Source organism: Phoxinus phoxinus (genome assembly GCF_949152265.1).
Source record: "Phoxinus phoxinus genome assembly, chromosome: 1".
Taxonomy (NCBI): Eukaryota; Metazoa; Chordata; class Actinopteri; order Cypriniformes; family Leuciscidae; genus Phoxinus; species Phoxinus phoxinus.
The window spans coordinates 2,357,247-2,429,335 of NC_136876.1; the positions used below are offsets into that span (position 1 = coordinate 2,357,247).

Here is a 72,089-nt window from a genome sequence, read left to right on the forward strand (position 1 = left end):
TAACTGACTTTGAATGAGAGAAAGACTCTGAGAGAAAGACTCTGAGAGAAAGTCCAGAATGCCTCAGAGTAATTCTGCATTTTCATAACTTTTATAATTTCATTCTACTCACTTTTTACTCGGACTTAGTCAGAAATTACATGTTTCAAATAAACATCTTCATTATATTTTTAATTTTCCTTATATATTTTCCAACTCACATTCTTTTGGAGTCATTATCTATAATTTTTCATCAGCTTGTACTTGTCAATTAACTATACAACTATTATCATAGATCTTTCCTCAAAGTAAATCCTTAACTTCAATCTTATGATCTTATTTTTTATCTCTTGTTCTTTTCAGACAAAAACTAACATTTTGTAAACAATTATTTACTTTTAAACCCACATTAACACCAGAAATTTCTGTTCAAAAGCTTTGTTTCTGTTCTTCTCTTCAAATACCCCGAAGATAATGTTTTGCTATACAATTACTTTCGGTCATTTTACCACTCTCTGTGTTTACTAGAGAAGCAACAGGCTTTCTATTTATATCTCTGTGTGTCTGTGTGTAAAGGAGGGTATAGATTCCAAAGGAAGGGGCTGCTACTCCCTTCTCACTCAGTTATCTTTTTCCTTCCTTTTCAGTTTAACTCAAATCAGATTCTTTTTCCTTCTTTCTTTTTTTTTTTAAATTTGATCTCAGATTCATTTCTTTGAATTTTAATTAATCTTTAAGTTTAACTCCGATCAGTATCCCCAAATATTTGAACAGCTTTACGGTCAAAATAAGAATGCCCGCGATCCTAGCTAGTTACAAAGGGCTCCTTTAATACTTGTATTACTTCAGCGTGTTACAATGTTTTAGAATCTGCCATAGTTTTTACAGTATCGCCACACTTAACCGCTTCTGTCAATCAAGTATCGCTTGTCACACTTTCCTCGTCTCCTTCTGAGATCGAATCTTCAAGTGTGTTGGATATGTTTTAGGGATCTGCCATCGTTTTAAACAGTCCCGCCACAGCCCAACCACGTGAACAGTCGTAATCAAGCCACTTTTCTAGCTTAACCGTCTTATAGCTAATTCTCCCAAATGACTAAATGGTCTTTTTTCTAAAAAAGATCCATCTCCATCCCAGCATATCAAATATTGTTGGAGGATTACTTTTCAGAGAAACTTGAATAAGCCAAATTAAAATGAATTACTTAATTTAATTCCATTTTTTCTTAATTTTAATTGTTTTAATTTATGTCTGACACATATATTCTTTGGCAACACATCTGGTACTTTAAATAACACAGTTCTTTTAAGCAGTCTCAGTCAATGTCTCAAATCATCAGGCAGACTTAAACTTTTTTAGAATAGAAAAAGTCTTACCTGGAATGACTGAGACAAATGCCTGAAGATGCGATCCTGTTCGTGACGCCAACTGTAGATTCTAAAAATCGTGCTTCCCCCATAATTGTTGAATCACGGAAGCTACACCTGATATCTTGCCAAGAGATTTATTATTTGAACATGTGTCATGTGTCAGACAGAGAGAAACACAGGCATATAAGAATAAGGCTACATGAGAGGAGGTCTTCATTCTAGATTTCTCTATTCTCCATTATCTATCTTCTCACCTCATCATGCTAGATGTAAATGGTTTCTGGGTTTCTCCTTCCTTACCCCATAATCTCTGTTTCCTCCTTCCTCTCACCCCCTCATCATGCCTTAATGCTTCTCCGTGTTGGTACAGTACGATTCAGCTTATATACATCACAGAGAGACTTACAACTTCCTTGTAAGGTAGAAAAACATATTGCTTATGTTTAAAGATGGAATGTCTACCTAATGCACATGGTCAATCCACTATCCACATTAAGAAACTATTTCTTCAGTGTATACATTAGTGGTGTATACATTAGTGTTATACAAATGGTACATTTGCATCAGTTGAAACATTCATTCTCCTTGCAAAGAACATACGAACTGTACACATTTGAAGTATCGTCATCATTGGAACATCTCCGCTAAGTGAACATTGCATACCTCTAAGCAAAATATAACTTTACCATAACTCTACTAGCTCTCTGCTCAGCACACATGTACAAACATAGTCTGACTTCACAAAATACATTATGAATTATAAAGAAAATTAATAAAGAAAAATAATACTAAAAAATAACATTAAACAGTAAATTTTTCAGTCTTCAAAATAAACAGTATGTAGTTGGAAGCGTATGTCCTGTGAAGCAAATAGTACAGATGTGTCATTGAGGTGAAAACGACTCAGTCTCTCCCGACAGAACTATCCTGTGACTGGAGTGTCCCAACAGTCCTCAATCAGCATACTGATGAAACCCTTGCACTAGATAGGCATTAGCATACTGTGATGATGAAGACCATTGTGCCACGTTTAATTCACATGCATACCTTTAAAAGGATTTCTGAAGTATTAGGGCAGTAAAAAGTTCTGCCCATATTTGCTCAGCCCTCCTCAGGTACATTGGACCTCAGGAATTATGTGAGGTACATGTGTGAAAATTTCGGGCTGAGTGCATTGAAGAAGTGTCTCCATTGGCATAGTAGCACAGAGTAATGATGATAAAGAATGCTGAGAAGATACAAACACAGAACGCCTACTCCTATCAAGGTGTAGGCTTAGTCAGATGATCATGTGGAGACACTTGTCAGGAACTCTGTCCATATAGCAATTCTTCTTTTATGTCCATCGATGGCTTTGGCAAGCCGAACAAGATCTCTAGTGTCTGTGGTGGTCTGCTCCTTCTCATGGCATCTTCAACTCTCTGCTGTTCATGTCACACAGTGAAGTTGCCTTTACCTTCAAGTAGAGAAAATGACTTGCAGAGTTAAGTTGTTAGGCACCGTAGTATTCCACATAATAACTCGATCTCTGATGACAACAGAGATGGCATATTTTGAATGAATAATGAGATGATTGCATATAATGAATGTTTACATAATGACTGTGACAAGGTGTAGAAAACAAAAACAAAAAGGAAAATGCGGTGGATATGAGGTGACCAAATAAAACCAGTTGACTATCAGGAAACTGTAGTACATGATTTGAGATTCGGGGTTCCCGTGTCTTTAAAGGGGCAAACATGGAAATTGTGTCAAAAAGAAAAGTTTTAGAATCTCTAGTACTGTTACATGAAACACAAATAAATTGCCTTAAAGAAAATCGACAACTGTTGTTTTTAAACCTTCTCTGATAGTAGGAGCATCAACAAAATATTTAGTGAAACCAAATTTAGAAACTTGATGAACTTCAATCAATTGTTGATGTAATTAACAGTAAAGACCTAAAAAAAAAAAACTAAGAATGTCTCAAATGAAAAGTAAATGAAAAGCCCACGGTGTTACTGTAAGATGGCAAAAAACAAAGATGCAAAAATAGACAAAAGCTAAATTTAAATACTTAGTAGAGTACATACATCTGATGTATAATGTTCCAATAAGGAAACAATTCAGTGTATTTACATTTATGCTTTTGGCAGACGCTTTTATCCAGAGCGACTTACATTGCATTTCAAGGTACACATTTACATTCTAATCAGTTCTTGCTTTCCCTGGGAATCGAACTCATGACCTTGGCGTTGCAAGCGCCAATGCTCCACTGTTTAAGTGTATGTGCGGTTACAGTAAGAAGAGGAATTTAATTTAGACATGAGACATTCTGCTAATGTCTCACCTGAACTGGGTTGTTTTTCATCCATATGGTGAATCTTTGACCCAGCTTCACTTCTGTCTCTCAGAGAAATTATTGATAATTTGAAACCTTCCTTCTGCTCTTGATGTTCTTTCTACCCGTATCTTGAAAAAAATGTTTGATACGGTTGGAACATGTTTGGTGTCTTTTCTGAATAAATGCTTGAGCACAGGGACTATCCCTGATATACTAAAACAAGCTACTGTTACACCTCTTCTCAAGAAACCTTCACTTGATGATAGGGATTTTAATAATTTTTTACCTATTTCGACCCTTCCTTTTATTACAAAAGCATTGGAGAAACAGTTCTAAATCAACTCCAGTCTTTTCTTAGCTAAAATCAAGTTCTTGAAACTTTCCAGTCTGGGTTCAAGCCTCCTCACAGCACCGAGTGCTTTATTAAGGGTTTCTAATGATATACTGTTAGCGACTGACTCTGGTGCCCCTGTGATCCTAATACTGTTAGACTTAACCTCTGCCTTTGATACAGTTGATCATAAAACTCTCTTATACACCGACTAGAATATTTTGTGGGCATCCAGGGAACTGTCCTCAGTTGGTTTAGATCTTATTTAACAAATAGAAGTTTCTCTGTCAAACTGGGTCCTTTTTCTTCCTCGCCAGCCCAACTCTCGTGGAGTGCCACAGGGGTCTATTCTCGCACCCATTCTTTTTTTCCCTGTATTTGCTTCCTCTGGGCTCCATTTTCAGAAAGCATGGTGTATCATTTCACTGCTACGCAGATGATACACACATTTATTTGCCTCTGAAAGGCAACAAAGATACTGCTCTGAAATCTCTTTTTGAATGCCTATAAGTAAAAATGTGGTTCTCTCAAAATGTCTTATTTTTGAATGAATCCAAAACCGAGGTTATAGTCTTTGGCCCCCATGACAACTATAATAGCAGTAACATTGATCTGGATTATCTTTATCCAACTTCATCTTGCATTAAGAACTTAGGTGTTCTCTGGGATCAGAACCTCAAATTTGAAAAACAAATAAATGCGGTGATTAGTTGCGGTACAACTTGTTTTTTTGTTGGCTTGTGTCATCAGAGTGTGATCGTCTGCGTTTTATGAAATAGGGTGGAGGTCTGCCTCTGCCCAGTGACCAGGACTTTTCCTCTGTATGGCCTGTTTTGTGACAGGAATTACAGAATCTGTTCAGTTTGGCACAGTGTGGCTTTCTGAATAACAGCTACCTCACCATGCATTTGTTTGCGTGACTCAATTTTTGTTGCCCAGCTTACAAAACCTTCGGATGTATTTTGTGCTGGAGAAGCACCACACACGAGCGATTGCTGTACACACGGCCCTGCATTTGTAAGCTGTGGTGAGAGTTGGTACTGCTCTCAGGTCCTGAATAGCCCAAAGTATTGCTTAGCCTGTATAAATAAATCTAGGTGTGTCCCTACACATGTGAACCAATAACAATCATTGACAATCATGGATCAAATTCATGCTTACCAATCCAGCAGAATCGTTACTGGATACTTCCGTTGTCCTTGTCTTGCAAATTACACTATAATGCTCTTCCTATTACATATTAGAACTGTCTTTATGTGCTGAAAAAAAAAACTGAACAGTATTTGTCTTTATATAAAAAAATTTTTTTTATTTAAACAAAAGATAAAATTCTGGTTACACAATGATTAATATTTGTAGCAAAATATCAAAAGGTTACAGGTTAATATACTTCAGCTCTTCAATCTCAAGAGGGCAGTCCTGTGAGTGGAGAATTACACAGGCTATTTACCTTCTAAGCAGTTCAAGCAATAGATGTAAAAAATAACTTGTTCTCATCCGAGCTACTAAAGTTGAAATAATACAACAGCGCAAATAGAGCAAAAAAGAATTTCAGTTAGAAAACTGAACCGGTAGATAACTCATTTCTCTCCAGGGAGCTACACGACACAAAGTCAAAAAGCAGTCTTGTATATACGGGACGGGGTTACATTGTCCCTTATGCATTTGTCTGGTAGTTTTCCAGAGGAACTGGATGAGTTATTGCCACACTCATTGTGGCCTCCGGTGATGTCATTGTATTCCATATATGGGCATTCTTCCGTCCTTTGCGTCTTCCGCGCTTTGGGCCTCGGTCTTTGTGTGCGTGTGTCTGTGTAAATGTCAGAAAGTCAGTTTGTAAGTTCATCAAAATTAAACAACTGCCCTACACAGCAGGAATTCAAGGAGAATTACACTGTTGTGGATAACACCTTCAATTCCAGAATACTCCTCAAAAAGTTCAAACATATTTTCTGCATGTCTCAAACGATTCTTCAGTACTCTGTTTCCGATTGAAAATCAATTCCCATCCAACAGGACTACAACCCTGCAGATCACGAAGGCATTGTTTTAGTCTATTAAAGATTTCACTCTCATGGTGCGTTCACACCGGACGCATATAGCGCGTAAGGCGCGAGTGAAGTCATTGCAAAGACACGTTGCGCGTGTAAAAATTCAAGTTCGCGTCAAGTTTGTGCGAATTGAGCGTCTGGCGCGTTAAGCGCGAATGATTTTATGTAGTGCTTTCTGAGCATTCACGCGTTTGACGCGAATTCGCGTCTGCCGCCCGAGTTGAAAAATCTGAACTTCTGCGTCAATTCGCGCCACGTTAACCAACATGAGCGCCACCTACTGTCTGAGCAAATGTGTGTTTTTTTGCATTGATCTGAACTGACAAATTAGACATTCCACAGTCTTTGGGGAAGCACGACCTGATCATCAGATTCCTTAAGGGTGCTAGGTGGTTAAATCCACCTCGTGTTTTGCACTCTGTACCCTCTTGGGACCTAGCTCTGGTAGAGCTCATCAAAGTCCTCCCTTTGGGCCTTTGTCGACAGTAGAGCTTAATATCCTGTCCATTAAGACAGCGCTCCTGTTAGCATTGGCCTCTTTCAAGAGGGTCGGAGATTTGCAAGCTTTTTCGGTCGGCGAATCGTGCCTAGAGTTCGGGCCGGGCCTCCGAGTGCGTCCAAGAGCGCACGATAGTGTGTTTGCGCGCGAGCGCCAGTGCGCGCAGAGAGACCGAGTCTCATTCGTGATTTCATTTGTGTTTCATTCTGAAGGATAACAAATTTTAAGAATCTATTTTGTTTTACGTATAAATGATGATTGAGTTTCCAGCAGTAGATTCCAGCAAAACTTGTAAATGAGTCAAATCATTGAGATCTCTCACCTTTTGTTCTGTAAATTACTTTCAGAGCCCGTTTGCCCAAGCCCATCAGGGACCAAGCCCATTTGCCTTTTGTTCTGCAAATCGGTTCGAAGTCCTAAGCTCAGACGTTGCTGATTAGATTAGCAATACAATAGAGTGAATATGCTGATTGGTTCTGTTTCTGGAGCAATCTAGATAACCTGCAATACAGGTTTTTCTGGATAGAATCAACTCCCCTGCTTTCGTATGATTTGTTTGAATTTGTCTCCACCCCCAGAAGTCCCTCCCCCTTAGAAGGTATATCAATTTCAATGTAATCTGCTTTAGATTTAGACTGATTTTGGACGAACTTGCAGCCGCGCTCAACTTCTGAACGCGATCCCAACTGTCTCACTGGTCTCTGCTTCGATCAAAGAAAACTTTACAACAATTCTTTACTCTAAATGACTCAGAGAAACTTCACTATATGCTCGGAAAGGATGAGCTGCAAAATACACACCATACGAGGTGGTTAATCCATTGTATTTTTCTGTGAGTGTGAGAGTTTGTGCGTCTGTGAGTGTAGTGTAGAGAACAAGTTCTGACGTTTAAACAAGTTTTCTGCTTTGTATTTTTCTTTATTTTTTTATTATTATTTATTGTTCTGACAGCTCAGGTCCCTTAAACAAAAATATACATCTTTTTGTGCAATTAAAAAAAAAATCGTATATATTTGGCAGATGTAGCATACATGTGTATGTTTTCTGTGTTAGTCAATTAATCAATTATTTTTTATTACTTTAACAGCTCAGGGATGTTCAAGGAGCAACTGGTTTGTGCACTTTCTGAAGATTTTTTTGCACTGTGAATTTGCACTGTCAGTTCTGTTTTTGAATAAAGGGTTGGAAATTAATGTTTTTTTCTATTTAGTTTTTTTTATCCGATTAATCGAAAAAATAATCGACACATTAATTGATTATTAAAATAATCGTTAGTTGCAGCCCTACTATCACCCGAGCGTATGAGTCTCTGGGTGAGCCTTGTCCTCCCAGGTTGCGTGCTCACTCCACTAGAGGGGTTGCCGCTTCCTGGGCTTTGGCTCAGGACACCTCGCTGACAGACATCTGTAGAGCTGCGGGCTGGGCGACACCGAACATGTTCGCTAGGTTTTATAGCCTGCGTGTGGAACCTGTTTCCTCCCGAGTGCTCGCTACGGCCAGTGGTGCGAGGGAATAGGTTGTGTCGGCTTGCTACGCCACCCTGCGCTTCGGCCAGGTATGTGCGTTTTTTGCTCCGTTGGCACCCAACGTCGGTGAGCCTCGTGAGTTCCTCCATCACCCCTCCGGTGCCTGGCGTAGCGGACCGCCAGGTCTACCTCCAGTAGGAGTTGCTAGTAGACTGGGTGTTCTCTAGTGGTCTCTTCTGTGACCCATGATGCCACATGCAGTTCAGCCGTGTTTTCCCCTTGACAGACTCATTCTGTCGTCCCTGTTGAGTTCGCTCCCACTTCCTCGGATGGGACTTCCTCAGGGACTGCCATATGTTTCACTATCCCACTGGGCTAGTACATTCGGTATCCAGGCCTTCCTCAGGCAGGCTGGGGCTTCCGCAGTGTTCCCTTCCCTCTTTTACGGGTTAGGGCACGCTTTCCCAGTGTTATCCAATATCCACTGAGCGGGTCTTGCGGAACAGCAGTGTGATTCCCTAGCTAGCTCCCGCAACTTATTCAAGAAACTGCTGCAGGGTAGCTTAGCTGGGCGCTGGAAGGGGCCAGCACCATGGCGTTTTATTAGGGATCCCAATTCGTCAGGGAACTCCCCCCTTCGCCATGTTTTAGATGCATTTGCGCTTTAGTTACTTGCAGAGTGCTGGCTTCTGTCATTAGAGTGTGATTGTCTGCATTTTATGAAATAGGGTGGAGGTCTGCCGAGTTAATCGTCATCAAAACCGGTGGTATCTTTAGATCAGAACATCTGGAATTGAGCTGATAACAATTTGCCAAATATCTTTTGGTTCGATGCATGTTTTAGGAAATGCATAGCACAGTCTCTAGAGCCCTGTATAGTGCTGTATTTCTGCTTTTACATGAGCGCCACCTACTGTCAGAGAGAGAATTTGTGTTTTTTTGCATTGATCTTAACTGATAAATTACACATTCCTGTTGGTTGAACACGACCAATATCAATCAATCAACAAAGTGTCCTGTGCTCAGCACACACCGGCTATAGGTGGAGGGGAGAGATTTGGCTATAGGGTGATGTGTGGCTAACTTACCGGGATCTCAGACTGTGTTTAAGTGGTTTCTCCACTGTAGGGATCTTCATGTGTCGCTTCAGGGCACTTTTAATAGAGAAACTCATCCCACACTGATCACACATGTGCGGCTTCTCTCTGCTGTGGATCCTCTCATGTGTTTTCAGAGATGATGACTGACTGAATCTCTTGTCACAGTGTGAACACTTGTAAGGTTTTTCTCCAGTGTGAATTCTCTGGTGCTGTTTTAAATCACTCGCTGTAGTAAAAGTCTTCTCACACTCAAAGCACATGTACTCTCTCACACCAGTGTGAGTTTTCTCATGTGTATGTAAATATGGCAGCTGTGAAAAACTTTTCCCGCACTGATCACACGTGTGCGGCTTCTCTCCAGTGTGGATCCTCTCATGTGATCTCAGATTTGCTGACCGACTGAATCTCGTCACAGTGTGAACACTTGAAGCGTTTTTCTCCAGTGTGGATCTTCTCATGTCTTTTCAGATGTGCTGACCGACTGAATCTCTTGTCACAGTGTGAACACTTGAAGCGTTTTTCTCCAGTGTGGATCTTCTCATGTGATCTCAGATTTGCTGACCGACTGAATCTCTTGTCACAGTGTGAACACTTGTAAGGTTTTTCTCCAGTGTGGATCATCTCATGTGTTTTCAGAGATGATGACTGACGGAATCTCTTGTCACAGTGTGAACACTTGTAAGGTTTTTCTCCAGTGTGGATCCTCTCATGTCTTTTCAGATGTGCTGACCGACTGAATCTCTTGTCACAGTGTGAACACTTGAAGCGTTTTTCTCCAGTGTGGATCTTCTCATGTGATCTCAGATTTGCTGACCAACTGAATCTCTCGTCACAGTGTGAACACTTGTAAGGTTTTTCTCCAGTGTGGATCCTCTCATGTCTTTTCAGATGTGATGACCGACGGAATCTCTTGTCACAGTGTGAACACTTGTAAGGTTTTTCTCCAGTGTGAATTCTCTGGTGCAGTTTTAAATCGTTCGCTGTAGTAAAAGTCTTCACACACTCAAAGCACATGTACTCTCTCACAACAGTGTGAGTTTTCTCATGTGTATGTAAATATGGCAGCTGTGAAAAACTCTTTCCACACACAGAACATGAATACGGCTTCTCCTTCGTATGAACTATCAGGTGTGTCTTCAGGTTTGATGCACTAAGAAATGTTTTGCTGCATTGATCACATGAGAACGGCTTCTCTCCGGTGTGAACTCTCATGTGAATCTCAAGACTTTGTTTGGTTGTGAAACTGTTTCCACATTGATCACATGAGAACGGCTTCTCTCCGGTGTGGATCCTCATGTGAACATTAAGGTGTGAAGATCGACTGAAACTTTTCCCACACTGATCACATGTGAACAGCTTCTCTCCAGTGTGGATCTTCATGTGATAATCAAGACTTTGTTTGGTTGTGAAACTGTTTCCACACTGATCACATGTGAACGGCTTCTCTCCGGTGTGGATCTTCATGTGAACATTAAGGGATGATGATTGACTGAAACTCTTCCCGCACTGATCACATGAGAACGGCTTCTCTCCAGTGTGGATCCTCATGTGTTTCTCAAGACTTTGTTTGGTTGTGAAACTCTTTCCACACTGAGTGCAGGTGAAAGATTTCTTGGCTCTTCTTTTCTTTAAAAATGTATTTTTAGTCTTTGAGCGACTCAAGGGTTTTCCTCCAGGTTGGACATGATGTTCCTCCTCCACTTCTCTCAGTTCTTCACTCTCCTCCTTCACTTCTCTCAGTTCTTCACTCTCCTCCTTCACTTCTCTCAGTTCTTCACTCTCCTCCTTCACTTCTCTCAGTTCTTCACTCTCCTCCTTCACTTCTCTCAGTTCTTCACTCTCCTCCTTCACTTCTCTCAGTTCTTCACTCTCCTCCTTCACTTCTCTCAGTTCTTCACTCTCCTCCTTCACTTCTCTCAGTTCTTCACTTTCCTCCTCCACTTCACTCAGTTCTTCACTTTCCTCCTTCACTTCTCTCAGTTCTTCACTCTCCTCCTTCACTTCTCTCAGTTCTTCACTCTCCTCCTCCACTTCTCTCAGTTCTTCACTCTCCTCCTCCACTTCTCTCAGTTCTTCACTCTCCTCCTTCACTTCTCTCAGTTCTTCACTCTCCTCCTTCGCTTCTCTCAGTTCTTCACTCTCCTCCTTCACTTCTCTCAGTTCTTCACTCTCCTCCTTCGCTTCTCTCAGTTCTTCACTCTCCTCCTCCACTTCTCTCAGTTCTTCACTCTCCTCCTTCACTTCTCTCAGTTCTTCACTCTCCTCCTTCGCTTCTCTCAGTTCTTCACTCTCCTCCTTCACTTCTCTCAGTTCTTCACTCTCCTCCTTCGCTTCTCTCAGTTCTTCACTCTCCTCCTTCACTTCTCTCAGTTCTTCACTCTCCTCCTTCACTTCTCTCAGTTCTTCACTCTCCTCCTTCGCTTCTCTCAGTTCTTCACTCTCCTCCTTCACTTCTCTCAGTTCTTCACTCTCCTCCTTCACTTCTCTCAGTTCTTCACTCTCCTCCTTCACTTCTCTCAGTTCTTCACTCTCCTCCTTCGCTTCTCTCAGTTCTTCACTCTCCTCCTTCACTTCTCTCAGTTCTTCACTCTCCTCCTTCGCTTCTCTCAGTTCTTCACTCTCCTCCTCCACTTCCATCGGGTCTGACATGAAAGAAAAACTAGTACATTTAATTTTCAGTATATCAAAATAATTCAAAGAGAGAAATATAAAGTGAAAGGACATGAAAGTGAGCCCTGATGTAATGGCAGAAAGTAGACAACTGCTATAAAATATTATGATAATTTCATGGCTTTTTATAAATTGATTACTGGACTATAAGTCGCTCTGTAGTATAAGTCGCATGTTGGACAGACATTTTAATTGCATTTTGTGTCTGTTAATAGGCACTAGGGCTGACACTTTTGTGAAAAAATCCTTTTCGATTTTCGAGACATAAGTGTTCATTGAATCAATTGTAAAATCGATTTTCCATGTCTAAAGACGTTTCCATTTTAAACGCCAAATATAGGCAAATCCACGGACAACTTACCGGCATTAGGACGAACGTAAAGAGGGCGCTTGAGACGCACAATATTTCTGATTATTTATTGGCATGAAATTTCGTGTACAATTACAAACAGGAGTGTAACATTCGAGAAGCCGAGTGGACTGCCATAACATCAATGAAAGACATTACTGCAGGCTTTAACATGGCTGTTTTCACGATTCGAAATGTCAAACAAATTTCACCTACGTAGCCTGTAGCCCGAGTCTGTTAGCTATCTGTAGCCTATGCTTGAAATTTTCTAAATACTGGCGACACCTTATGCAGAAGTAGGCTATAATTTGCTGTTATGTGTGTTTATCAGAACCTGCAGTTGCTGTGTGATGCGCGTTCGCTGCGGGCGTATTGTGACGAGCTCGACGCGCTCTGAGAGAAAGCGCCTTTCAGACAGGGCATGGCATTCGTGGCGCTATGAGACCCATTCATTTCAATGGCTTGCGAGACATTCTGTTTTGTGAAAGCAGCTCTTTTGTTTTTACCTCCAAAACACACCAACAATTGGTCAGATCTATGCCATTGGACTGTGCGGTTCAATGGCTGAGCCATTCAATAGGCTACAGATAGCGCGAGACGTTTTGTTGCTGGGTCGACCAAGCGGTGCGCACGCCGCGGTCAAAGTTTAATCGCGCAAATCGCGTTGTATCTGAAGTGGCCAGCGCCGCGCATTCTGCGTCCTGAAAGCCGTTAAAAACGATTCCCTATTTTCATTTTCGAAACTTGTGTTGGTTGGTCCGATCGATTGTGCAATTAGTGACAGCCCTAATAGGCACAAAAACACTCTTTATGAATATGCCCCATAACTGCCGGTTTAGCGGAGTGAGCTCTGGGCATTAGCGGTAGCAGCTCCGTGTTGCAAACACCAATCTGGTTAGTTTATTTTTTCTATAGACAGAACTCACAAAGGTATAACGATCAAGATTAACTTAAAAATTGCCCGGAGTTCTTCTTTAAATTATACGTTTATCTCTGTAAAGCAGCTTTGAAACAATATACATTGTTAAAAGCGCTATATAAATGAAGATGACTTGAATTGAGGAAAACCCTGAACATTCTGTACCATTTCATATCTAATTGATACAATTAATCAATACCATTGTTTATCTAAATGTGGTGATGTGCTTGAATTTTTCTAACATGAATCTTCTTCAGCATCATGAATGAATGAAGAATAAACACCAACCTCTTTGTTCTTCAGGATCTTCAGTGTGTTTCATTCTGCAGGGTTCTGGATCACTCGTGTTCTCACTGTCCTCTTTAATAAACACAGTCTCTGCAGATTTCAGCTCTTCCTGATGCTTTCATGCTCGTCTTCACTTGTAGCTGATGGGGATTTACAGCATTTATTGGCGAATTACAGTGGGAGGAGCTTCACTGATGATGTGAATGCAGTGGGAGGAGCTTCACTGATGATGTGATTGCAGTGGGAGGAGCTTCACTGATGATGTGATTGCAGTGGGAGGAGCTTCACTGATGATAAATTCCAGCGTGGGAGGAGCTTCACTGATGATGTATTCCAGTGTGGGAGGAGCTGATCTGCCAAAATCAAAAATATAAATTACGGAGTTTTGTTTTTATAATAAATTACACTTCTAAGCATTTATGTCTATCAATCTATTTATCGTACAGTAACTGATGCCAATTCATTCATTATTTTTATTGCTAATGCTAACATTATTCTGCTTCTTCATTAAAATACAGGTATCTAGAAATATAGTAAAGAATATAAATAATTTAAATTATTCCAAATATAAATAATGGTAAGAAAAACAGTTAAAATCGTAAACAGAAATAAACTTAGTAGCCATATAGCCTAGTAGCCAACAAATCCCCTCAGTCTGCTGACACCAATGAAATGAGCTTTAAGTGACAATTTACAGGAGATCTGAAGACATCAGCATAATAAATGAGGAGAAAACAGGAACTATTGTCATGAAATAAAGAGTGTTTTCAGCAGATCTGTTAATATTGATGAGCCTCAGACTATCAACACTCATTCAACAAGCCATTCAGGATCATCAGCAGATCATCTCACTTTATTCTGAGTGTTTGCTGTTAGAAACACATTATTTGAGTCTGTTATTTCTCACAATATCCCAGCTAACAGTTACATTGTGAAGACGTAACCGGACCGGACCATATTCGTCGTAGCGACGTACCATAACATTCCAGCAACGTAACTTTGTGATTCCCATAATCGTCGTGGCGACGTTATAGTGGTACGTCGCTGGAATGTGTCTGGTACTTCCTAACGACCAAAATACATTTATTTTTAATATACTTCTCACCTTTAGTCCTGGGAATTAAGATGTGCTTGATCCATAACCTCGAAATCCACATTGAACTGATAAACTCAAACATTTAATTCTCTGCAGTAAAACATCTGTACCTTATACATTCTAATATCGTTTTCAGTTAATACATTTAGGGATCAATACATATGTAATGGAAACCAATACAAACCCCTATTAAATTCTAAATAGAAAATGGCCTAAAACCCACACTGTATTAATTTATTAATCAGCATTTATTCAGTGTTACTTTGTACAATTACTAAGCCAATACATTTTGAACATTCACGATTTTTAACCATGTAAAGTGTTAACAAGTTACGAGTACAGAAATGAAACATCAATTAAATAAATCAAAAAACAATCAATGAATAATGTAAACAACTATTAAAACGTTGTATTATTTATATTGAAAAAGTGTCTTATCATTAGGGATGGGTGTAGTTAAATAATAATTTTACCACTGACACTTATCAATATGTTACGAGTTTTAAATGGTGTAACAAATGATTTTGACTGGGGTTCACTACTCTCAACTCTCCTAGATGTCAGCCTGGAAAACAGAATCATAGAGTCAATGAGTGAAAGAGCAAATCTGTATCTTTATTACAAATTTATCAAATCATGGTATAAAACAATAACATTCCCTTCGTGTAAACATGTTTCAGTTTCAGAGTCCATTTGTTCATTTCAAGTTAAACACCTCAATACAGTTTTTCTGTACTCTCCACATATCAGGATATATTTTGTTTTCTTTTTAACTCCAGGAATCCACCATTATACTAATGTAATAATGTGAATCATAAATCATCATACACATAGGGAAACCTGTTCAACTTATAATACATTTTTAAACACAGACCAGACACCTAACTGCTTCTGTATAACTTTAGTAATAACTCCCCTTTAAGTTTTAAACAACATACCCCCTTCCCTTTACATTTACAATCATTTATAACCTGTCAGGATACCCTAAAATCCCGAACTAGAGCATTACCAGGGAGTGAGGACATCGGTACACAGATTCACACATTCAGCCACAATACACACCTGTTATACAGCCGCTAGCGCCATTGTTTGCATTCCCGCGATTATAAGCGCGGCTCTTTAACTCGGCTTCACACATACACAATTCCATAACCAACTCATCACAGTTTCTATACAAAACATACACTTTAGGAGGAAACAGTTGTCATTGTTTTTTTACAGAGTACGAACCTGGAAAGCAGAACCATAGAGTCAATGAGTGAAAGAGCGAACCGTCGTCTTCATCTCCAAATCTCTGTATGAGAGAAGAGGAAGGCGTCCGTCACCTAGGCGGTGCGGTGCAGCGATACCCGCACTTTGGTTCCGCTTTCTTTGGTTCCCCCCTACATTACTATTGTCCTACACAATAACAGTTGCAATTCTAATAAACGCTGCGTGTTATCACATATCACATAAACACTAAATTGTTTTATCACATAAAGGTATATCACAAATACTCTTATTGATACTACTCTTTATAATTTGGCGGAAAAACAATAAAGACCTTAAAAAAATGAAAAGATTCAGCAATTTCTTTATTATTCATTTTATTTGCAGAAATAGGTTAAATTGTTTCCTGAGTGTCCTGTGAGGCTCCTGCTACAAATGTCTGGTTGAGACTGGTGGCTTCATTCCTTCACTACCAGTAGCTAAACCTGAACAATGTGACAATTCACCTTTGGCTAAGCCCCGCCCCCCTTAGTTACTGTTGCTACTGTAACGGAGTGTAAAATGTTAAATTACTGCATAAATGGGGACAGCGCCATCTATCTGATGCGTGATGGCATTTAGTGTACGGAATAGGGACCGCCCACAGCAGAGATAACGAGACATGCTGTGGGTAAGTTGCACATTTCGAGCAGTCGAGAATTATCAGTTAAAAGTGTCTAAAACGCATAAATAACCACTTTATTGTGGATTTATCCTACAATGAACTTGTTAGGCAACTTTTGATATGTGTTTGGCGTTGAGTGTGTTATTTTATATAGAGTTATTTTGACTTTGTATTACGAGGCATAATTGTAATTAATTGGTGTAGAACTGATTTATTCTCTGTGAACTGGATCCCTTATTTCCATGTTTTGTTTCCTCATTGTGCAGATAATGTGTATAAAATATGTTATAATGTGTTATATGGATTAACTGCTTTATTCATATAGAATTCTGCATATTCACCACTAGGTGGGGATGTTTCCCTTTATATTGAATTTAATTTAATTGTTCTGTTTTTCATTGAGTTGATTTGATTTGTTATTAATTCACTGAAAATGTATTATAATCGTCAATCTGCAAAATTGTACTCACTATACGATCACAACGCAAAAAGATTACATTAATTTAAAAAAGATTGAAAAGAAAGAGTACTGTTTTAAATAAACAGCAGAGATAACGAGACATGCTGTGGAACTGATTTATTCTCGGTGAACTGGATCCCTTATTTCCATGTTTTGTTTCCTCATTGTGCAGCTCCACTTTGCAGAAAGACCGCCCAGGCAAGACCGTCACACTACGTCCGACAACTTCATCTGGGCTCTGGTTTGGTATCAACATGGCTTATGCTGTGACGGCTCTTCCTGCTGAAATTTTATCAAACTTTTATAAAGCAGCAAATAAAGTGTCCGATAGAAGTAGGCAAAAGGGGCTCGGTGTGCGTTCAAAGGCTATATTTAAGACATACCGGAGAAACGCAAGCAACAACAAGATCCAAATAGAGGAAAAAGCATAACGGTCACAGTCAAAAAATGACCCACCGCATATTAGGGCTGTCAATCTTCCTCTATAATACTATTCGAATTCCATTCCTTATTTTATTTAATATTCGAATAATATTCGAATATTAAATGCTCAAATTCATCCTATTATTAATATTTGCGACATTACACAGGCTTATGGATCGTCAATGCCACTATAGCATTTGGTTGTTGTTGTTACACGTGCTGTCCACTAGAGGGACAGCTAACATTACAGTAAACATTTAGAAACGGGTGATCGCGTTTTTTTATTAACAATAAAACAGCGGAACAAAATGAATGACTTTAATTTGGCAACTTGAATGGACATTTTTCCACTGATCAGTTGTCTGATGTTGTGTCAGATTTTCACAACTCTGTCAGTGATTGTTGCGCGGCTAGGACAGCAGACAGCTGGTAAGCCCCGTGATGAAGAGAAGAAAATAAGTCATTCTTGCCTGTTTTAGCAGCGGTTCCTTGGACAGATCGCCTATAGCTTGTCATGGTGTAGCGTTGTCAGATGTGCCCTAATGGTGCGTTCACACCGGACGCGAATAGCGCGTCAGGCGCGAAAGGACACAAAAGTGGTCAAGTGTATAACTAGACACGGCAGGCGCGAATTTGACGCGCTATTCGCGTCCGGTGTGAAGGTTGCAAGTTGAGGAGTGATATTTCATTCAGACTTTATTTGTGATTTAATTTTCCCATTTATGATTTGAAATCCAAACACCTTCCACACATCGCTTCTCAAATTGTCAGGAGTGGTGATCTCCGTTTCCATGGAGACATTGCTCGCCGCCATTATTGACAGTATTGTTATGACGATGCAGCGTGGATAACGCGCACAATTGTGTTACGATTCAATTTTTTAATTGTTTATCAGACGAAACAAAAGCATTTCATTTTCACATGCCTGTGTAAGCCAAGTTGGCGAGAAAGGCAAGATATCATATAATAAAATAATAAAAAAAAGAAAAAAAAAGAAATATTCGAATAGTAACTTCAGCATTCGAATAGTATTGATTTTTTTAATATTCGAATTATATTCGAATTTCGAAATTCGTTCCAACAGCCCTACCGCATATCCTAATGGAGACGAAGGCTGAGACTAACAATATCAAGAGCAACACTGTTCATGCAAAGCTGGGTAGGTCTCTATTCACTTCTATAATCGTTATTACAAAGCAAACGGACTACGCGAGTATAACGTAGTATTTATTAGCAGCGTGTGCTAGCGTATCAACAACCGGTATGCTAGGTAACCTAAAACAGCATAAGGCCCGGATCACACCTAACGTGTTTTTTGCAGTGAGGGGCGCCTTTTTCTATTGTATTCCTATGGCAGTGAGCGTTCTGCGCGCTGTTTATGCGCCTCGCGTTTTACCGCCTGCTGCGCCTCGCGTTTTTGAAGTTGAAAAAAAATCAACTCCGAGCAGAAAAAGCGCCCGACATCATCGCGTTTTTCCCCACTGTCCAATCGAATGAATGGAGAGGCGGGCCTTCCGTTGTGGTCGTGGCAGAAGTTTACAGTTGCTTCAACGTCCACAGACTATGATGGAGGAGAAACTTGTGGTGGCTGTTTCGGGTTACCCGGAGTTCTACGATTTTACGAACCGCAACTACCATAACGTTATTAAAAAGCAGCTGGCCTGGAGGCAAGTTGGTGTGGCAATAGGGATGTCCCGCGTGACGTCACGCTATTTGGAGCAGCCATCTTGACGGAATAGAAAATGCTAAACCGCCGGTGATACTACAGCTCGTCGCGAAATATTCATATCATGCCCGAGCGATGCTGTGCAGTTGGATGCGATCAGATACGTGATCATACAAAAGGAATATCTTTGTACCGTATCCCAAAATAAATAAAATGGAGAAACAAGTGGTTGGTGGCAATAAACAGGTGATTTTGTTTTGTGTTTTCCCCTGTAAACTCAGTTTAAAGATTATTACAGCTAACGTCACTATAATTTGGTTATAAAAATACATTGACCAACTTTTGCGGTGATGATTGAATAATCCTTCCCCGCTGGCGTCCAAGAGTTGCTGACCCATCCGGACTCGTGATACCGATAGCCTGCTAACGTTAAGCTTTTGTATGCTTTTAATGAAGCTCCGGTGTAGCGTTAGTGTGATGGGACGTGAATAAGGTAGCTGTAAATATCACCGAACTCAATGTCAGGAAGTTTTTCTACACATTTAATGCCTGTAAAAAGAACTTGTGGTGCTTCATATGGATCTATGATTCCTAATTCCTTTATCTTCCTCTTGTATCTTTTTGTGATGCTAATAACTGCGATGACATGACGTGAAGAGTTAGCTGTCGGCCCCTGCGCTAATAATAGTGGTGGGGGAAAAAAATAGATTCTGTTCAATATTGAGATATTTTGCGCACCCAATTTTATCAATACTGTAGTGCAAAGTATTGCAATATTTAGGCTAATTATAAAATAATTATATTATTAGTATAATAATAATAATATTCTAATAATATATATTACACACCCCTAATGATAGATCCATTGCCACTGAGTAGCTGACGGATGTATTCCGTCAAAATGGCTGACACGCGGCTAGGGGTCACGTGACTGGGAGATCCCTATAGAGATGTCGGGTAAGTTATTTTTTATTAATCTAAACTGTACTAAACGGTAACAGCAGTAGCAACAGTTCGTGGTGTCAGCTTTGTGTGAATTGCCGTTAACTATTAGCCCATTTCTTGGTTAACATTCTTTTTTACCCTGTTTTGATAGAAGAGGAATGCAAACGAAAATGGAAATATCTGAGGGACACATATTTAAAAGAAAGGAGGGCAGAGAAGGAGAAACGGAGTGGTGCAGGAGGTAGGCAGTCATAAGAGATGGAAGTTTATGGCCATTATGTCTTTCCTTGAGCCTCACGTGAGGGAGAGACCAACGACTTCCAATTTGAACAATTGTAGGCCTATAGACAATCAGGATTGTACTGTTGAATCTCTCCTATTTCCTATGGTGTCGCACTGTGAGGTAGGTGGTAAGTCAGGGAGTCTAGGGTGATGTGGTCAGGCTAGAAATTGGTCGCATGTGCTCAAGAAATTGAATCGATGCTCAATGTATTTAGGAGTATTTGTGCAATTGCAGATGATTGTTGTTGTGCACCCTTTTTGGGTTGTGGAGGTGTGTCTTATGTAACATAATTTCACAAAGCTAGTAAGAACATTCTAAGGAAAATTTAACATAATTTTGAGCCCTATATGACTACTGGTGTTTAAGCTTAAGTATTGTTTCAGTATATAACACTTGCATATGACTTTGTCTTAGGAGGATGACCTGCTGACTGGGACCTTTGAGCCACCCTCCTTGTCTTCTACACTACTATCTATATCATCTACACCGGCTATGTCAACATCTACACCTATGTCAACTTCTACACCAGCTATGTCCACATCTACACCAGCTATGTCAACATCTACACCATCTATGTCAACATCTACACCAGCTATGTCAACATCTATACCATCTATGTCAACATCTACACCATCTATGTCAACATCTACACCAGCTATGTCAACATCTATACCATCTATGTCAACATCTATACCATCTATGTCAACATCTACACAAGCTATGTCAACATCTCTACCATCTATGTCAACATCTACACCAGCTATGTCAACATCTATACCATCTATGTCAACATCTACACCTATGTCAACATCTACACCAGCTATGTCAACATCTACACCAGCTATGTCAACATCTACACCAGCTATGTCAACATCTATACCATCTATGTCAACATCTACACCTATGTCAACATCTACACCTATGTCAACATCTACACCAGCTATGTCAACATCTATACCATCTATGTCAACATCTACACCAGCTATGTCAACATCTACACCAGCTATGTCAACATCTACACCAGCTATGTCAACATCTACACCAGCTATGTCAACATCTATACCATCTATGTCAACATCTACACCAGCTATGTCAACATCTACACCAGCTATGTCAACATCTACACCAGCTATGTCAACATCTACACCAGCTATGTCAACATCTACACCAGCTATGTCAACATCTACACCTATGTCAACATCTACACCTATGTCAACATCTACACCAGCTATATCAACATCTATACCATCTATGTCAACATCTACACCTATGTCAACATCTACACCAGCTATGTCAACATCTACACCATCTATGTCAACATCTATACCATCTATGTCAACATCTACACCTATGTCAACATCTACACCAGCTATGTCAACATCTACACCAGCTATGTCAACATCTATACCATCTATGTCAACATCTACACCTATGTCAACATCTACACCAGCTATATCAACATCTATACCATCTATGTCAACATCTACACCTATGTCAACATCTACACCAGCTATGTCAACATCTACACCAGCTATGTCAACATCTACACCTATGTCAACATCTACACCAGCTATGTCAACATCTACACCAGGGGCCTGTACCATGAAGCCGGTTTAGGTGGCTAGCCAGCTATGTTTCAGCTTAGTTTCCGCCAACCCTGGGTTTTAGGTACTATGAAAGTAGCTCGGCTTTAATCGGTGTTCGTTGCCATGGTATCTTACGCTGCACGGCTAGCCTGCTCCGGGGCAGGTTAAGTTCTGGATTCGAGATCTCAGACTGAAGTTTGACCAATCAGCTGTGAGCAAAGAAACATATAGGTGACGTAACTAATTCCCAGTGTCTGTTGCAATGGCTTTACATTTTCTTCCAAATCCTGTGGACATCTCAGCGCAAATTGTTAGACGAGAACATCGTAGAGAAAGAGTTTTTAGCCGGACAAAATCCCCTTGCCTTTCCTGATAGTTTGTATGAAAGATACAGATTTTCTGCGGAAGGAATATCTTATCTTTGCGAACTTCTTGAGCCGCACATAAAGAATTTAACACGTCGAATTCATTACTGTACGGCAAATGGTATTGTGTTGCGTGTTTTTGCAAGTGGCACATACTTGCACGATCGGTGATGCACGGAATCTAGGGGTTTGTCGAACTATTCGCAAGGTGGTCCTCGCTCTGCAGGAGTGATAGTTTCATTTATAATGTTCCCCGGACATATCGACCATGTCCATAAAAGAGGGCTTTTATAAAATTGTGGGTAAGATATATTGATAGGGTGACATCACATGAACAATTATTAGAATTGTTTTCAAAAAGCTAATTTCACAAATGTACTACAGGCTACATGTTAAGAATTATTTTAAATATTTTGTATTATTATTCGGTTAATCTTATGAATTCCCTAGAGTCATTGGAGCAATAGCCTGCATGTGTTGTGTCAGCACTTTGAGGAAAGCAAGTTAAATTTGGTACAGTACAAAACACTGTTAATTTGCAACCTACAAAATAACCATCATGATGACCCTCAGACAGGGCCACTTGACCACCCAGCTGGTGCAGGTGTAGATGCAATCACCATACAATATTACACTTAATAAAAGCACATTGAAACTGCAGATAGGTCTCAAACTTTTTATTGGTTTTGTGGGATGGGGGGAGAAAGAGACAAGATAAAGTTGCATTAATAAATATTCATGCTAAAGTGTTACTTGGTTAAATAAGTTCACATACTGAGATCAGTTTAATCCAGCTGTTTGATCTCCAATTTATTTATTTTTTTAAACGTGGAGCCTCCTCAGCTCACAGTCAGGCTCCTTTAGTGTGCAGTCTCTATAGGCTCCTTTAGTGTGCAGTCTAGCTCCATAGGCTCCTTTTGTAAAGGGCCCTGACTGAGTCTGTTTCCACCTGAAACATAATTCCACCACAAACAAGTTTACAAGTTTCCACCACGGTCATTACAAGTTTTCTGGAGGCTAATCAAATCACAAAAAGTTCCTTGACAAACACCTGTAATTTATGTCAATGGTTTTAATCCTTAACTTGTTCACATTTCTTCTGAAGCCTGTTGAGGTAGAGGCTTCAGTTTCTGGGACAGGTTGTGAAAAATCCTACAATAAAAGAGATGTGTAAGGGCCAGTCCCTGTTTTATGCCACACATTCAAATGTTTGCCTTAATAAAAAGCCCAGTGCATTCACCTCAGCAACTGTCTCATCATTTCCTCCACCCTAATAAATAAAAGTAGGCTAATATAACACATAACTGTTATAAAGCAGGTTATGTTTCTGGTGTTCTGTCTGCTGCATACTGACCTCTGTGTGGGAGACTGTGTGTGTGTGTGTGTGTGTGTGTGTGTGTGTGTGTGTGTGTGTGTGTGCTGGCTTCAACAGGGACACTGCATTTCCCTCGACTGCAGAACATACAGTCAGCCATATCTAAAACTTAAAATAGTAATGTATCGCACACGTAGCCTACTTGCTTAGAGGAGCCAGCACAGGGTCAGACTGTACAGCACCTGTAATCCCATCCATAATCAGAGCCAACTCAGTGTATTCTGGAGGAGTGGCCCTCCACTGGTTTTCTGAATTTCACTCTTTTTTCTAGAACTAGAAGTGTTTGTGATTAAATGTTTACAAAAAATAATAAAAGGTTATAAATACTTACTTCTTTGAATTATATTTTTATATTTTGTCTTTATCTGCTGCCAAGAACGTTTGGAGTTGCATCTAAAAATCAATGAATATGAATCTTTATTAGTAGCTATATATACATGCACATTTTTATATATTATAAAAATATAGGCTATATTTCACACACACATACATTCATAGCCTACATATATACATAATTTTACATTAATAGGCCTATAGAACGTAGCCTATTTGTTTAGCTTACACATTAACGCAATCAGCAATCTTTCTCCAACAGTCTTCTCTTGCTTTGGCAGCAGAGACCGTATTGTTTCGAGCTTGTAATACATATTTAAATTAATCGTAATTCTGAATGATTATCTCTTGCTCCTCCGCGGAAAAAATATATCGCTCTCGCTCTCTCCATATCGAACGCGATTGGTTGTTCGGTGCCAACGTCACTTTGGCATGTGCACGCGCTCGTGGATTAATCATAGCTTAAGATCAAAGCCTGAGTTGACAGAGAAAGTTGATGAGCTGCGTCATGGTACCAATAAAGCCTGATTGCATGGGTTTGGTTTTGTCAACTCAAAACTAATCCTGTAACCCCGAGTTTGTTCAGCTACCTTCATGGTACAGGGCCCAGCTATGTCAACATCTACACCAGCTATGTCAACATCTATACCATCTATGTCAACCTCTATGTCAACAACTACACCTATGTCAACATCTATACCATCTCTGTCAACATCTATACCATCATTTGTGGAGACTCCTGTCCAACCCATGGCCAACACCAACAGAGTGTCACGGTTCATAAATCCTATGTCTCTTTCTTGTCTCATGTTCTGTTGTTGTGTTTGTGTGAGTGGTAATTATGTGGGCGTGTCGGATCATTAGCGCTCATCAGCCATCAACTCATCAGTCCCATCATCCAGCTGCAGCTCATCTCATCTTGTATATATGCTCACCACACTCTCGGGCCTGTACCATGAAGCCGGTTTAGGTGGCTAGCCAGCTATGTTTCAGCTTAGTTTCCGCCAACCCTGGGTTTTAGGTACTATGAAAGTAGCTCGGCTTTAATCGGTGTTCGTTGCCATGGTATCTTACGCTGCACGGCTAACCTGCTCCGGGGCAGGTTAAGTTCTGGATTCGAGATCTCAGACTGAAGTTTGACCAATCAGCTGTGAGCAAAGAAACATATAGGTGACGTAACTAATTCCCAGTGTCTGTTGCAATGGCTTTACATTTTCTTCCAAATCCTTTCGACATCTCAGCGCAAATTGTTAGACGAGCACATCGTAGAGAAAGAGTTTTTAGCCAGACAAAATCCCCTTGCCTTTCCTGATAGTTTGTATGAAAGATACAGATTTTCTGCGGAAGGAATATCATCTTTGCGAACTTCTTGCGCCGCACATAAAGAATTTAACATGTCGAATTCATTACTGTACCGCAAATGGTATTGTGTTGCGTTTTTTTGCAAGTGGTACTTGCACAATCGGTGATGCACAGAATCTAGGGGTTTGTCGAACTATTCGCAAGGTGGTCCTCGCTCTGCAGGAGTGATAGTTTCATTAATAATGTTCCCCGGACATATCGACCATGTCCATAAAAAGGGCTTTTATAAAATTGCGGGTAAGATATATTGATAAGGTGACATCACATGAACAATTTTTTTTTTTTCAAAAAGCTAATTTCACAAATGTAGGCTACTACAGTACATAATAATTATTTTAAATATTTTGTATTATTATTCGGTTAATCTTATGGATTCCCTAGAGTCATTGGAGCAATAGCCTGCACACATGTTGCAATCTCCACTTCTCTAAGAGAACATTAGGCAGATTATGTTAATAGAAAGTCCTTTCACAGCCTTAATGTTCAGGTAGAGATGATGTGAACATGTGAAATTATTATTTTCTGTGAGATGAATCTTTAAATTAATAGTAACATTAACAGATATAACAAGGATCTACTTTCTGTGAGTCTGTGTTGTGTCAGCACTTTGAGGAAAGCAAGTTAAATTTGGTACAGTACAAAACACTGTTAATTTGCAACCTACAAAATAACCATCATGATGACCGACAGGACCACTTGACCACCCAGTGCAGATGCAGATGCAATCACCATGCAATATTACACTTAATAAAAGCACATTGAAACTGCAGATAGGTCTCAAACTTTTTATTGGTTTTGTGGGATGGGGTGGAGAAAGAGACAAGATGAAGTTGCATTAATAAATATTCATGCTAAAGTGTTACTTGGTTAAATAAGTTCACATACTGTACTGAGATCAGTTTAATCCAGCTGTTTGTTCTCCAATTTATTTATTATTTAAACGTGGAGCCTCCTCAGCTCACAGTCAGGCTCCTTTAGTGTGCAGTCTCTATAGGCTCCTTTAGTGTGCAGTCTAGCTCTATAGGCTCCTTTAGTGTGCAGTCTAGCTCTATAGGCTCCTTTAGTGTGCAGTCTAGCTCTATAGGCTCCTTTAGTGTGCAGTCTAGCTCTATAGGCTCCTTTAGTGTGCAGTCTAGCTCTATAGGCTCCTTTAGTGTGCAGTCTAGCTCCATAGGCTCCTTTTGTAAAGGGCCCTGACTGAGTCTGTTTCCACCTGAAACATAATTCCACCACAAACAAGTTTACAAGTTTACACCACGATCATTACAAGTTTTCTGGAGGCTAATCAACTCACAAAAAGTTCCTTGACAAACACCTGTAATTTATGTCAATGGTTTTAAATCCTTAACTTGTTCACATTTCTTCTGAAGCCTGTTGAGGTAGAGGCTTCAGTTTCTGGGACAGGTTGTGAAAAATACTACAATAAAAGAGATGTGTAAGGGCCAGTCCCTGTTTTATGCCACACATTCAAATGTTTGCCTTAATAAAAAGCCCAGTGCATTCACCTCAGCAACTGTCTCAGAACACAGAGTGTCTTCATCATCTCCTCCACCCTAATAAATAAAAGTAGGCCAATATAAAGCATAACTGTTATAAAGCAGGTTATGTTTCTGGTGTTCTGTCTGCTGCATACTGACCTCTGTGTGGGAGACTGTGTGTGTGTGTGCTGGCTTCAACAGGGACACTGCATTTCCCTCGACTGCAGAACATACAGTCAGCCATATCTAAAACTTAAAATAGTAATGTATCGCACACGTACCCAGTGTTACTTGCTTGGAAGCCAGCACCAGGGTCAGATTGTACAGCACCTGTAATCCAATCCATAATCGGCCGTCCCTTATTGCTACTCAGAGCAACTCAGTGTATTCTGCAGGAGTGGCCCTCCACTGGTTTTCTGAATTTCACTCTTTTTTCTAGAACTAGAAGTGTTTGTGATCAAATGTTTACAAAAAATAATAAAAGGTTATGTGTAAATACTTACTACTTTGAATTATATTTTTATATTTTGTCTTTATCTGCTGCCAAGAACGTTTGGAGTTGCATCTAAAAATCAATGAATATTGATCTTTATTAGTAGCTATATACATGCACATTTTTATATATTATAAAAATATAGGCTATATTTCACACACACACACACACACACACACACACACACACACACACACACACACACACACACACACACACACACACACACACACACACACACGCATTCTTAGCCTACATATATACATAATTAAAAATCAATGAATATTAATCTTTATTAGTAGCTAGCTATATACATGCACATTTTTATATATTATAAAAATATAGGCTATATTTCACACACACATACATTCATAGCCTACATATATAGCCTACATAATTTTACATTAATATAGAACGTAGCCTATTTGTTTAGCTTACACATTAACGCAATCAGCAATCTTTCTCCAACTGTCTTCTCTTGCTTTGGCAGCAGAGACCGTATTGTTTCGAGCTTGTAATACATATTTAAATTAATCGTAATTCTGAATGATTATCTCTTGCTCCTCCGCGGAAAAAAATATATCGCTCTCGCTCTCTCCATATCGAACGCGATTGGTTGTTCGGTGCCAACGTCACTTTGGTATGTGCACGCGCTCGTGGATTAATCATAGCTTAAGATCAAAGCCTGAGTTGACAGAGAAAGTTGATGAGCTTCGTCATGGTACCAATAAAGCCTGATTGCATCGGTTTGGTTTTGTCAACTCAAAACTAATCCTGTAACCCCGAGTTTGTTCAGCTACCTTCATGGTACAGGCCCCTCATCTCCTTTGTCAGATTGTTGTTTGTTGGTGTTCTCCCCAGTCTGTGTCCGAGTCTCGTGCTTCCAGTCTTCCTGGGGCCTGTTTCAGAAAGGAGGTTAAGTGAAAACTCTGAGTATGTTAACCCTGAAATGAGGGAAACTCTGGGTTTTCCGTCTCAGAATGGGAGGTATATCAAACCTGAGAAAGCAGAGTAAGTCAAGCCCGTTTCTGAAAGAGAGGTAACTTATACTCAGAGTCAGTTACCATGGCAACTTACTCTGTGAACCTAACCTGGTCGGGAGCAGGTTTTCTTCGGTAAACCCAGAGTTTCTGGCGGTCTCCTCCCCTTTTTTAAAGAGGAAGCGGTGTTTAAACACTTCATTCATTCTTTCTGTACATTTATTTATTGCTGTTTTTTCCGCTGTTTTAAAAAAGAAATGAATAAGATGAAGTATATATAACTCCTTAACTGGCAACTGAAAATACAGTACATTAGAGTTACATCATGTAGTTCTAAACAAATTCTACAGAATTAAACTGTGGCATTTACTGAAAATCACTTGGGGGATAAGAATGTCCGTTTATACTTAGATATAAACTTCGATTCTATAGGCTACGCCACATACAAATGTGAATGTGTAGATTGTCTGATGTGTAGACACATAATATTAACATTACCCTGTAGGCCTCTCTGTGGCGCAGAAACTGTTACTTCATACCCATCATCCTGTGAAGATGAGCATGTGTACACTTTATAACACTATTTGTCATCATTTCTGGTGTATTGAGTTGGCAACTTACAACTGTCTGGGGTTCTGTTGGGACAGGAGGCTCCAAAAGACAGGTATTAGTCTCTAGATAGATATTAGTCCCAATATCAGAATCTATTGGGACCAACGAAAAACCCAACCCAAAGTAAAATAAATGGAAATATCAAAAATACCCTATATAAAAAATAACACATAGACCTCTTACATTTTATGAAGGCTCTTGGATCTCCGGGAGTGACCGGCTCTGATGAAGGAACTCCAAAAATGCTGCTGCACTGCTAGACACTGGATGCTATTTAGTTATGTAATATGTCAAATGTTTGTAAAGTCAGGTAGCCTACACCCATGATATGCTCAAGCCTTACCTGATTGAATTATGTTTTATATTTATTTATTTTTCAGCTGCTGCCACATTCTTTTAATGCCTGCAGGATTGCACCTAGCCTTCATGAGAATTAAAATTAGGTTGAAAAACTGTTCTTCCAGTTTCACCTGATATTATAAAAGTTACTCTAAAATAGTTATTAATTACTAACTACAAATGACATATTCAACAGTGTAATTAGATTCATGTAATAATTACTATCTTTAGAAAGTATTGGTCTACTTATTATTAATTACTAAGTCCCATATCAACCTCAACCACTTGAACAATACAATGAGGAGAGACAAGAAACTGCACTTTTAATGCTTTCAAAATGAACAATATACAATTGCATGAATTATTCTTGAATTGACCAAAGTGTGTAGAGGGAGAGGGTTACATTCAAAATATACCTTTAAAAAATGTTTGTTAAATCCACTATTGTATTATACAGAATTGTTCTATAGTCTATGCAGTAGCCTATTTAATGTAATTACATCATATTTTATTTTAAATTACAGAAGAATTAAGAGTAATCCCTTTAATTAAATTACAATATTTAGCTTACTTGGTAATTAATTACACCCAACACTGTATAACAGTATTTCCTCTTCGTGTCTGGCGCTGTTGCCATGGTGACTCATAATATCTGCGCTCCATTGATAATGGCTTTTTATAGTTGTGGTGCACGCGCTCAACTCAGAGTCAGTCAACTTAGAGTTGATTGAACTAACTAATTTCAGCTGATCTGAAACCGAAAACTCAGAGTTTCCCATCTCAGGGTAAGTCAACTCAGAGTTCAAGTTTTAACTCAGAGTTGGTTGAACCTCCTTATTGAAACAGGCCCCTGTTCGTGTTCATGTGGATTATTCGTTGGAATATCACTTCTGGACACACCGCACCATCACCGTGTTCATCTGACCATCGGGGTCCCTGCGCTGCTAAGCCTGCTTTCTGGACTCTCTCTCTCACTATTACTAAATAAACTGAGTTACTTGCATCGTGCTTCCTTCCTTTATTTCGTGACACAGAGAGAGTGGAACAGGTCGTAAGAAGAGAGCAGAGTACGGAGGAGAGCTGACAGACTACCAGAGAGAACTCCTGCAAGCTGTCAACAAACCTCTTGATGAGGATGACATTTTTTTATGAGTTTGATCCCTGCCATAAAACGTTTGCCACCAAGAAAGAGAGCGGACATTAGACTCAAATTTATGCAGCTCCTAAATTAAGCAGAGTTTGGAGACGATGACTAGGTTTAGGTTTTTATTTTTTTTAACACAATGATTAATTTGTGATTGTAAATATTAATCCTAGAATCCTTTAAATTATTTAGACATTTTAATTGTATTTATTAACACACATAGTACACAATGAGTACTTCATGATTAATCCCAGAATCCTTTAAATTATCTAGACATTTGAATGGTTTTGATTATCTCAAATTGTTAATATTGTAAATACTACTTTTGCATGGCATTATATGACCTTAAAATATTAAAGAGATAGTTATATCACCTATGGCTTCATCACGTTTTGTTGATACTACCTGTCTTCATGTTTCCTGTTGTTAAAAATCATCTAATCACACACACAAAAAAACATATGTTAGAGGATGTTTTGTGGATTGTAAACCTCTGTTCATCCCAAGGTTTACCACAGTCCGCCGGATCCAGGCCGTATACAGATCTGATGAAGGACCTGTGCCTGGACACACTCACACACAAACTCCAGGTCTGATGAAGGACTTAATTAAGGAAATAATTTCCTATTAACACTGTAAAGCTGCTTCGAAACAATCTATATTGTTAAACTATATAAATGAAGGTGACTATAAATACGCTGTTTGGAATTATTTTCTCTTAGTGAATATAGAAGTGGCTCGTAAAAGAGCCTTTGTTTTCACATTTATGTTGGATGTTGTATTGTGTCTTCAGATGGTAGGTAGTGAATTAAGACACAGCTGCGTGCTGCCAGGACACTTCACCAGCAGAGGAGGAGAAATAGGTGGCAAACTTCTCTCTCACAGCCAGAGCTTCTCTGGAGGCATTGTTGCTTCCAACCTGGGTGATATCCTGCATCCCAAGGCTGTGCTGCTTGGGTCCTCTTCATCAGCAGAGTGCCAGCGAATGAAGTTGTGCAAAATGCATGTTGCCTTCACCACAACTTCAGCAACTTCAGGTGACACTCCAAGGACTCGTCTGTACAGTCGCCACTGTGAAGCCAGGATACCGAAGGCACACTCCACCATTCTCCGGGCTCGAGACGGGCGGTAATTAAAGACCCTCTGCCCTCGTCCTCACACTGTCGTCCTCACACTGCTGTCCTCACACTGTCGTCCTCACACTGTCGTCCTCACACTGCTGTCCTCACACTGTCGTCCTCACACTGCTGTCCTCACACTGCTGTCCTCACACACGGTCGTCCTCACACTGCTGTCCTCACACTGCTGTCCTCACACTGCTGTCCTCACACTGCTGTCCTCACACTGTCGTCCTCACACTGCCGTCCTCACACTGCCGTCCTCACACTGCCGTCCTCACACTGCCGTCCTCACACTGCTGTCCTCACACTGCTGTCCTCACACTGTCGTCCTCACACTGCTGTCCTCACACTGCTGTCCTCACACTGCTGTCCTCACACTGCCGTCCTCACACTGTCGTCCTCACACTGTCGTCCTCACACTGCTGTCCTCACACTGCTGTCCTCACACTGCTGTCCTCACACTGTCGTCCTCACACTGCTGTCCTCACACTGTCGTCCTCACACTGCTCACACTGCCGTCCTCACACTGCCGTCCTCACACTGCCGTCCTCACACTGCTGTCCTCACACTGCTGTCCTCACACTGCTGTCCTCACACTGTCGTCCTCACACTGCTGTCCTCACACTGTCGTCCTCACACTGCTGTCCTCACACTGTCGTCCTCACACTGTCGTCCTCACACTGCTGTCCTCACACTGCCGTCCTCACACTGCCGTCCTCACACTGTCGTCCTCACACTGCTGTCCTCACACTGTCGTCCTCACACTGCTGTCCTCACACTGTCGTCCTCACACTGTCGTCCTCACACTGTCGTCCTCACACTGCTGTCCTCACACTGTCGTCCTCACACTGTCGTCCTCACACTGCTGTCCTCACACTGTCGTCCTCACACTGTCGTCCTCACACTGCCGTCCTCACACTGCCGTCCTCACACTGCCGTCCTCACACTGCCGTCCTCACACTGCTGTCCTCACACTGCTGTCCTCACACTGCTGTCCTCACACTGTCGTCCTCACACTGCTGTCCTCACACTGTCGTCCTCACACTGCTGTCCTCACACTGTCGTCCTCACACTGTCGTCCTCACACTGCTGTCCTCACACTGCCGTCCTCACACTGCCGTCCTCACACTGTCGTCCTCACACTGCTGTCCTCACACTGTCGTCCTCACACTGTCGTCCTCACACTGCCGTCCTCACACTGCCGTCCTCACACTGTCGTGCTCACACTGCTGTCCTCACACTGCTGTCCTCACACTGCTGTCCTCACACTGTCGTCCTCACACTGCTGTCCTCACACTGCTGTCCTCACACTGCTGTCCTCACACTGCTGTCCTCACACTGCTGTCCTCACACTGCTGTCCTCACACTGCTGTCCTCACACTGCTGTCCTCACACTGCTGTCCTCACACTGCTGTCCTCACACTGCTGTCCTCACACTGCTGTCCTCACACTGCTGTATGGTTCTGCAGTTGGACATATCTCCAATACTCTGGCAACAATAGTGCATTGTGGTGCTCTTTATTTTTAAAAGTTTTATGATAATTAACAGTTTCTGTTATTATTTTAATGATCTAACTAGCTATAAGTTATAACAGTTACTATTTTAAGTTACTATTTAAACCTAATTTTGTATCTTCTGCTGAGAGACTGATTTTAGCTGACAGTGTAAATTAAGTAGGTTAGGAACACAAATTCGCTATAGGGTTCCCTTCTAGACACTAGTGTGTGTGTGTGTGTGTGTGTGTGTGTGTGTGTGTGTGTGTGTGTTCCAGAGGCCGACGGGCCATCGTTCACCGTGGGTAATGGAGTGTGTGTGTGTGTGTGTGTGTGTGCTTCATAACTGTATGAAGAAGCTTTAAGCCTAGCTAGTATCTGTCTGTTAGTTAGTACTTGTTTATAATCTGTAACAAGTATTCTTTACATTCGATTCTTTTAATAAATATTGTTAAACATTTATTATAATCATCTGACTGGACCTCGGATTCTTGAGTACGCGTCACATTCTTCTGGAACATCAACAACTTAAGATAATAACATATCAAACTCTGTTGCTGCTGGGAAGTTGGGCATCACGGCATCTGCCAAATAAGAAAACAACTATTTGCACAAGAAAAGCATTGATGGCGGTTTAACCTCGAGTGTGTGTGCGTGTGTGTGTGCATGGACTAATACATTCACCTGTACTCTGTGTGTGTGTGTGTGTGTGTGTGTGTGTGTATGGACTAATACATTCACGTGTGTGTGTGTGTTCTGTTATAGTATTACTATTAGTAGTCATGTCTCAGTACGGCTGTTGCCATCTAGCGGTTGAGAAAAGCATTTTAATTTAATTTTAAAATGAAAGAGTCAAATAATACCGTAGATTGTTTATGAATGTGTGACCGCAAACATGAAGCTGCGTGGGCGAAAAACATGTAAACAATTTTAAGGCTATTTTGGCTATGCTAATCGCTGTTGTAAACTATAGCAAGCCGTTAAACGTACACCACTGATTGCCTCAATCGCCGAAAAAAACTACATGTAACCAAATTCAATGTTATTTTGTCTAGAAGTGTGTTACACACAGCCGGACTATATCGGGTCTATATTTAACCGAGACGGTGACATGACGGCTAGTGCTTGCTGGGAGGTTCATTTTGAATAAAATATGTCTTATGTGAAGTTGGCTATGTACTAATGAAATATTATTAAACAAAGTGTTTTTATCATGTTAACAAGAACACTGGGATGAATAACTTTAAGCTTTGTAAACACATTTTGGGATTATTATTTTCCGTCGATCTTAGTACACGGTTTAACATTTTGAAAGAAATGCTACTGGACCCATCAGAATCAATGATCTATGCTAAGCTATGCTAAAACTGGTACCGTCAGAACCGGAGTTCGGCTGAATGGATTCGTAAACGGTAAAACTGATTAACTCTAGGGGAGCTGGAGAATGAGCCTATTTCCAAAAAAGTGGAGTATCCCTTTAAGCTTTGTAAACACATTTTGGGACATTTTTGTGCATCTCATCAAACGTTGCGGACACACATGCACCCGTTTCGTAGAATGACTATTTTTAAAACTTTTATGATAATTTTTAGTTCTGCAGTAATACAATACGTTCAGTTCACGTTCGCCCAAAATATGAACGAGTTCATGAACTATCGTTCAATGAACGCGTTCAGGCACAACACTGGTGGTGGTACTCCCCGCGTTCTCTCCTCTTTCTGAGGGTCTCATGTACCACGCTGATCTCCTTTTCCCTGTCTCCTGAGTGTTTATACACCTCTCAACCTCGATTAAAGCCAGGGCAAGCGCCCTCTGCTTGTCCATTTTTTTTGTTAAGTTTACAATGTGACAGTTTACTTGACAACAAACCAAAGTTTTTTTTGCGCGCGCGCGCTCGCTATTAGACTGACAGCTGACTCGGTGGTTGCTTAGCAACATAAAAACCGCAGCGAACTGCTATTTCAGGTGTGATCGGGTCATTTTTAGCAGTGCTGTGCGCCCTGCGTATTCGAACCTGAAAAACGCGTTAGGTGTGATCCAAGCCTTAGAAGAAAATTTAAAGCTGGAAGCTTACGCTGCTATTTTGAACCAATAATCGGAACAAAAGGCAGTTGAAGGATGACCTGTATAATTCAAATATTCTGACTCCAAAATAATTAATCTGACTCCATTAAAGTTGTTGTTATTCTTTAACCTCTTATTCTTTAAAGGTCTTTCTAAGAACTAGTAGGAAAAAAACGTAGGATTTAACCTAAACGTTTAGATAACGAAAGTTATAATCATTTTAGCTTTCAACATCATCAGTGATAAAAGGAAAGTGTTTAAATATACAGACAGTAGAATGGAACAACATACTGTATTGAAAACTTAATTGTAACAAATAATGGACCGTTGTGCAGAAGAGGCCGTAAAAGCCTTTCTCATAGTTTGAGGTTACGCACCGGTGTGGGAGTGGCGGGGTTAAAGCCTTTCTCCCAGATCAACAGTTACCTTTCCTTCTTATACCCTGAGCAAAGCATTGTTAAATTCGGCATGAAATCAAATTTGACAAATCTTCTTTTTATATGTAATATTGTAGTGTTTATTATAAATGATTTATCTGTGCACTTCATATTTTTTTTTAAAATTCATCTACCCTTATAATCTTCAAATCAAATACATTACCCTTCCCTCCCCCCTCGAAACGACCTCTCTTCTCTTTCGGTCACGTGCAGTGATGAGGGTGCGGCTATCGGTGTCTGTCTCGTTAAATATAAATATGGGCTGATTCCTGCCTGAAAATTTAGCTGCTCGTCCTCGTTCTCGTCGCCAGGCTCCTCAATAAAAAATCCTTCATGGGAGGGTAACAGTGGGGAGTCCGGTGGAGAGAAATCCTCCACAACTGAATGTAAACTGGCATTCAAATCTGCCTCCATTTTGTTTGCAACTCACAACCTCCAACGATCCAAACAATTCCCGAAAGATGAAATCAGGCCCCACCCTACATTTTTTTCTAATTTCAGAAGCCGTTTCACTCGGATATACGGCACAACAAGGAAAAAATTGACACTCAACTTCCGTTTCATGCTGACTTTAAACTTGAGTGTAATACCAACACCGAACCTGACCGACAGGAAACCAAAAGATGAAGCAAATGGCTAGTGATCAAGAGGGGGAGAAGAACATTTACATATTCTCCTCAATGCATGTTTAAGCAACAGTACTTAGATTGTACATTAGGATACTTTAATATCTCTATTAAGTTCACCACCATTCATTTCAGTTCAATTCAGTTTATAAGAAAACTTAATTGTAACAAATAATGGACTGTTGTGCAGAAGAGGCCGTAAAAGCCTTTCTCATAGTTTGAGGTTACGCACCGGTGTGTGGGAGTGGCGGGGTTAAAGCCTTTCTCCCAGATCAACAGTTACCTTTCCCTCTTATACCCTGAGCAAAGCATTGTTAAACATGAGTGTAATACCAACACCGAATATGACCGACAGGAAACCGAAAGATGAGGCAAATGGGTAGTGATCAAGAGGGGGAGAAGAACATTAACCTATTCTCCTCAGTGCATGTTGAAGCAATAGTACTTAGATTGTACATTAGGATACTTTAATATTTCTACTAAGTTCACCACCATTCATTTCAGTTCAATTCAGTTTATAAGTTACATATTAGAACACTAGTAAGTAAACAGTTTGTAGTTGGAAGCGCATGTCCTGTGAAGCAAATAGTACATATGTGTCATTGAGGTGCAAACGACTCTGTCTCTCCCGACAGAACTATCCTGAGACTGGAGTGTCCCAGCAGTCCTCAATCAGCATACTGATGAAACCCTTGCACTAGATAGGCATTAGCATACTGTGATGATGAAGACCATTGTGCCATGTGCAATTCACATGTAAACCTTTAAAAGGATTTCTGAAGTATTAGGGCAGTAAAGAGTTCTGCCCATATTTGATCAGCCCTACAAATCCCTCCTCAGGTACATTGGACCTCAGGAATTATGTGAGGTACATTTGTGAAAATGTAGGGCTGAGTGCATTGAAGAAGTGTCTCCATTGGCATAGTACACAGAGTAATGATGATAAAGGATGCTGAGAAGATACAAACACAGAACGCCTACTCCCATCAGGTGTAGGCATAGTCAGATGATCATGTGGAGACACTTGTCAGGAACTCTGTCCATATAGCAATTCTTCTTTTATGTCCATCAAAGGCTTTGGCAAGCCGAACAAGATCTCTAGTGTCTGTGGTGGTCTGCTCCTTCTCATGGCATCTTCTACTCTCTGCTGTTCATGTCCCACAGTGAAGTTGCCTTTACCTTCAAGTAGAGAAAATGACTTGCAGAGTTAAGTTGTTAGGCACTGTAGTATTCCACATAATAACTCGATCTCTGATGACAACAGAGATGGCATATTTTGATTGAATAATGAGATGATTCCTCAGGATATAATGAATGTTCACATAATGACTGTGACAAGGTGTAGAAAACAAAAAGGAAAAGGAAAATGGGAAAAGAATGCGGTGAATATGATTTGAGATACGGGGTTCCCATGTCTTTAACCCTCTGGGGACCAAGGTGTTTTTGGGGCCCTTGGGATGTTTTGAAATGCCCTGACATTTGTGCTTTTTTCAGTTATTTATAAACATGTTAATGGCAAAGGTGTAAATTCACTCTAAATAGCACAAACGGGGCTACCATAATATGTGAGCAACATGTATGTACATGTTTGTATTTTTAAGAGAATAATGTTTATGCGTGGTTATTGAAAAAAATTCAAATGAAAGTTGCTAAAATAGACCACAAAACGCATACTAAATAGGTGTTCCGGAGACTTTTGACTAATGGATGTTGTCGCTTCGAGTTCTGGCTTCAAAATGATGTGAAAAACATCCTGCCTAATCGTTCACATAAAACAATACATTGATTTAAACTTTAACTTTTTTTGTAAGACCAAGGTTTATGCATGGGTGTGGTGATGTCCCATCAATATTAATGAGATTAAGACCCAGGGTGTGACAGACACTCCCCCAATGGCCCATCATGAGGCAAGCCTAAACAAAGAGATTCAAAGGTTTTGTTTTTCAATCTGTTTTATTGTAATTCCTCTATGTGGAGGAACTAAATGTTCAACTGAAGACACAAGTGAACATTACATGCCTGGCATTTGGTGTGTCCTGCTTTTTACCAAGCTGTCCTTTGCAAAGCACACAAATCTTGCCACCAACTGTGCAAAAAGGAATATTTCGCAAAACTGCAATGGAAACAGTTTTTGCGCATTTACAGTCACCTGACTGACGCGGTGTGTTTGGGGTCTGTGTACGCAAATAATAATAATAATTATCATCATTGTTATAACATTTATTAGCCTACATATTTAGAGACGCTTTTATCCAAAAAAGGAACAAAGCAATTCGTCAAATGTCATTCATAATACGGGTTAGGCTGCATGGCACGGAGCCGCGGACGAGAACACTTGCATTTTCCTATCAACAGTGGAAACAACTTAAAATAGCCTACTCTTATCATTTCTGGTCATACAGAAAATAATAATACATTATTCGCCACTACTTTTATTTGTGTAAACTCACAATAACAAGAAAGCGTTGTGCTTTTGTAAAATAAAATAAAACAATCAGGCGCGCTTTCATGATCTCCGTGAACTGGAGCGCGAGAACTGGAACAAAATACAGTATAGCCTATGTAGGCTAAAGCTTGAAATGTCCACTTCAAAACGAACAAATTTGAATCAAAAGCTAATACATTCTGATTATGTAATGCGTATGAAAGGAGCATTTCTCTCTAAAAGCGCATCTGCTTAACAGCGGAGATAGATATGTTTTAGCCGACTTAGAAAACAATAGTTTATTAATAATATTAATGGCTCTTCTCATTCAGCACTGCGGGAAAAATATCAATTCCAGGTTCTAATTTGGCCTTAGATAACCAGTAAAATCGACATGTTTTCCATATTAATTTGTGAAAATATCTGTAAAATATCTGTAATAATAGTGGGTAAATATGTAGCCTACTTAGTCTTTCTGATTTCTGACAGTGTTGCTAAGCGCACTCCGAGTTGCAGGCGGAGGTAGTTATGAAGCTCCATTCCTTTAAAAAAAAGTTGAAGAATATTATTGTATCGTGCCATCTTCCCAACGCGCAGGTGACTGAATGATGAAACTTAAAGGGCATCTTGCAGGTTTTTTTTTTCTTCAAAATTAATATATAACCTTGTATGAAAATACCATATGAAAAGTAAATGCAGGATTTAAAATCGTTTTGCAAGACATAAGGGCACAAATTTAGTAGAAAACGTGACCGTTTCCTTGACCGTGTTGAAAAAACGTTTTTTTTTTCACCATCGCGTCATATTACGTCACATGAGGTAGTCGTTTGCTCTGCGTTTGCTCAGTGCAGAGTAGGTTGGTATTCAGTTGGAGCGGTCGTGATTGTGTTTTCGGTGGTTATTGTATTTCAATTAATCATCGTCGTGGTAAATGATTGTGAATTATGGCCTGTCAGGACATCGAGTCCACAGGTTTCCGAAGAATCCGAACAAGAAAAAGGACGGTGCTATCTCCCGTGCGCGGTACGAGACGGGACTTCACTTCTGCATCTGCTTTGAAAAAACGCGGTAGTGTGTAGCGTTCACTAAAGACCGGATTATTATAATCTCGGCGACATGGAGTTATATGATGACGGCGATATGTGCACACTGTCCCGGTGTGTGTCCCGATATGTGCACACTGTCCCGGCTCCTTCATCGGGTCGCCCGGTCCGCCGTCAGATTGTGTTTCGGCCGCCGGCGGGAAACATGACGCTCACGGATCCGTCAGAGATCACTTATTGTACATCTGTTTTACAAAATGCATAACATATGTACTTACTTAACATATGACACTTATTATTATAAATATAATATATTAAGTTCATTTTCAATCTGTACTCCAAATTTTAATGTTACTACATATAAAGTTTTTATACAGTAAGACAGTTGTGATTGTGATTATTTTTGTATTCATTGTCATAAATGGGGCTATTCAAAGCCTTTATAAAGTCCCTCTTCCTCATGAAACTGTCTCCTAATGGCTGACATACACAACACACACAGGTAACGTTAAGGGTCTAAATAATAGCTTTACTTTTGCCTGATACATGATAATAATCTGTACAATATTGTGATCTGAGCATAGTGCATATCGTCGGCTAACGTGAATACATCTATAAGCTAACACTGTTCTCTCACACCACAGCTCAATGCGTCTCCTCTGACCGTTGTTCTGTCTAATCCTGGCCTGTCTACTCTCTTGGCTTCCTATCAGGCACATAATTATATGGCCGAGGTCCGTCATAATGAGGCCGACATTATGGAATTAATACACACTTACATATTTAATGAATATTTTAATCACTTTTTAACGGACACCCTGCACCCATTCATATATGAACTAATATATTAACCAGACAGACTCTTCATTAGTTGCTAATGAGGCAATCATTAATTAATAGCTTAGATAATCATTAGTAATCAGTGTTGGGAACGTTACTTTAAAAAAGTAATTAGTTATAGTTACTCACTACTTGTTACAAAAAGTAACTGAGTTAGTAACTGAATTACTCTATAATAAAAGTAACTCGTTACCAGGGAAAGTAACTATTTGCGTTACTGTTAAAAAAAAATTGCTATATGCCAAATAATTTGAATTTTTATGAGCAGTTTTCACAAGTCAGTTGAAATGAGTAGAACAGACGGGTGTTTGTACATAACTTTCAATATTTATTGCACGTCGACAGACAGCAAGAGGTTTATCCTGCACTTCAAGTATTATCTTTGTAAGAAAAGTAAACAGTTACACCATATAAAGTGCATTTAACTCTCTCAACCTGAGACAACTGGTCAAGAAAACAACCTGGCGATCTAGCATCTGTGGTGGAGGTATCTGTGTTCTCTTACGTAGAGTTCTCTCGTACTGCGTCGAAAGAACGCTACGGGAAAGATATTTCTTTGTCGAGATTGAAGCCTAAAATTAATCCTTAATTTTGTAATATTGTAAAACGCTTTTCTGAAGCATACAACCTAGGCGGAGCAATATCGCTCACCCATTGGCTGCTCTGCCAGAAAAGCACAGCCTATGCGAGGCCAGAGACGCTGACCAATGAGGACGCTTCGCGCCCTTCTGCGTCACCTCCCGCCCAAACAGGCGTGGCCTAGGCCTATAAATACGAGCATAGCTGTCTAACACGCCGATTTTCTTAAATTCAACGAAGCTGCACGCATCGCTGGATTGATTCGAGCCGCCACAGCCGTTTGGATACAAGCACCTCAGCAGGACGAGCCCTTACCTGAAGCCGCTGGTCATCGCCGCCTTCAGCCGCCGTTCCCTGCTGCGCTTCTCCGGCGTGGAATATCCTTTACATTATGTGTGTGTGTTCGCCGTCGCGTCACACAGTTTTTCCACACTAAAAGAGCCGAGCGTCTTTTTCAAGATGTCTCGCACCTCCTGTGGCTCGTGTAGAGCCCCGCTCAGCGACGGGGACCACGTGCTTGTGTTTCCTGCCTGTGAGTATCACGCAGCTTCAGCTCTCGTCGATGGCGGCTGCCATCACTGTGATTTGATGCCTACGGTGACTCTGCGGACTCGCCTGGCGTTCATTTACTGAAGCTGTACCTTTTCCGCCCGCTGTAGTGCCGCGCCGTGAAAAGCGCCGTGCTCAGCGGAGCCCAGAACCTCCCTTCACCACGAGGTGCTCGCCGCTGCTGCCGCTAGCTTCTCCGCCCGCTTCGCTCGACTCTCTGACCGACGGACAAGGGCCGCTGTGTGCCGCCGCGTCCGTCATGGATGAGGAAGATGAAGCCGTGTCTGTGAAGGACGACTGCTGTTCTCTCCTCGCTTCGGGTAGCGAGGGATGGGCGAGCTCCGAGGATCTCCCCTCCCCCGCCGCTCTTGAGCGTCGACGGAGAAAGACCAGCATCGATGCGCTTACCGGCTGGATGGCTGCTTTTCTGCAGAGGAACGTACGTTACCGTCCTCACGACCCGCGCCTTTTTCTTCATGAATTCACGAAGAAATCGCGGAGTCCCGGAAAGCCCCGTTTTCAGCCAGGATGCGCATTTCTGCTTCGAGGAAAGCTACAGTGTTAAAATCCCGCCGCGGCCGGATTTCACTAAAATGTCTCGCTCGCACAGTCCCAACATTCGCGACCGTGCCAGTGTATTTTGCAGTCACCAAATCGGCATCAATGCCCGTTTGCCTGCACACAGACGCCGTTTTCACGACGCCCCAGGTAAATCTGAAAATGTATTCACTGGTGTCCCGGCCACGGCCGATGGTGTAATGTGTGTATCCGTAATGCCCACGACCTAGTGCCCATTCGTACACACAAGCACAGCCCTACACAATACAGGGCTTGCACACATAAAATCGACTCGTGTCGGTTGTGCTTCACATGTAAGTTAGTGAACGTGCCCGCTTTTCAGTGCCCACAATCACTACACACTGCATGTCCCGTGGTTTCTGTAAAAACGAAACGAATGCACGGTCAGTCGGTTCTGATAGACAGTACTCTCTGTGCTACACGGTGTCCCGGCCACAGCCGATGATGTAATGTGTGTATCCGTAATGCCCACGACCCAGTGCCCATTCGTACACACAAGCACAGCCCTACACATACAGGGCTTGCACACATAAATCGACTCATTTCGATTGTGCATTATATGTAGTGAGCGTGCCCGTTTTCAAGCGCCCACAATCACTACAAGCTACATGTCACACGGTTTCTATGAAACGAAACCAATGCACGGTCAGTCAGTTCTAATAGACAGTACTTCCCAGTGCTATAAATGTACCCGCGTTCACGCACCCACATTTATTCTCAAACATGCCGAGCCGTACGGGGCTCGCACCGCGCGCTCTCTCTTTCAGCTGAGAGAGCTGAGAGCGCGCGCGGGCTGCCCGCTCGATTAAGTGCGCCCCCGCATCACGCTGCAATGGCGCCCATGTTACAGCACACGACTGCTCTCGTGTCGCCGCCATTTCGCGACCAGAGCCCGGTTTTTCAACCCGTGCAAGCACAGCCCTGAACAACACAGGGTCTGCACACATAAAATCGGCTCATGCCGATTGTGTTTTACATGTAGTGAGCGTGACCCACTGCCAAGTGCCCACAACCACTACACACTGCACGTTCCGCGGTTTTCTGTAAAAACGAAACTAACGAACGGTCAGTCAGTACACAAAAACAGTGTTCCCGGTGTTATAAATGTGCCCGCCACCAAGCGCCCACGTTTATTCACAAACATAACGAGCCCTACGGGACTCGTCCCGCGCGCTCTCTCTCGACACAGAGAGCTGAGCGCGCGCGGGATGCATACTGTGTTAAACATGCCCCCCGCCTCACACGCCACGGCGTCCATGTCACAGCACACGGTTGCTCTCGTGTCGCCGCCATTTCGCGACCAGGGCCCAGATTACATTCAACCCCTAGTCACACGTGCAGATGCATGGGAATGACTTCCCGGGGTCTCAGAATGGGTGCTAGAGACTATAAAAAGAGGCTATTCGCTACAGTTTCAGACGCCCTCCCCGTTTCACGGAGAAAGTCGAAACTACGGTGAAAACAGAAGTAGCACATCTACTTCGAGCCGAAATAGCGAAGCTATAGAGCAAAGGGGCCATAGAGCCTTTATCTCAAGCTCAGAGCGAAGGGGGTCTGTACAGCAGATATTTTCTGGAACCGAAAAAAGACGGGGGTCTCAGACCCATTTTAGATCTCAGGCATCTGAACAAAGCGCTGACAAAGCGAAAGTTCAGAATGCTCACGACCAGAGCTATCCTCGCGCAGATTCGCCGAGGAGACTGGTTTATGGCAATAGATCTGAAAGACGCGTATTTTCATACAAATTGCGTCACGTCACAGGCGATTTTTGAGATTCGCCTTCGAGGGCCAGGCATATCAGTACACAGTCCTGCCATTCGGCCTGTCTCTAGCACCTCGTACATTTACAGTGTGCATGGACGCGGCGCTGGCACCCCTGAGACTCCGCGGCATTCGAATTCTGAATTATTTGGACGATTGGCTGATTCTAGCTCAATCACCTTCAGAACTCATCCGCCACAAGACCCTAATTCTCGATCACCTCGAGTGCTTAGGTCTGAGAGTCAATTGGGAGAAAAGTTCACTGTTTCCCAGTCAAAGGATCTCCTTTTTAGGACTGGATCTGAACTCACTGTCTATGACAGCACAGCTGTCATCACAGCGCAGGCGAAATACCCTGCAAATGGCGAAATCCTTCCGCAGCGGCCACATAGTGCCACTCAGGAGATTTCAGAAAATGCTGGGCCTCATGGCCTCAGCCTCAACAGTGCTGCAGTTGGGCCTGCTGCGCATGCGCCCACTACAGTTTCTGGTTGAGAGCGCGCGTACCGCGCCGAGCATGGTTACACGGTCGTTATCGCCTCAAGGTCACTCAGGAATGCATTTCAGCCCTGACACCATGGAGAGCGTCAGACTGGTACCGGTCAGGTGTAAGCCTGGGGACTTCCTCGAGCCTGAAGGTGGTGTCCACGGACGCGTCCACCTCAGGCTGGGGAGCACTGCTCGACGGCAGACCGCTCTTTGGCCAGTGGGCGGAACGAGTCGAACTACCGCACATAAACTGCCTGGAAATGATGGCAGTGGACTTTGCGCTGAGGCGCTTCTGTCCCCGGATAAAAGGACACCACGTCCTGGTCCGCTCGGACAACATGTCGGTAGTAGCCTACATAAACCGCCAGGGTGGCGTGAGATCCCGGAACCTATTCAGGTTAGCGGAACGCATACTGGTGTGGGCCCAGCACAACCTGCGCTCGTTAAGAGCAATGCACGTGCCAGGCCACTTGAACGTAGGCCCGGACAGACTCTCACGGAACAACGTTCCTACGGGAGAGTGGTCCCTACACACACAGACAGTGCGTCTGCTGTGGAAAACGTTCGGCAGAGCGGAAATAGACCTGTTTGCAAACCAGGAAAACGCTCACTGCCCAGAATTCTTTTCGAAGAGCGCGAACGCGCTGGCCAGAGTCTGGCCCCGCCGCCCGCTCTATGCTTTTCCTCCTGTCTCACTCCTGCCTCAAGTGCTGGAGCGTATCAAGGAGAGCGGATGCTCAGTACTGCTAGTTGCTCCATTCTGGACGAATCAGACCTGGTTCCCAGCTTTGATGCGACTGAAAAGTACTGCCCCGTGGCCGATTCCAGTGAGGAAAGACCTCCTCTCACAGGCCAAGGGCTCGATTCTGCATCCTCACCCCGAGCTTTGGTCCCTACACGTATGGGCCATAAACGGGTACCCGCTAACCTCCCAAGAGGAGTGTTAGACACGATCGAACAAGCTAGGGCTCCGTCTACTAGACGGCTCTACGCTTCCAAATGGTCGGTGTTCTCTGGATGGTGTTCAGATCAAGGTCTGTCACCACTTCAGTGCGGAGAACCGGAGATTCTCTCCTTCTTGCAAGAGCTATTGGATAAGGGAAGAACCCCATCCACGCTCAAAGTCTATGTGGCTGCCATATCAGCGTTCGTTAATCCAACGCTTGGCCGTTCACTAGGCAGGAACGACCTGGTGGTCCGCTTCCTGAGAGGCGCCAGGAGGTTAAACCCTCCAAGGCCTCCTTCAGTCCCCGTTTGGGACCTTTCTACAGTGTTGAACGCTATGAAAGGGGCCCCTTTCGAGCCTATTCACTCAGTTGACATGAAACACCTGTCTCTCAAGACCGTGTTTCTTTTGGCTCTCGCTTCAGTGAAGCGTGTGGGAGACTTGCAAGCGCTCTCAGTGAGAGCTTCTTGTATGGAGTTCGGGCCAAACGACTCTGTAGTCGTATTGAAACCGAAGCATGGGTACGTGCCTAAGTCCCTCAACACACCGTTCAGGGCTCAGGTCATCTCCCTGTCGGCCCTGCCGGCCTCAGAGGACGGAAATAGCTCCCTTTGCCCGGTCAGGGCATTAAGAGCTTACGTGTCCCGCTCCGCTGTTTTTCGACAGACGGAGCAGCTCTTTGTTTCGTTCAGCGGGCGCTCCAAGGGACGAGCCGCAACGAAACAGAGTCTGTCTCGATGGGTAGTGGACGCCATTGCGCTAGCCTACGCATCTAGAGGCTTGGAATGCCCTTTGGGCATCAGAGCACATTCCACGAGAGGCATGGCCTCTTCATGGGCTTGGTATAGCGGAATCTCGTTACAAGATATCTGTATGGCGGCAGGCTGGGCCTCCCCGTCTACATTTATTAGGTTCTATAACCTAGAGGTTCCTGCGTTGCAGGCTAAACTGCTCTCGGTCTAGAAGACTATGTATAAGTGTTCCTGCCCCGCGCTGCGGCCCAGGTCACTTCAATGTTAATATGTATAAGTGTTCCTGCCCCGCGCTGCGGCCCAGGTCACTTCAATGTTTTATATGTATAAGTGTTCCTGCCCCGCGCTGCGGCCCAGGTCACTTCAATGTTAATATGTATAAGTGTTCCTGCCCCGCGCTGCGGCCCAGGTCACTTCAATGTTTAAGCATCACTCACTGACAATGTGTCCCATGAGCATGCTATTACCCCTCATATATATCTATATTTACATATATATGCTATTATGCCTTAAGAGGCACTACTATATGGGATGATGCTATTTTAGCCGCTCTCCCTATACTTCTTGGGGTAGGCGCTTGTATACCAGGGCGCGCGCGCCCTTAGGTGTCTGTGTCGATCCAAGAGCACGCACGGCGGTTTGCATAGGGTTCCCGTAGCGTTCTTTCGACGCAGTACGAGAGAACTCTACGTAAGAGAACGTACTCGGTTACTAACGTAACCTCGGTTCTCTCTAGGAGAGGGAACGAGTACTGCGTCTCATGGCCGTGCGTGCCCACGCTGCGTCGCTTCATTGACGAAAATCGGCGTGTTAGACAGCTATGCTCGTATTTATAGGCCTAGGCCACGCCTGTTTGGGCGGGAGGTGACGCAGAAGGGCGCGAAGCGTCCTCATTGGTCAGCGTCTCTGGCCTCGCATAGGCTGTGCTTTTCTGGCAGAGCAGCCAATGGGTGAGCTGTATTGCTCCGCCTAGGTTGTATGCTTCAGAAAAGCGTTTTACAATATTACAAAATTAAGGATTAATTTTAGGCTTCAATCTCGACAAAGAAATATCTTTCCCGTAGCGTTCTTTCGACGCAGTACTCGTTCCCTCTCCTAGAGAGAACCGAGGTTACGTTAGTAACCGAGTACGTTTTTTGCCACTAGCTTTGTAGATGCGTGTGTCAATGTGAGATGCTTCATTAAATTAGAGTTGCTTACAACGGATGTCGAAAAAGTCTTCGCTCCTGGACATAATGTACACATTACATGCACATTCTTGTTTTTGACCACAATGAATTTGAAGTAGTGCTTATATCTCCACTTGAAAATGCCATCTTTTCATCGGATTGCTCCTGACTCGTCATCTCTGCTGCTCCGTCGAATATGTTTAGCTGTTGTGTGTGTGTGTGGTGCCTGGCGCGGTGTGTTGGCATGTGTGTAAAAACACTGGCTCTGATTGGCTACCATGAAACATGACTCTGCCTTAGCCAATCATAATCGCTTACCTCGTTATTAAGCCACCTCCTCACTAGCTGTGAGCCAGGGGTGCGCGTGCGTTCGGAATCGGATTACACAGTTTATTCAATCAATGCATATAACGCACCGCATTTAACGTCCAGTAACGTTAACGGCGTTGTAACGACGGGAATAGTAATTAGTTAGATTACCCCATTACTGAAAAAATAACGTCGTTACCTAACGCCGTTATTCCAAACACTGTTAGTAATACATTAATTCAGTATTATCTGTGCATTAGTTAAGCATGAATTAATGCTTATTAGTGCACCCTTATTGTAAAGTGTTACCAAAAGAGTTTATTAATCTTTGTTAATAAAAATACAGCTGTTCATTCGTTCATGTTATCCACAGTGCATTAGGCTAACTAATGTTAACAAATACAACTTTTGATTTAATAAGGCTACTATAAATGGTGAAATTAACATTAACAAAGATTAATAAATGCTGTAGAAGTGCAGTTTAATAATAGTTAATGTTAACTAATGTAGATAACTAGAGTTTAATAAATGTAACTTTATTGTAAAGTATTTGTCATAGCCTACACTGATTCAGACGTCTGGTGAGTTCAGTGTTGGATAGATCAGTTGTTTTAACCATTCATAAAAAGGAATCGGTTCAAAGGAGTCATTAGTGCGGGAATCAGAGGAGTCATTAGCGGACGTGTACGCGTTTGTGTGATTACCCCGGCAGTTTAGGACATCGCTGAAGATTTGGGTCAACACAGAAAACATTTCATCACTGGATAGGTTTTTGGGTTTATTGAAAGTGTGTTTTGTGTCAGCTGAATGCGCAGAACGCTTTTTAGAGAATAATTTTTTTAAGCACAATTCTCACACCCAGCGGTAATTCAGGAAAAAAAAAATCTCCCAATGCTCCACATGAAACTTCGGTCTTCCGACCTTTTTACCATCATGTCAATTCTCAATTGATGTTGATTAATATGCGCGAGGGATAGCAAGACAGTTTGAAACATAGGTTTGAAGACGGTGAGGAGGGGCGCTCTCTCTCTGCTCGTTCAGTAACATGCGACCTGTCACAAGCGCAGCAGCAGTCAATCATACATCACTCACCGATCAAATAAGGCTTTGGCGGGATAAAAATTAGCTTTGGTGACCGCCAAAAAACACAATATGTGGCGTCCAGTGCAGCGTCTCCAGCAACACAGAGCTGCCTGTGGACGCCTGTCTGTAAATAATGCCGGGGAAAAAAATCGGCGAACGCAGCAGCCGATATATCGGTCGATCACTAGTCAGAATTAGGATTAAATCCTCACTAGCTTGCTTAGCCTGTACAAATAAATCTAGGTGTGTGTCCCTACACATGTGAAACAATAACAATCATTGACAATCATGGATCAAATTCATGCTTACCAATCCAGCAGAATCGTTCCTGGATACTTCCGTTGTCCTTGTCTTGCAAGTTACACTATAATGCTCTTCCTATTACTTATTAGAACTGTCTTTGTAAACTGAAGTAAAAAACTGAACAGTATTTGTCTTTATAAAAAAATTTTTTTATTTAAACAAAAGATTTAAAAAAAACTGGTTACACAATGATTAATATTTGTAGCAAAATATCAAAAGTTTACAGGTTAAAATACTTCAGCTCTTCAATCTCAAGAGGGCAGTCCTGTGAGTGGAGAATTACACAGGCTATTTACCTTCTAAGCAGTTCAAGCAATAGATGTAAAAAAAACTAGTTCTCATCCGAGCTACTAAAGTTAAAATAATACAACAGCGCAAATAGAGCAAAAAAAATTTTCAGTTAGAAAACTGAACCGGTAGATAACTAATTTCTCTCCAGGGAGGTACACGACACAAAGTCAAAAACGCTCAACACTTCACAGTCAAAAAGCAGTCTTATATATACGGGACGGGGTTACATTGTCCCTTATGCATTTGTCTGGTAGTTTTCCAGAGGAACTGGATGAGTTATTGCCACACTCATTGTGGCCTCCGGTGATGTCATTGTGATCCATATATGGGCATTCTTCGTCCTTTGCGTCTTCCGCGCTTTGGGCCTCGGTCTTTGTGTGTGTGTGTGTGTGTGTGTGTGTGTGTGAAAATGTCAGGAAGTCAGTTTGTAAGTTCATCAAAATTAAACAACTGCCCTACAAAGCAGTAATTCAAGGAGAATTACACTGTTGTGGATAACACCTTCAATTCCAGAATACTCCTCAAAAAACATTGACCACAAAATCCTTTTAAATAGACTCGAACATTATGTTGGCATTAGTGGAATAGCACTAGCATGGTTTAAATCATACTTATCTGACCGTTATCAGTTTGTAGCAGTAAATGAAGAGATGTCTTATCGATCACAAGTTCAGTATGGCGTACCACAAGGCTCAGTACTAGGACCGCTGCTGTTCACTCTGTACATGCTACCCTTAGGATATATCATTAGGAAACATGGAATTAGCTTTCACTGTTATGCCGACGATACTAGGCTGTATATTTCTTCAAAACCTAACGAAACTTACCAAGTCACAAAATTAACGGAATGCATAGCTGATATAAAAAATTCATTAGGTTTGAGCTGAAATGCATAGCACAGTCTCTAGAGCCCTGTATAGTGATGTATTTCTGCTTTACATGAGCGCCACCTACTGTCAGAGAGCTAATTTTTATTTTTATTTTTATTTGAACTGACACATTACACATTCCTGCTGGTTGAACACGACCAATATCAATCAATCAACAAAGTGTCCTGTGCTCAGCACACACCGGCTATAGGTGGAGAGGAGAGATTTGGCTATAGGGTGATGTGTGGCTAACTTACACAGAAGAGACTTTGTTGCTCAGCACATGAAAATAAACTACTTACCAGGATCTCAGACTGTGTTTAAGTGGTTTCTCCACTGTATGGATCTTCATGTGTATCTTCAGGGCACTTTTAAAAGAGAAACTCTTCCCGCACTGATCACACGTGTGCGGCTTCTCTCCAGTGTGGATCATCTCATGTGTTTTCAGAGATGATGACTGACTGAATCTCTTGTCACAGTGTGAACACTTGTAAGGTTTTTCTCCAGTGTGGATCCTCTCATGTGTTTTCAGATATGATGAGTGACTGAATCTCTTGTCACAGTGTGAACACTTGTAAGGTTTTTCTCCAGTGTGGATCCTCTCATGTGATCTCAGAGATGCTGATCGACTGAATCTCTTGTCACAGTGTGAACACTTGTAAGGTTTTTCTCCAGTGTGAATTCTCTGGTGCAGTTTTAAACTGGTTGCTCTAGTAAAAGTCTTCTCACACTCAAAGCACATGTACTCTCTCACACCAGTGTGAGTTTTCTCATGTGCATGTAAATTAGGCAGCCATGAAAAACTCTTTCCACACACAGAACATGAATACGGCTTCTCCTTCGTATGAACTGTCAGGTGTATCTTCAGGTTTGATGACGTAATAAATGTTTTGCCGCATTGATCACATGTGAACGGCTTCTCTCCGGTGTGGATCCTCATGTGAACATTAAGGTGTGATGATTGACTGAAACTCTTCCCGCACTGATCACATGAGAACGGCTTCTCTCCAGTGTGGATCCTTATGTGATCATCAAGACTTTGTTTGGTTGCGAGACTCTTTCCACACTGATGGCATACATGCAGATTCTCTCCAGTGTGGATCCTCTCATGTGATCTCAGATGTGCTGACTGACTGAATCTCTTGTCACAGTGTGAACACTTGTAAGGTTTTTCTCCAGTGTGAATTCTCTGGTGCCGTTTTAAACTGGTTGCTGTAGTAAAAGTCTTCTCACACTCAAAGCACATGTACTCTCTCACACCAGTGTGAGTTTTCTCATGTGCATGTAAATATGGCAGCAGTGAAAAACTCTTTCCACACACAGAACATGAATGCGGCTTCTCCTTCGTATGAACTCTCAGGTGTGTCTTCAGGTATGATGCACTAATAAATGTTTTGCCGCACTGATCACATGAGAACAGCTTCTCTCCGGTGTGGATCCTCATGTGATAATCAAGACTTTGTTTGGTTGCGAGACTCTTTCCACACTGAGTGCAGGTGAAAGATTTCTTGGCTCTTCTTTTCTTTAAAAATGTCTGTTTAGTCTTTGAGCGACTCAAAGGTTTTCCTCCAGGTTGGACATGATGTTCCTCCTTCACTTCTCTCAGTTCTTCACTCTCCTCCTTCACTTCTCTCAGTTCTTCACTCTCCTCCTTCACTTCTCTCAGTTCTTCACTCTCCTCCTTCACTTCTCTCAGTTCTTCACTCTCCTCCTTCACTTCTCTTAGTTCTTCACTCTCCTCGCTCTCTTCCATCGGGTCTGACAGGAAAGAAAAAAAATTACATTTATTTTTCAGTACATCAAAATGATTCAAAGAGAGAAATATAAAAAGAAAGGACATGAAAGTGAGCCCTGATGTAATGGTAGAAAGTAGACAACTGTTTTAATAAAATAATATGTCCATGAAACTTTCCATGAATGAGGTCAATTTATCTTCCAATTATTATTTTTAAAACATTATAGGCACGAATCCGTTTCTTTAGCAAGACCTATTCATTTGATCAATGACACAATTATCTAACATGATATTAACATTAAAATATACAATACTGCCATGTTTTGACACCAACTTTGAGATTGATATTTATTTTACTAAAACGTTTTAATTATTAATGGTTATTCACACTAGACTTTTCCTTCATGGACGGTTCTATGAAGGAGCTCTTTCTACTGCATGATGGGAAGACAAGAGAATAATCTCAATCCATGGTCTCAGTTTTTACACAAACTGTAGCATTGACTGTATTCATCAATCCTGTTACCAAAGTTACTGTAAGAAGAATCTCTAGAACTATAAATAACTTGTATGATATTTGACAAATACAATTTTATCAGTAACTTGGCGTTTATGATTATTCCTAAAAAAATGTTTTTAAATACGTTGAAAATGACTAAAATTCTGGTAACGTTGTTGCAAATTGGGCACCAGATATAAAATAAATGTAAAATAAAACAGTTAAAATAGTATTGTTGAATGCTCTACTGCAGTGGTTCTCAACTCCAGTCCTCGGGACCCACTGCTCTGCACATTTTGTATGTCTTCCTTATTTAACACACCTGAATAAGATCATCAGTTCATTAGGAGAGACTCCATGAACTGAACTGAGTGTGTCAGATAAGAGAGACATACAAAATGTGCAGAGCAGTGGGTCCCGAGGACTGGAGTTGAGAACCACTGCTCTACTGGGTGGTTGCCCTGCACGCTTAAACAAACTACAGCTGGTTCAAAACACAGCAGCTCGAGTTCTTACCAGAAACAGGAAGTCTGACCATATTAGCCCCGTTATGTCAACACTGCATTGGCTGCCTATTAAACATCGTATCAATTTTAAAATATTGCTGATTACTTACAAAGCACTAAATGGTTTAGCTCCGCAGTACTTGAGCGAGCTCTTAACGCATTATAGTCCTTCACGTTAGTGTTGGGCGATATGCTCCATTTTCATATCGTCCTATCGTCAGCCTGTGAGATCGGCGATACACGATATTATCGTGAGGGGCGGGGCTTACTTATTTGATTATTAACTTGCTTTTTTACTTATTAATTTGCTTGTTTTATTACTTCGTTTTATATATGAGAATCTTTTTCTATTTTGCTGGTAAAGGTGGAGTGTTTATTAATAGGCTAAATCAGGTTATTTCCCGGTATAGTGAGATAAAAAAAAAGATCAAATCATTGTTGTATCTGACTCAGAGTATTTCAAAATGTCAGCGGGAAATTTACGGACACACATCCTCTCATGCCGTTACAGATGCAGCATTCTGACTGTAGGCTATTTCTGCAGGAGATTAGAACACGTTTTAATAATTTCTTGGATCAGGAAAGATCGGAGTTTGGGATTATGTCTGGATGCACTTCACATATGCGCTCTTCAATAAGCGCAACGAACGCGGGTTAATGTGTTTTAAATGCCGGGAGAAATCAGAGTTAAGGGCAAACAGAGTCGATCGGTTTATACTATAACTTCTGACTTGACTCCGATAAAGGAAAACAGTTAATGCGTTTATATGACCACATGGATTGTCAGTTTATTCAGCATAATCAGGTTAAGTATGTGCTTGTAAACGCGCTCATTCGCTGGCATCTGACAACGCCACATTCTCCTCTCAGAGACGACGATGGATATAATGGAATAGCAACTATCTTAATTTACTGCCTTAATATTTCTCTTGTGGACCTACATTAATGACAGTGAAAAAATTAGAAGAATATTTATTGTTAAACAAGTGTTTAAAGAGTTGTGCTGTGTTCGTGATCTAAAGACATGTTATTAGGCCGCCGGCTATTTTAGTGATATTATTATTATTATTAATATTTTGTAATTGTATTGTTTTTAGTGTTATTAAATGTTTTGTTAACTAACAAATGTGTAACCATAATGTGCTATGGAAACAATTTGGCCTACTGACGAACAACAATGCCGTTTTCATCTTGGATAAGAATGATGCGTCCGTTAAAACAAGCACTTGTGACAATTTGTGAATGGATCACCTTGCAATTAAATTTTAATGTGGATGTAGTTTTTCGTGTGTCTGTTAAAAAAAAAAAATCTTAGAGGAGTCATCATACGCGCGTGATGGTGATGTCGCAAGTGTTAGGCTATGAGGTGATGTCGTTAAATTTAGGCAAGGCAACTTAATTGTAGTTCCTAATATTAATTTAATAACAATACAATTTTTATTATAATAATAAAAATAATTTAATACATTAATAAGAAAACGAGCCCATTATCGTATTGATATCGTCAAAGGCATCTGCCATCGGCAATATCACTGACTATTGTCGATACACGATACTATCGTCTATCGGCACAACCCTACTTCACGTCTACTGCGATCTCAAAATTCCGGCCAGTTAATAATACCTAGAATATCAAAATCGACTGCTGGCGGTAGATCCTTTTCCTATTTAGCATCAAAACTTTGAGGAGGTTTGTTTGTTTTGCTGTTGTTCGCTGTTGTTTTTCTAAATATGCGGTTTAGCTACAATCGTGATATGCTTATGAACATTAGGGGAACAAAGCCTGCCAGCTTGATCCCCGAATTCCTGACTTTTGAGGAGGATATCATTAAGTCAGCGACAAGAGTTAAGCGACGCAGCCGAGCGAGAGGGAGGAGAGCTGGGGCTCTCCACAGGTGGAGGAAGCGGGGACACCGGGTTTCTCTCCCTGCTGTCTGCCTGTCTAACGTACGCTCCCTCAGTAACAAAATCGAAGAGCTTATTCTACTGTTAAGGACCAGCCGAGATTTCCGTATGAATTCGGCTTTTGTCTTCACCGAAACCTGGCTGAACGTGGACATTCCGGATTCAGCGGTGGAATTACCTTGATTTAACTTAATCAGAGCCGACCGCGGCAAAGGACGAAGTGGGAAGACATCAGGCGGAGGTCTGTGTTGTTATATTAATTTAAATTGGTGCACTGACGTTTCAGTATTATACAAACATTGTTGCCCCTTGTTGGAGTTCCTGGCTATAGACTGCAGGCCATTTTATGCGCCTAGAGAGTTTACCTCTGTTATATTTGCATGCGTGTATATTCCACCTGAAGTTAACACACAGGAAGCGCAGTACGCTCTAACGGAGCTGATTATAAACATGTAGAATAAGCACCCTGACTCTGTACTACTTGTTATGGGCGACTTTAATGCATGTCATTTGAAACATGATCTGCCCAAATACAAACAACTAGTTAGTTGTCCGACTCGGGGAGGAAATATACTGGATCATTTTTACTCTGTTCACAAAGCAGCATATCGTTCAGTTCCTCGTGCTCCTCTTGGGAATTCAGATCATTGTTTAATTCAGATGGTCCCCATCTACAAACAAAAACTAGCAAGGGCGGTACAGTATACATCTAAAAGATGGACGACAGAGGCAATTGGGATGTTACAGGTCTGTTTAGACACCACTGATTGGGAATCCATGCGTGCCTCTTGTGACTCTATGGACTCATATACAGACACTGTGTGTTCATATATTTCATTCTGTGAGCAAGCTTGTATTCCCACCAAAACTGTGGTGAAATATAACAACAACAAACCCTGGTTCACAAAATCCCTCAGGCTGCTCAGGGAAACCAAAGAACAGGCCTACAGAGAAGGAAATGGAGATGAATACAGGCTGGCCAGACAACAGTTAAATAAAGCCATTAGGAAAGCAAAAAGTGCCTACAAAGTGAATATGGAGGAACAATTTGGCATTAATGACTCCTCTTCAGCTTGGAGGTGGCTGAAGAACTTGACAGGCTACAAAAATAAAAAAACAACAAGTCACTCCATCTACTAAACTGGCCAATGAATTCAATGTTTTTTATACAAGACTTGAGAAATCTCCGTGCCCTCATCCTTTCCCTCCCGGGGGTGTCACATTTAGAGACATTGCCCCTCAAGATCAAGTTGACATTGATATTAACATTGAGGAGAAGGATGTGTATCGGCTATTTAGCCGACAAAATGTAAGGAAAGCGAGTGGCCCTGATGGGATTTCACCTGCCACCCTGAAGTACTGCGCTAGTCAGCTAGCTCCAGTTTTTACAGACATTTTTAATCAATCAATTGTTTTATGCAGGGTTCCGAGTTGTTTTAAGTCATCAACCATTATTCCAGTGCCGAAGAAAAACAAAGCTGTGGACCTAAACGACTACAGACCGGTGGCCCTTACATCAGTGGTCATGAAATGTCTGGAGCGGTTGGTTCTGTCACATCTTAAACCTATCACAGCTCCTTATCTCCGGGCAAACCGCTCGGTACATGATGCGGTCAATTTAGGACTGCATTATGCTCTGGACCATCTTGACTCTCCTGGCTGCTATGTAAGGATGTTGTTTGTAGATTTCAGTTCAGCCTTTAACACCATTCTACCCGAGCGACTGTGGGAGAAGCCGTCACTGATGGGGGTGGGACCCTCCATCTGCCGCTGGATTATGGATTTTTTTAGTGACAGACAACAGTACAGAGGCAGCGGTCACTTGACGACCTATATGAGGCCAGAGTCAGGAAGAGGGCAGCTAAAATTGCTGCTGATCAGTCCCATCCAGCAAGTGACATTTTTAGGCTGCTTCCTTCAGGAAGAAGGTACAGAGCAGTGAGGACAAGGACCTCACGCCATCTTAATAGTTTTTTCCCCAAGAGCCATTTCCCTTATGAATAGCTGATCTAGCACTATTTTTGGACTATTTTATTATTTGATTTGATTGTTTTAGGCATGCTTTTTGCAGCTATACACATATATGTTTGTGTGTTGAGTTTGTGTGTAACTGATGGCCATATCTGCTGATGCATTTGGCGAATAAAGTGATTCTTATCTTATCTTATTACCCCGAAGTGATAAAATAAAATTCTGTATCAAAATGTATAGGCAAGACAAGTAGTTTGTTTAGACATGTGTAACCCCTCCACCCGGGTCCTTCTCACCCCACTCCGTGCGGGTCTCGAACCCGGGTCACCGGCATGAGAGTCAGGCGCTCTAACAAGGAGGCAAAAGACTGCAGCCCCTAGCGTCTGTCGCTAGAGCGCCTATTGAGATCAGAGGAGTGAGGTTTAGCAACTACTAGCTGGCCTCCGAAATGTAAAGGCAAGACAAGTAGCTTGTTAAGGCTTGCTTTGTAGGGAATTACAAACATACGCACATATATTCAAACGCGCATAACTATAGAATCAATTCTTAATGCGCACGTGAACGCCATCAGCGTTTCTCACAGGTTCGCGGGTAAAGTCTGTGTAGAGAGAACGGTGTCGTCTTAGCGGCCCCTAACTTAATAACAAATTATCCTTTCGACGGAAGTGAATCAATCAAAACTAACTTTAGCTGGAAAATAACTATTCAAGAGCCGCTATAAAGCCAAAACAATCTCTGTTACCTTAAATTATACGTTTATCTCTGTAAAGCAGCTTTGAAACAATCTACATTGTTAAAAACGCAATATATATAAATGAAGATGACTTGAAGAAAACCCAGAACATTTTGTACAATTTCATAGTGTAACTGTTTATCTAAATGTGATGAAGTGCTTGAATGTTTCTAACATGAATGTTGTCCAGCATCATGAATGAATGAAGAATAAACACCAACCTCTTTGTTCTTCAGGATCTTCAGTGTGTTTCATTCTGCAGGGTTCTGGATCACTCGTGTTCTCACTGTCCTCTTTAATAAACTCAGTCTCTGCAGATTTCAGCTCTTCCTGATGCTTTCATGCTCGTCTTCACTTGTAGCTGACGGGGATTTACAGCATTTATTGGAGAATTGCAGTGGGAGGAGCTTCACTGATGATGTGATTGCAGTGGGAGGAGCTTCACTGATGATGTGATTGCAGTGGGAGGAGCTTCACTGATGATGTGATTGCAGTGGGAGGAGCTTCACTGATGATGTGATTGCAGTGGGAGGAGCTTCACTGATGATAAATTCCAGCGTGGGAGGAGCTGATCTGCCAAAATCAAAAATATAAATTACTGAGTTTTGTTTTTATAATAAATTACACTTCTAAGCATTTATGTCAGTCTATTTATCGTACAGTAACTGATGCCAATTCATTCATTATTTTTATTGCTAATCCTAACATTATTCTGCTTCTTCACTAACATACAGGTATCTAGAAATATAGTAAAGAATATAAATAATTTAAATAATGTAAATAATGGTAAGAAAAACAGTTAAAATCGTAAACAGAAATAAACTTACATATAGTAGCCAACAAATCCCCTCAGTCTGCTGACACCAATGAAATGAGCTTTACGTGACAATTTACAGGAGATCTGGAGACATCAGCATAATAAATGAGGTGAAAACAGGAACTATTGTCATGAAATAAAGAGTGTTTTCAGCAGATCTGTTAATATTGATGAGCCTCAGAGACTATCAACACTCATTCAACAAGCCATTCAGGATCATCAGCAGATCATCTCACTTTATTCTGAGTGTTTGCTGTTAGAAACACATTATTTGAGTCAGGATATAAAAGCCTATACAACTACTGCTATACTGAAAGGCAATACTGTTATTTCTCACAATATGACATGGATAAAACATCAATAACACAAAAACAATCACTAATGACACTCATCTTCATAAACCACTACAGATCAATAATTAAAGAAGCACATGTCCAAATTAATCTAATATAGCAAGTTTGATCTTATGATAGCAGCATTAATCACAATAAAGTAGTTAGATCATTAAAATAATAACAGAAACTGTTAATTATCATAACACTCTTAAAAATAAAGAGCACCAAAAAGCACTTTTGTTCCAAGAGTAAAACGCTTTTTATATGAGTATTGCTTTAATGTCTCACGTGGCTCATCATAGGCTCAATGTTTAGCATTATTCCAGTATGACACTTGAGATCGATTCACACATTAATTCCCCTCACAGATCTTAAACTTTGACTTTTGACTTGACGAAACAATCACACAAACACACACAAAAGCACTCAAAATCGCTCAGGTCTGAATGAACTCAACATATTCTCCTCATGCTCGCTCGACGACGCCAGAAAAGACGCACAAGTAACTTATCGCTGTGATCGATGAAAACAATACAGAAATGAGCCTATCGCTTAATCAAACTGTATAAAGTGTGTTTGGTGGTTGTGTAAATATGAGAAATACCGTAAACTGCTCTCCTCACCTCAGAAGTCTCGACGCAGTCCCGCCCACAGCCCGAGAGCAATACTAACCAACTGCAGAACCGCTACGCCAGTGTGAGGACGACAGCGCCAGCCTAACGGTCTGATGCCGGAAGTGGGCGGAGCAAGGCGTTATTTTCAAACAACGTTATTTTAAAGATTTTTTTTTTAAACGATTTAATGGAAAATATATATTTTATATATATATATATATCAAATTTTATAAAATATACGAATTATGTCTTGTCCAATTAACAAAATACAATATACTAGCTAGGTCTATAATATTAATAGTTTTTTAAAAGTTACAATTATACTTTATCCATTTGTTTTGTTGTTTCAAATGATTACAAATATTCAATAGTAATTAAATAAAAATACAAAATCGAACTAAATTTTTTTTATATAAAACAAAATCAAACGTTAATCAAATAAAAGTTATGCAGGCACACATTTAACAATAATTGTCAAGTGACAAATAAATAAAAACTCCATGCGTTAATCCTGAGGCGCCCAGTATTTTTACACCGTCAAGATGGGACAAATTGAATAAAAGAGCCTTTCATGTTTCGTTTCTAGTTGAAAGAAGACATGGAAGTTTTTCTTTACCAGTGTCATGACGAAAGGCGCCTCAGGATTAACGCATGGAGTTTTGATTTATTTGATTTATTTGTCACTTAACAATTATTCTTAAATGTGTTAAAAGTGTGCCTGCATAACTTTTATAAAAAAAAAATTGTTTTACTTTATTAAAAAGAGAGATTTATTTATTAAAAGTTATAATAAGAAACAAAGAATAATATTATTTTTAATAAGTTCAATTCAGAATTGTTTATTTATTTATTTATTATTCAAAATAATTATGTTCTTAAGAAAACTTTTATAAGATTTATTTTATTTGCTAGCATGAGTTAAAATCATTTTTTAAAACTATTTAATGGAAAATATCTATTTTATATATATATATATATATATATATATATATATATATATATAATATTATAAAATATACGAATTATGTTTACAGATTTATTTTCTTTGGTTTTATTTTGTTTTATATAAAAAAATGTTTAGTTCGATTTTGTATTTTTATTTATTTACTATTAGGCTATTTATTTGGAGCTGGTACAGCTCAGTGTGTGATGCTTTTGCTATTTCAGAGGGAAAAAAACAAATTTTATTTAAATTAATCATTTTTGTTTTTCCAGTCCATCATAGAATTATGTTGTGTATGGTCTAAACATGCTTTTCAATTAAATCAAATATTCAAACACTCAAGCTTTGTTTTCATTTTTTTAAGCTTTGTTAAATTTATATTTGTAATAATTTGACACAACAGAACAAATGTATAAAGTATAATTTTGTATTCATATTATAGGCTAGTATATTGTATTTTGTTAAAGGGTAACTGTCGGTACACGATCCGTTCCACCTGCACGATCCGTTTCACGCATGCGTAGTAGACGCAGTAGAAAACGCGCATGCGCAAATGATCATTCTGTTTTGCGACGATTTAACACTGCACGATGTGTTCCACGCATGCGCATATTTGTACCGTTAAACTTTCATTCACTCACAGCTGTGTGTGTGAGAGAGAGAGAGAGAGAGAGAGAGAGAGAGTGTGTGTGTGTGTGTGTGTGTGTGTGTGTGTGTGTGTGTGTGTGTGTGTGTGTGTGTGTGTGTGTGTGAGTGTGTGTGTTAGAGTGTGTGTGTGTGTGTGTGAGAGAGAGAGTTTTTTTTTTAACTTAAATAAAGATATTCAAATGTACTTCAGTACTGTCCACCTCTGGTCTCATGTCACTTCTATGTGCACACATGCTTCTTTTTAAGTCATATTCATTGTCAGTTTGAAATACTCCATAAAGTTTCCCCAGACTTGTTTGTAGTTCTTCATGTAAGTGCAGATAGTCTAGGCAGAAATGCATATTATGTTCCTTATTGTCTTCTGTAAACAACATTGAAGGGATTATTTTCCTCATTTAGATTATATAGATAGCCTATATATTAGCCTATATAGACCCATACTAATACAAAATTACTCAATTTAAAAGTTAACTAATATTAGCAGCTTTTAATAAATAAATAAAAATACAAACCGTCTTTGACAATACTGACCTCAGACCAAAACATTAAATTAAGCCTAATACCATACAGCAATGAATCGCAAAGGAGAGTGTGGAGGAAACTGATCATGTATGTTCATGTAACTCCTTTATTGTTTTGGATTGGCAACCACGTAAACACATCGAAATTTTAAACACAATACAACTAACGTTACACAAATATGCCGCAAGTTGTGCCGCCTGGCCGTCAAGTGTTTCATCGCGGATCGTGCAGGTGGAACGGATCGTGTACCGACAGTAACTAAACCCCTGGTCAGAGCCTGACTCCACCCACTGGCAATATTTGAAAAATGCTGGAAAAGTGGGCAGAGCCCAACGGACGAACCGAGGGCGGGGCTGAGCGGGTGATTGACAGACCCGCAGTGACGCAGTGATTGACAGCTGCTGTCAGACTCGCTAAGATGGAGAGTGACGCAAGTAGCTTTGCAACAGAGCGGTCATTTAAAGTCGAGGACTTTTCTCCCCCACCTTCCCCTGAAGTGGAGGAATTGTCTGTGGACACAGAGCTAAAACCATATCAATTCGAGCCGCGAGCTCAAACTGCGGTGTCGCATCGCATTAACTCCCGCATCGCGATCGGCATCCGACGATGCTAGCGAAGCAGCCGCGCAAGAGAGAATGGGTCCAGTATCTGAGTGGATTATTATTACTATTGACCTACGTTAAGCATATTTTGCCGCTATGTGAAAAGAAATATCCAGCAAAATGCGCCGGCGGTTGTGGAGTCCATGCAGGAAGAGCAGCGTTTGGCACACGAGTGCATGTAAACACGAGTGCATGTAAACACTGACGCTAATTTCTAAGTCTGGTGGAAAGTTATGCAGTCCAGCAGTGCTGTTGCTACCGGCAACACTACACCTATACCAGCCTACCACTGTACTAAACACAGATAAAGCTGATGCTAAAAATCTACACTATCCTAACTGATGCAATACTATGCTACTAACTAAACTATGCTTCTAACAACACTAACAACTATGCTAAATAACTACCTAGGCTACACGAAATAATCTAAATAACTATATAAATGCTATGCTAACTAGATGCTAAATTACACTATCCTGATCGTTTTCAATACTTGCAATTCCAACTCCTGACTCGCCATGGCCGCGGGAAGTAGGGGTGCTGAGGGTGCTGCAGCACCCCCTGATGACAGCAGTTTCACTACATTGGCATTTAAGATGACATGACTTTAAATAACTTTCAACATGTTTTTTAAAACACCTTCTACCTTTATAAAATTACTCTAAAGATTATTTCGTTTTGATATGTTGTCGAATATGGTTTTATAACTAAAAGAAATGTATATAGCCTACCAAAAGGCAAAAGCCGATCCCGCATGGAGTAACACTGCTGAGGACCAGCATCTCAGAACTCATTTGACACTCATTTAATGCATGATCTTGTTCACTCAGACGTCGGTGAAAAAATGTAATAGATGTCTTGATTAAAGCATTCTTTGGCTTTAGGAGAACGTGTTTTTCCATCCCACTCTTTTCCATTGTTTTTCAGTGTGAACGCACTCGTGTTTAACTGTTGCGCTACATATTTAGAAGACGCTTTTATCCAAAAAAGGAACAAAGCAATTCGTCAAATGTCATTCATAATACGGATTAGACAATAGTAATACAGGGCTAAGATTATCACAAATAAACACAAGATTTTGACGCATATCCAAGGGTTTGTGCGGGAGTGTGAAGCGCGCACTGCATGGCACGGAGGCGCGGGCGCGAACTCCTATCAACAGTGAAACAACTTCTATAGTTGTTTTTAACCGTGAAAATACTCTATAATTTCTGGTCATACAGAAAATAATAATACATTATTCGTAACTACTTTTATTTGTGTAAACTCACAATAACAAGAAAACGTTGTGCGTTTAACAACTGAAATAAAATATAGCCTATGCCTATGTAGGCTAAAGCTTGAAATGTCCACTTTAAAACGAACAAATTCGAATCGAAAGCTAATACATTTTGTTCTGATTATGTAATCCGTATGAAAGGTGCATTTCTCTTAAGGCGCATCCACTTAACAGCGGAGATGGAGATGTCTTTTTAGCCGACACTGATTTAGAAAACAATAGTTTATTAATAAACAATTCAAATGCCTCGTTATTTTTTCAGACACATTTATTATCATTAGCCTATAAATCGCCTTTCTGTGGTTGCAGAGACATAGACTCTTCTCATTCAGCACTGCGGGAAAAATATAATTTCCAGGTTCTAATTTTGTCTTAGAAAAATAGTAAAATCAAAAAAAAAATCTATATTAATTTGTGAATATTTTAAATGTTTAATAAAGGGACAATAAGTCATAAACAAAAATTCGTCTATATTTATTTTTTTTGCGCAGCATTCGGTCTAGCCTACAGTTCAAATTAAAATTGTGTTGGTCAACTTAGCGTTTTAAAAATACAACAACCGTTTTCGTTTTGGATAAGTGCCCTGGATATAAGCCTACCTCTCTATCTCTCTTAAATATTTTTGTTCTCTCTGTTTTGTCATTTAGTAAACTTTATAGATTTCAACCATATTACTCCTTCTTGAGTCTCTTTAACAAGAACTTAGATTAATGTATGAATTGAATAGTGATTTTGTGACCTATGATGAGGGAAGAACCATGATACCCTTGGTAGTATCAAATGATAACTTATAGCGATGTCATCAGGATACACACACCGGTAGGCAGTGGCCATCCTTACCTGGTGACCACCACCATAATTGATAGTTTACCCACCTCTTTTTTTGGTTGCGCTCGCGTCTCGCGCATGACACAGCGTTCTCAAAACGCAGCACTTAAAATAAGTTAAACTAAAACGCGCCTCGAGACCTTGCGTTTTTCCCTCTTCCACTGCCCGCGTTTGGCATCTTGCATTTTCGCTTTGAAAGATTATGCATTCTGTGTGAACCGGCACATAACTCAACTGAGCATGTATCATAAGGTAAGATGCAGCTTTTTGTGCTGTGTTTTTAAAATGTATCATGAGTTCTGAGCGTTCTCACATAACTCTGTCCTCATTCCTTTGTATGGTCATCTTTTTGTTTGGGCTTTTTAATATTATGATTTTGTTAAAAAAATTCTCTACCATCACCACCCCGCAATATCAAGCCCCGCCCCATTAAGCCCCGCCCCCAGCACTCCCTAGATAAAATATGTTCCCGCGCCTCTGTGACTCGCTACAATGGTTTTGACGGAAGCAGATGCTTTTATACCAGGGGCTGCCAAGGGGGGCGTGGCAGAGTAGCGTCACAGAGTACCCCTACTTCAGAGAGTACCCCTACTTCAGGAGATTCCGTTTAACCTGAAGAGGGCAGCACTCAGACGTTTTTACACCATATTTTTGAAAAATAAAACACTTTATACTCAAATGTTAAAAAAAGTACTCGAATCAATGAACAGCATTTATGAAGCTCCATTCTTACAGATCATTAACTAAAAAATGTTGGTTTAGTTACCCTTTAATAGGACAAGACATAATTCGTATCTTTTATAATATTTGATATATATATCTAAAATATATATTTTCCATTAAATCGTAAAAAAAAATCTTTAAAATAACGTTGTTTGAAAATAACGCCTTGCTCCGCCCACTTCCGACCGTTAGGCTGGCGCTGTCGTCCTCACACTGCTGTGGCGTATGGTTCTGCGATTCTGCAGTTGGTGATTAGGTTCCGGTTGGGGGTCGCGCTCAAGATGGCGGCTTGACTAGACGCACATGTTATAGCGCTTACAATAATATAGGGTATATCTTACAACTGAGGATGTAAGAAACGAGTCACACTTTGTTGAATTGTTATAAGATTCTTAGAAATAATTAAAGTTCATTAATACTAGTTACAAGGTTTCTTACTTGAATAGAAAGTCTACGTGATCATGGACTTGTCAGCCCCTGAAGAGATGGACACTGAACTCCAAAGAACGACGGAAAAAAGATTAATTGGTGAAACTCATTCTTACACTTGTCAACTGAAAACGGGAGGAGAATGTAATTCGACTCCAAATACGCCATCAAAAGCTCCTCCGTCATAAAAACATGCAAAAGGTGATGCAACGGATGATCTAACGTTAAGTCAGGTACAGCAAAGCATCATTAAAATAATTAGACAGTCATCAGAGGAAATAAAAGACATGGTAAAAGAAAATTCGAACAGCATCAATCTGTTGAAAGAAGCGCTAGATGTGGTGCACTCTGAAATTTTCGAAGATTTGAAAAACAAAAACGAGACGAACCTGAAGCGCATCTCTGAAATGGAGGACAGAATAAATGATCAGGATCGATACTGTCGGAGCCGAACGTGCAGAGGATAACGTCAAGACTCGGGGTAAAGGAAATCTGCAAAGAGGTGGTTGTCGAAGAAGATCGCAATGTCGTTGTAAGCAATGTGGATATTGCTCACAGAGTTGGAAGACCCGTCTCAGACAGCGGCAAGGATAAGAAACCAAGGCCGGTGATAATAAGATTCACGTCCAGAACAGCGAGGGACCTCACATGGAAAGGGGCAAAGGGGAATGACTTTCTTAAAGGGGTCATATAATGCACATGCACTTTTACAAGTTGATTGCACTGGGATGTGTGTTGGCAGTGCCTGTACACAACCATCATAAAATGATAAAAATCCATCTACACCAGCTATGTCAACATCTATACCATCTATGTCAACGTCTATACCATCTATGTCAACATCAACACCATCTATGTCAACATCTATACCATCAGTGTCAACGTCTATACCATCTATGTCAATGTCTATACCATCTATGTCAATGTCTATACCATCTATGTCAACGTCTATACCATCTATGTCAACGTCTATACCATCTATGTCAACATCTATACCATCTATGTCAACGTCTATACCATCTATGTCAGCGTCTATACCATCTATGTCAACGTCTATACCATCTATGTCAACGTCTATACCATCTATGTCAAGGTCTATACCATCTATGTCAACATCTATACCATCTATGTCAACGTCTATACCATCTATGTCAACATCTATACCATCTATGTCAACATCTATACCATCTATGTCAACGTCTATACCATCTATGTCAGCGTCTATACCATCTATGTCAATGTCTATACCATCTATGTCAACATCTATACCATCTATGTCAACGTCTATACCATCTATGTCAACATCTATACCATCTATGTCAACATCTATACCATCTATGTCAACGTCTATACCATCTATGTCAAGGTCTATACCATCTATGTCAACATCTATACCATCTATGTCAACGTCTATACCATCTATGTCAACATCTATACCATCTATGTCAACATCTATACCATCTATGTCAACGTCTATACCATCTATGTCAACGTCTATACCATCTATGTCAACATCTATACCATCTATGTCAACGTCTATACCATCTATGTCAACGTCTATACCATCTATGTCAACATCTATACCATCTATGTCAACGTCTATACCATCTATGTCAACGTCTATACCATCTATGTCAATGTCTATACCATCTATGTCAACATCTATACCATCTATGTCAACGTCTATACCATCTATGTCAACGTCTATACCATCTATGTCAACGTCTATACCATCTATGTCAACGTCTATACCATCTATGTCAACATCTATACCATCTATGTCAACGTCTATACCATCTATGTCAACGTCTATACCATCTATGTCAACGTCTATACCATCTATGTCAACGTCTATACCATCTATGTCAACATCTATACCATCTATGTCAACATCTATACCATCTATGTCAACATCGATAAATAAGAGAGCGGACATTAGACTCAAATTTATGCAGCTCCTAAATGAAGCAGAGTTTGGTGACGATGACTAGGTTTAGGTTTTTATTTTTTTAACACAATGATTAATTTGTGATTGTAAATATTAATCCTAGAATCCTTTAAATTATTTAGACATTTTAATTGTATTTATTAACACACACATAGTACACAATGAGTACTTCGTGATTAATCCCAGAATCCTTTTAATTATCTAGACATTTGAATGGTTTTGATTATCTCAAATTGTTAATATTGTAAATACTACTTTTGCATGGCATTATATGATCTTAAAATATTAAAGAGATAGTTATATCACCTATGCCTTCATCATGTTTTGTTGATACTATAGCCTACCTGTCGTCATGTTTCCTGTTGATAAAAATAATCTAATCACACACACAAAAACCATATGTAAATAACCATAAGTATATTTTGTTACAGAAGAGGTGATTATCTTTTATTTTGAAATTTTTTGTACTGAAATGGTTGACTTCCGGTCTTCCGCTACGCGCTTTTGTTTACCTTTTGGAAGCGCGCGCGCCCTGGTTAGCGCATGTTATAACATATAGAGCATCACAGTCCCGCCCACAGCCCGAGAGAGCTCTGGTGCCGGAAGTAAATTTCCCATTCATTTCTCCCATTGACTTTTGGAAAAATCTGTATCTAAAGAGTTTTAGAGCATGTCTGAGGATAACCAGCTACGGCTGAACTCATAAGCATACAACATATAATTTCCAGTGAAAAAACAAAGAGAAAATCCAAAAAAAGGCAAAGGTACAAGACTGTGTACATATTTTCATTTCCGAGCGAAGGAACTACTCATCCCATAAACCACCGCGCCTCACTGAAGTCGACTGAAGCCAACCGCGAAAGAGCCTTTTGAGTGAATTTTATATAGTGAATGTGTAGTTAATAGCAGTTATTTCAATAGTAATCGTGTAAATAAAAATAATAGTGTTTTATATAGGTATTGTGTATTGAATTTTTATCATCGTGTATTTTATATTGTGTGCGTGTGTGAAAGCGGTTAACGATAACGTTAGCAACATGGTGCAGTGCTTTGTACCTGACTGCAAATCACCGCTCATTCTGAGTCGTCAACACACGTGTGTTCAGTCAGTGTGTAGTTTGTGTGTTTATTTCAAAGCCCTTTATGACACAGGACACTCTGCTGACAGGACAGGTTGAGGTCCATGCTCATTTTCATGAAGTTATAGTTCATTCTTAATTGTAATAACATTTAATGTATTTTCTTAATATCCACAACGAGTGTAAATTAAAAAGTGATGGTCAGCAAACCAGAAAGTGCACAACGCCACCGGTCTGATGCAAGGTCTGCTCTTGGACCGTCATATTCAGTTTATTAACTTGCCATGAATTATTATACAAATGTTCAGTAAATGCATGAAGAGGTAACGTTATGCCTAGGTTAAATATTGTTTTGACAGCGGCATCATAAAATGCTTGATATGACTCATACCATATGAAGGCTACAGTAGCCTATCTAAAGTGAACGATAAGTAAGGGATAATGTAAAGCGAGGCGGTTGTTATAGCGAATACAACTCCCGAAAGGCTAACGTTAATTAACGTTATGAGCCCGACGCGAAGCGGAGGGGTCTTGAATCAGCCTGTATTCGCTATAACAACCAACTCGCTATACATTATCCCGCTTATTACATGGCTACCTACCAAATAAATCAATAATTTGACACAAAATATTAATTAAAAAAGGAATGTATTGATTTAAAAACTATTTATATGGCTTCCGCTAAAGAAAACAGTCCGTTCCGTCTCTTCTGTTAGAATCCTGCTTCCATGGCAACGCTCTGTTTTTTCCACGGACCTTCGCGGGGTTTACACGATTTCCACCAATCAGATGCATCACTGTGGGATTGTGGGATTGTTTAGGATTGTGGGTAATGAAGTACTTATCCAAGACATCGCGAATAAAAGGCATTTATCTCAAAACAAGGTTAGTGCCCCATGAACTTTTGCCGTTTATATGAGCATATACAATCGCTTAGTACAGCCGTTGCTGGTTTTAAGTCTACCATGTATGGTTACGTTTTTATGGCTTATACCGCAAATGTCTATGGAGAAATTGTATTGAATTTTTACTTCCGGCACAGGCTGTGGGCGGGACTGTGATGCTCTATAGCCTAGCTTTTTATCCCAAATACGGCAATAACTTCGACACGGAGCCGTGGTAAACGTCTAATTTATACTTGCAGCCCCTCTGAAGAGGAAAAAGGTACGTTAAATCAGTTGAGATATGAGCATTTTGTCTGTTAATATGTTTGTTTTTTGCGCAAATGTAAGACATTTGATCAGTTACATGTTGTGTACATTTCAGCACTTACGTTGGTGATATGGGGAACGGATTAAGGTCCGAAAAGGATTAAACATCATAAAACCATCAGTAAAAGTCTCATCCTTGTTCGGAGGGTATGCTACAGTAAGAGCTTCACCTCGGTGTGCTACAGCAAGCGGCCAGTGGATGCTAAGGGCAACGGCACAGGCAGCGAGCTACAACATCACGGAAATGGACGGCATCGAAGAGCAAACACGTAAGCTACAAACCGAAATCACTGAAACGAGAGCTTTATTACATCAAGGAGATACAGAGAGCATGTCAAGGCAGGAGTTAACCCTCTGGGGACCAAGAACGCGCCGGCGCGTTTTGCTAGTGTTTTTTTTTTAGCAATGCAAAATAAACTCAAAATGCTCTGTTAATTTTGATCTTTCATTTTCGTGTTATACATCAATCGATCCTGTTCAGTTTCTATTTTTTTTCTGTATACTCACAATAAAAATAAAGTGTTTTGCTTTTTGCCAAATAAAGAAAGATTAACATGATGCGAGTTCTGCACTCTCTCTGTCAATGAACTCCAATTTGAAACGCGTTGGAAAATGATCTGTAACTCCGCGAAACTGCAGTCAAACAGGCAAACATACCCACGGGCATAAATCTTGAGATCGCATCTTTCAAATGAAGTAATTTATATAAAAAACTAATATTCTCAGCTTCTGTAATCTGTATGAAAAGAGAGCGATTCCAGTCGAGCTCATTACGAGCTCATTGACTTTAATTCGTTCACGCCTACTGACGGAGCGCGCTATTCACAAGATAATGTGTTAAGCCATCTATGCAAAACAGGTAAACGCCCCCAAGCAAATGCTTTAAGTTTCATCATTCAGTCACCTGCGCGTTGGGAAGATGGCACGATACAATAATATTCTTCAACTTTTTTAAAAGTAATGGAGCTTCATCACTACCTACGCCTGCAACTCGGAGTGCGCTTAGCAACACATTCAGAAATTTAGAAAGAGTGAGTAGGCTACATATTTTACCCACTATTATTACAGATATTTTACAGATATTTTCATAAATTAATATGGAAAACGTCGATTTTACTGGTTTTCTAAGGCCAAATTAGAACCTGGAATTGATATTTTCCCCACAGTGCTGAATGAGAAGAGCCATTAATATTATTAATAAACTATTGTTTTCTAAGTCGGCTAAAAACATCTCTATCTCCGCTGTTAAGCAGATGCGCTTTTAGAGAGAAATGCTCCTTTCATACGCATTTCATAATCAGAATGTATTAGCTTTCGATTCGAATTTGTTCGTTTTGAAGTGGACATTTCAAGCTTTAGCCTAGGCTATACTGTATTTTGTTTCTGTTCTCGCGCTCCAGTTCACGGAGATCATGAAAGCACGCCTGATTGTTTTATTTTATTTTACAAAAGCACAACGCTTTCTTGTTATTGTGAGTTTACACAAATACAAGTAGTTGCGAATAATGTATTATTATTTTCTGTATGACCAGAAATGATAAGAGTAGGCTATTTTAAGTTGTTTCCACTGTTGATAGGAAAATGCAACTGTTCTCGTCCGCGGCTCCGTGCCATGCAGCCTAACCCGTATTATGAATGACATTTGACGAATTGCTTTGTTCCTTTTTTGGATAAAAGCGTCTCTAAATATGTAGGCTAATAAATGTTATAACAATGATGATAATTATTATTATTATTTGCGTACACAGACCCCAAACACACCGCGTCTTCTAAGTCAGGTGACTGTAAATGCGCAAAAACTGTTTCCATTGCAGTTTTGCGAAATATTCCTTTTTGCACAGTTGGTCGCAAGATTTGTGTGCTTTGCAAAGGACAGCTTGGTAAAAAGCAGGACACACCAAATGCCAGGCATGTAATGTTCACTTGTGTCTTCAGTTGAACATTTAGTTAATTTTTTCATTTTTCATTTTCATTTATATTTTTATTTAAAGAAATGAAAAGGAGCAGAAAGAAGATAAACTTATAATATCTGCCCCTTATCAACATAAGTTAAATTACAATTCCAAAGAGGTGCGCTTACAACACACATCTACTTTGCAACACATATACAAAGACATAAATCAAATATCACATTTCCTGCTAAATTGATGCATTATATTTTTCTATTAGTAATGCTTTTACACTCTTCTTAAAAACAAAAAAACGATGTTGAAGTTTTAATTTCACTATTTAGATTGTTCCACAGACTGACACCTTGTATTGAGACACATCTTTCCTTTAATTTTGTTCTAAACTCGGGTTTCTGAAAGCCTTCAGTTCCTCTTAAATTGAATTTACTAGCTCTCTTGATGAATCTATTTAGTTCCTCCACATAGAGGAATTACAATAAAACAGATTGAAAAACAAAAAAGATTCAAAGCTCTTTGTTTAGGCTTGCCTCATGATGGGCCATTGGGGGAGTGTCTGTCACACCCTGGGTCTGAATCTCATTAATATTGATGGGCCATTACCACTGCATGCATAAACCTGTTTTGACATAAAAACAGTCTTACAAAGTTTAAATCAATGTATTGTTTTATGTGAACGATTAGGCAGGATGTTTTTCACATCATTTTGAAGCCAGAACTCGAAGCGACAACATCCATTACTCAATATAAAACATATGTAGAATCAGTGGTGTAGTCTAGTTTTTTGTAGTGAGTATACTGTGACCCCCCCCCCCCCCCCGAACCCGTCTCATCACCCCATAAGCACCACCACACTCACTAATGCATACAGTATGCAACGACATGTAATTGAGAGCATTATAAGACTAAGTGTTATCTACATGTCAATTTATTATAAGCAACACAAGACTTTAACAGCCAATGATAT

At 40.6% G+C, this 72,089-nt stretch overlaps 2 protein-coding genes across 4 annotated transcripts; both read right to left on the reverse strand.

Annotated features, from left to right (window-relative positions):
* Positions 1-2,678: 2,678 nt before the first annotated feature.
* Positions 2,679-58,153, reverse strand: LOC307006175 (uncharacterized protein). 2 transcript variants are annotated; one of them, XM_079626882.1, is made up of 5 exons: positions 58,065-58,153; positions 57,459-57,810; positions 9,109-11,762; positions 5,166-5,814; positions 2,679-2,806 (listed from the first exon to the last, which is right to left on the reverse strand). In XM_079626882.1, the coding sequence occupies exons 2-3, from the start codon at positions 57,490-57,492 to the stop codon at positions 9,493-9,495; spliced, it is 2,304 nt and encodes a 767-aa protein (XP_079483008.1). In that variant the 5' UTR covers positions 57,493-57,810; positions 58,065-58,153; the 3' UTR covers positions 2,679-2,806; positions 5,166-5,814; positions 9,109-9,492. The 2 variants fall into 2 exon arrangements, with proteins under 2 accessions (XP_079483008.1, XP_079483007.1); XM_079626881.1 differs by lacking the exons at positions 57,459-57,810; positions 58,065-58,153 and adding exons at positions 13,347-13,699; positions 15,673-15,765.
* Positions 36,400-52,247, reverse strand: LOC307006295 (uncharacterized protein). 2 transcript variants are annotated; one of them, XM_079627129.1, is made up of 3 exons: positions 50,191-52,247; positions 48,735-49,747; positions 36,400-37,080 (listed from the first exon to the last, which is right to left on the reverse strand). In XM_079627129.1, the coding sequence occupies exons 1-2, from the start codon at positions 51,726-51,728 to the stop codon at positions 49,690-49,692; spliced, it is 1,596 nt and encodes a 531-aa protein (XP_079483255.1). In that variant the 5' UTR covers positions 51,729-52,247; the 3' UTR covers positions 36,400-37,080; positions 48,735-49,689. The 2 variants fall into 2 exon arrangements, with proteins under 2 accessions (XP_079483255.1, XP_079483256.1); XM_079627130.1 differs by having other exon boundaries at positions 48,735-49,752.
* Positions 58,154-72,089: the final 13,936 nt, after the last annotated feature.

What these genes read in the sequence shown, in the direction of transcription:
- LOC307006295 (XM_079627129.1), bottom strand. Translation starts at nt 51,728, where the DNA reads ATGTCCTTTCTTTTTATATTTCTCTCTTTGAATCATTTTGATGTACTG. An exon ending in AAACACAGTCTGAGATCCTG is followed by an intron (nt 49,748 to 50,190) that starts GTAAGTAGTTTA and finishes TCCTAAGGGTAG; the next exon opens with CATGTACAGAGTGAACAGCA.
- LOC307006175 (XM_079626882.1), bottom strand. Translation starts at nt 57,492, where the DNA reads ATGAAACACACTGAAGATCCTGAAGAACAAAGAG. An exon ending in AGATCCTGAAGAACAAAGAG is followed by an intron (nt 11,763 to 57,458) that starts GTTGGTGTTTAT and finishes CTTTCATGTCAG; the next exon opens with ACCCGATGGAAGTGGAGGAG.